The following is a 55,558-nucleotide window of genomic DNA, read 5'->3' as shown; positions in this document are numbered from 1 at the left end:
TACCATGAGTTTGCTGTTAAATGTGTTTATGGGTATTTCATGGTCTAACGTTAGAAAGATCCCCGGATTTGTTTGGCTTAGCTTAAGTCTTATAAGTAAAGAATGGAGGTCATCTTGCCCAGGTTCCAAGTAGGGTTCTATACTTTGCACAAATTCAGGTATATCCTCCATTTTTTCATAATCAATAATTTTAAGGAAAGAAATAGAATTTTCCGCCTTTAAAAAAAAATTAATAGTGGCTTCTTTTCCGTAAGTATATATAACTATGCGGTCACTTTCTATGACTGAATTTTCAAAAGCTTTCTGGTAAACGCTTAAGAGGCTAAAAAACTTCTCTGGGATCTCTCCAGTTATAACAAAGTTAAGTATAATTGGAACTTCCCTTACATTACTGTCTAATGTAATTTGAGGCAGGAAGCGATAGAAATCCTCATGAGTTATAAAGGTATTTTTTGGCTTGAGATAGAAGGCTGTTTCTTGTAGTTCAACCCATCTTTTGTCAGTAGTAAATGCTAGTCTGTTCATACCACCCTCAAGATACCAGCAACCGTTGTGCTCATTGTATAACACAGTTTTTTCTTCACCGTTAATTAAAACGGTGTACTGGCCATCTTTAAATATCAGCCCGTTTATCTGTTTTGTAGGACCTTCTGGATCGGTTTCATACACAAAACTAATTTTTTCCCTCCAGTCTGTAGGGAGAAGTGGAAAGCTCTCTTCAAAACTTTTGTGAGGAATTACTACTGTTAATTCCGGAGACAATTCCTCCCACTCCTCATTAATTGTGAGTGCTAGACTTCCGCTAGTACCCTGTTTAAATTTATATCTCCAGCAATTTCCATTTGGATCGTAATATACAGTTTTTATCTCTTTTTTAGAATTTTCTATAAAATACTTATCGGATGGTTTTAACTCATGCGACAACAGAGATTCCTTGCTACTATCTACAATACTGTTAACCTCGTTTTTAACTTTGATCCCATTCAAGGGTACCAGGTTGTATTTTGTAACTTTCAAAGGCGGAATCTCATCCTCCGCGCCACCTAGAAGTTTCATATTTTCCAATTTACTTAATTTCCCATTATCCAATTCAGGTTCAGCCGTCTTTATCTCGTATTTAGTTTCACTGGTTTCGGACTCTTCTTTAAAGTCACCCGCGAAATCGACCTTACTATGTGGTTGCTGTTTACCTGAAGTTGGAAGTTCTAAACTTGATTCCAACCTCGAATCCATATCTGTAGTCGGATTACCTTCTTTTTCTGGCAAATCCCACGCATTTTCTCCTTCCTTTCGAAAAATAACCTCTTTATTAACCTTTTTATCGCTTTGTAAAATAAATTTCTCTTCTTCCGAAAGATAACCCTCAATTTTTATATGTAGATCCTTTAGGGCATATCGAGTTTTTAAAAGCACGTTATACAGAGGTAGTGCGTTTAAGCTTCCAAATAGCAGACGACTTCTGCCCACTGCTTTACCATGTCGTAAATCATCTATAGCAATACCAATTTCTGCCAACGACATTCCTGTATAGAGGGCGTCAAAAATCAGCACTTCTGGGAATATTAATGAGAATGGGAGAATGAGAAGGGATGCAAAGTCAATCCAGTTCATATATTTCTGTTTAATTTTATCTCGGTTAGAGACAATCATCTTTGGAAAGTTTTCTTTACTTTCTACCATTACGTTAAATGTAACAACATCAAATAAAGAGCTTTTTTTAGGAACCTCTTTATCAAATAAAAAGTCTTTATCAATTTCCTTCTCTGATAAGTGCTCCAAGAGTTTCGTGACATCCTCACTCTCAGTAAATGAAAAGTGTGCAAGTAAATTATTCCTTTTAGTTTCATTTCTACATTGTTTTATGAACCATAAGAACATTAGTTGAGTGTTTGTAAATTCATGGATAGGTGATGAATTACCGTTAAGGTACAGTAGAGTATGCCCATCGGTTTTATTTACTATGTAAAAAATGTCAAAGGAATAGACACCGGTTTTAATATTCGATACCCAGTTTAAAACGAATAAGTTGATAAAAGAAAAGGGCCCCAAGCTATGAACCCATACATTGGACGGTAATGGTCGATAAAGGCCGATAAATTTAATTTCTACGCTCTCCTCTCTTTCAGTAACAGCATTTATTGCAAGGGTTGCTCCTTTTTCGCTTAATGAATGTTCTTCATACTGCAGTAAAACACTTTTAATAAATACTAAACGTAGATGTTTAGAGAAGTTATAATAATTATTATCCCAATAATTGTTTAAATAGTTTTTATACTCCGTCTCAAGATCAATACTCCCTGCTATATTTTTAATAATCTCTGGGCTGATGGACCAATGTGTTTTGGGAGTAAAGTCATACTTGAGGTTGCTCTTATAAATGGCAGAATATACATAATATTTTTCATTTGGGATGGTTGTTTTTACTGTGTAAAATTGTCCTTTAGCGGAAAAAGATAACGTTTTGCAAGGAACTCCTGTACTCATAGCACTCTCATTATAAACTAATTTCGGTCCCCCTTTTTTGTCGAACTCTTCATATATATAACAAGGTTTTGGACCTCCACAAAAATTTATGGACTCTGAAGCCTCACTTCTGTCCCATTCATCTTCTAATAAACAATTTGCCAAATTTTTTATAATAGCTCCGTAAGTTATATATGTATCTTTTGCATATATAACTGTAACGTATTTTGCTTCAACAGCATCGATAGTTTCATTTAACTTGACCTTTACAGCGTTCTCCATTAAATATTTCGCTTGTTCTAAAGGGGACTTTAATACCTTAAAGGAAAGTCCTATAAAAGCAAGCATAATTAATTGATAATATAATTTTTATAATGAAAACAATTAAGTATTATCAACTTACCAAAGCGAAAAAAAATCACCAAAGATGCTACTAGATAGGATAAAATGAATAACCCTAGGTGAGTATAAGAATTTAAGCAAACTTTAAGGTTACATTTTAAAGAGTTTATAAGCTCGTACCCATTATATAAAATTGTTAACCACTTGCTATATAATATATTATTTATTGAGATAGCAGTATTATAGAAATAAATTTAATAATTTCTTCTGTGGAATATAAGTTGATTATTTTGAATATTTATTATCTTCAAAATAAAGTTTATTTTCATGATAAAAGTGCACAACTTCAAATTTTGGGTAATTAAAACATTACCCTTTCTTTTTTAAAAAAACGAATACGATATTAAAATTTAAAAATTATTAGTTTAGCTGGCAATTGCTAAGACTTCTCTTCTTAACTATATTACTTTTTACTAAACTATTAAATTATGAAATATGAACAATTTTAAGTTAAGTAAAACTACATTAAAAAAAAAATTCTGATTAATTACTAAAATTTTACTAGAATTTCAGTGGTCTATAATAGACTAGTTTTTTTTAAGGCTATTTACTTTTCAACTACTTAGTTGGTATATTAAATTTTTTTAATGAACTAGTTTTTTTCTTTCCTAATCTAATATGTTAAAAATGCCTTATAGAAGCTATAATAACTTTGAAAGTTAATTAATATTTGCAAATACATTTTTAAAAAACAAAATTAAAATTTTTTTATATAATAGCATTTTAAAAATTTTTTATACTCTATCCTTTAAGGATTCCTTCGTAACCAATTTTGAAGACTTAATATGCTAGTAACTTGCTATGTTGCATTTTTTAGATTAAAAGATTAAAGCATTTAATCCAAAAAGTGTATGAGTATTGCACAGGTGGATCATTTGTATATACATATACATTCTATAAAAGATTTACAGGTGTAGTCATTCTTTAAAAGGGATATAAAATACTTCTTTTAAGAAAATCTTAAGCTACAACTGGTATTTGTACTAAAGTTAATTATCCTGGTGCTGTAAATATTTCGTCTACTTATCAGCCTCCGGTTAGGAATCCAATTGTAAAAAATTTAAATTTGTTCGCCGATGCCCATTCAGTTATTGTTTGTGAAGACTCAATCTGTAACACCCTTCATGGAACAGCAGAGCCGATAATCTTAATGGTAAAATACTAGAATCGTGGGCAGAAGGGATGATGTGTTAGTATGAGCTACCAACTCGAGGCTAGGTAGATTTAAGCTATCCCCCCCCTCCATGTCCTTATGTTGTTATAAAATTTGTAGGGGCTACTTTTGTATTTGAAGACTCTGTATTAAATCTTTAAAGTATGCACCTAAAAATCCTCTGAAAACTTTAAGCTTAACATTCCTGTCCACATTTTTTAAAAGACACCGTTTGAAGAGACAATACGTGGAAATGCAGTCCCCTAAATTGATCCTTTAAAAAGATTAATAAGCTTGTTTGTTGAGGAAAACCCCAGCATTAGTTTTAACGCAAATTATCATTTTTTAGGCAATTATTATTATTTAGATTGTTTCATTGCTTAGCTGTTAGTATATAATGAAGATTCACAAAAAATAGACTGACAGTTGTGTTAACTTTTTTTCAGTGCTTTTTTTTTGTTTTAGTTACATCTGTAAGTTTCTCTATATACATATACACTTGTTTACAATTAATTTTAAAAAAAAGGACTTAAAGTTTAGATAACGGTAAGTAAAGGTTTAAATACCCTAGCATTGTTAAACGAGAATTGCGAGATTTTCAAAACATAATATGGAAAGATGAACTGCAATCTCAACTCTCTAACCGGTAACACTTTGTAAAAAGGGGAGTTATCTACGCAAACACCATAAAAGTCTATTTCATTGCTGAAATTTTGTACGGACAGAGGACGCGAAGCGCACATACAAGAGCAATTAACTTTCTTCTGCTGTAGGGGGCTATTACTCATTTTTGAAGACTTTAGAAAAAGATGAGATACAATCTATTATCACCAAAGTTTACACTAAGAGCGTGGATCCTGATAATGTTCCAATTGTGATGCTTAAAAATCTTCCTATAACCGTAATTATATTTTACCTTGCAGAGCTCATTAACTCGATTACTACCCATGGTTATTATTCTTTTAGATGGAAGCAGGCTTGAAGTTGTTTTCGTACCGAAAACATCTCGTTTAAGCAACTTCGCTAAAGATTGTCAGGGCATTAACTTCTTTCCTGTCTTCTTTTAAGGTTTGCAAATATTTTTCGATGATGAAAGCTTATTCAGCTTAACAGTTTACCTTTCGAAGAAGTCACTCCCTAAAGTTGGCACCATTAGGGTTTTTTTAAGGCATTTAAAAAGCTTATTACGATATGACATAAGGGGTCTTATACATGATCAAATGTGCATTATCCGCATACTTGATACAATTATAGAGTCATTTCTTAGCAGTAGATCCTTTATGGTCCGCGTAGGAATAGAACTATCGGATTCCAAGCTTAATGCTGGGGCCCCCCTGGGTCCTAATTGTTACCTAGTTTATTCTCATTACATAAGTCTGACATACCTTCCCCTGCTGCTCAAACTTACTTGGCGTTCTATGCCGATAACAACCTTATATTTACTTTAAGATTGGCTAACGACGTGGAAGTAGAACTTTAAAGAGAGCTATGCCTTGCTTACCTCAATAAAAAAATTGAAAAGGGTACTACCAAACTTATCACTTTTTTATATTTCCCTCATTTGAAATAACCAAATTGAATATCTCAGTGTTATTATCGATAACATATTTAACTCGAAGGTCATTACATATTTAATAATAAATTAATTTTTAACAAAGATTTTTAAGACCAGTAATGAGTTATGTATCTGTAGCTTGGGCCTATTCTTCGATCTTTAACACGGATAACCTGCAATAACTTTTTAAGAACGCTTACAGAAGCCGCTTTTTATAAAATTCTCCAGATAACATAGCTAATGCGAACTGGAACCATTTTTCAGGTTTACTAAGAGCTTAGCTGAAGACTGCATCAAAGCATCTGAAAATTATAGTGAATAGGTTGCTAATACCCTAAATTTAAAATTCCTCTCACTTTCCCTAGTATTGACGACCGTATCACCTCCTTACTATTTTCAATAACTTTAAATGCAAATTTTTATGTTAATTACAAATTCTGATACAATAAGTAACAAAGAGTAATAAATTAACTGGTACTAGTATTAATTAGAAATAATAATTATAAGTTAGGAGTAATATTATATTAATGAAATAGTATTAGTTAAATAATAAAAAGCAATATAATAATGTAGCAACTATGATAGTAATTTAACATATTAATAAAAATTGTTATAAATTGTTATAACATAATGGTTTCATTACGAAATTCCTTATAAAAATTGTCTCTATAAAGTCTGTGAAGGCTTCACATGATCAAAAAATTTAAAAATTTCTTTATTAAAGGTAATAATTTTCTATTATGGCCGTTCAACATTTTTGACATGGTTTTTAAAAACTGCATTTTTTGCAGGTTAGGAACCCTCCCGAAATCCTTAGTTGGGGGGAGACTAAACATTTTAAGTTATAAATAAAAGATTTATGGGCCGTTCTCCTTGTTAACATTTCTTGGTTTTCTATCTGCTCATTTATGTGAGATGAGCTTCGCAATCGATTGAAGCTCGAACCAAAACGAAGGAAAAAAAGCAAAATAAAGTAGTAATCTATAAAGATGCTAATTACACTTGGAGTATTATTTATTACCATTAGATCGAAACTCAGCTCTACCTGTTAAGTTTAAGTCAAAATGAGTTAGTAAGAAAATCGAATTCACTGTAGATAGAAAATTAATAAATTTTGAAAAAACCTACCCCATTAGAAGATACAAATGGAAGCTCACTTAAATTGAAATGTTCGGCAGTCATGACTTTGTACAACTCTAGCCCAAAGGACAAGAGAAAGAAAGCAATAACATGGATGTATTAATAGCTAACCATTGTCAGAACGGACTGTAATAAAAATTTACGAATGAGGCCTAAATAAAATGTAGAGGTGTGAAGTAAAGTTATTATGGGAAGCTAGAGAGCCAAATTTAAACCCAAAATGAAATAATATCCTTACGAGGCCGTCTAAATACAGTAAATGTTGTAGTCCTAAAGGATCCTTGTACCTAATTTGGCAGGCACGAGGAATTTGAGTTATTCAGATGAATTTATAGCAAGCCTCCCTTCTGGTGGGAGGATTTAGGTTGTTACGTTCTTTATAAAAAAGTGTTTTGTTACTTTTGTGTTTGACTGTTCTGCTTAACCCTCAGTAGTTCACTATTTGTTCTTATAGTTTTAGTTTAATATAATTTTGCTATTCATATTTCTGATAATTGTTTAAAGTTTTACTTTTATTATTTTTATCAAGTTTCTAAATTTTATTACTTTAATTGCTTTAATTTCGCGCATTTTATCTCCATAGGTCGTTATAATCTTTGATTATGACAGTGAAAAAATTAAAAATGTATGCTACTAGCGTCAGACGCCTTCTCATAACCCTAATGCAGAAGTATTAAGCGGTCATCTAAAATACATGACGAAGGCAATACAAGGGTTTAAATTATCATGTGGACTGAAGGCATGAATAACGCAAGATGTTAATAATAAATTAAAATTGAGAGGTATGGAAAAGGTTTTATAATGCTAACCAGGTTTAAGAAAACTTAGGAGATTTGGGGCTAGTGTTTATTTTGATGATCTTAAAGAAGATCTCCATAGAATTTTTCAGGTCCTGTTAGATGCATGAAGAAACTGTTTTACAATTATTAATGTTGAAAGCAGAAAGAAGGGATGAAGTTCGGGGGGCATTGGTCACATTAAAGCGGTGGAACGTTACACCTTCAACATTAACTCCGACTACGCTTACAAAAATGACAACGAAATAGGGAAAGAGAGGAGGAGGGATTGTTCTTCTCCCATAGAGAAGAATAACAAGATGTACAAAAAGTGGGACAGGTGGAGAAACACGAGCTATGACATGTGTTGGGAAGCACATGATATATACCCCGTGGTATGAGTATGTAATTTGTCAGAATTAACTCCAACAAAATAACGCCCTAAAATTTCTGGAAACCTTTGCTGAGAAGAGGAATACCAGTGGAAAAAACGGTAAAGAGAGTGCCTATGGCAGGACAAAAGTTCATAAGAATCAACCTTACGAACAAGAAACTAACGAGATTTTTTTTGTCTGTGTCCGAGCTCGAGTCAAATGCCTTTGGAGGGAAAGTTATTGTAGTAGTAACTGTTTAAAAAAAAAATTTTAACTTTTAGGCTCTTAAATTATGCACACGCCCTCTAGGCGTTTGGCTCCTAATAAACTATTTTATAGACAGTTGCTGACAACGCTCTGTTCTGTCCTGAGGCTAAAATAATATTATAAAAACGTGTCCTCTAGACGATAAACCTAAAACTTCTTTACAACCCTATAAACTGTAAAGATGCAACAATCAAAGAACAGAAATCTTGTTGTTTATTAAGATTTAAATGAATATACATGCACACAAAATTAAAAATAATCTTGATAGAATGAATATACCAGTTAATTTTAATTTAAAGCGCAAAGCGCATACCCCCGGCGGTGGGGAATCGATCTTAGTTAACTGCGCATTGTAAGTGAATCATACCATTAACAGTAATAGTGGTACTAACTTTCTCAAAAATCAATGAGTGCAAGTCCAATTTAATCGCAACCAACGGTATAGTGGTTCAATTACACAAATCAAGGGAAAAGGTACATAATTACCTTAGATGGGGAAGACGTCTCGAGGGAAACCACGAGATTGTTAATTGTTATGGCGCATCAATTGATGCTGCATCAAATGCAGTTTGGCCTCAACAATACACACCTCATCGCATCGATGTGAAAATTCATTAAAAATTCATTAAAATACACATGACTTCCGACTATCCCATAACGGGGCCAAGCAAGAAGGGCACCTGTGGTATGAACTTATAATAGAACACTCAAAAGCAAGGCTCCAGCAACCAACATTAGAGCCATGTGTTCTATACGTTAACAGCTACTACCTCAGTTGCTATGAGCTCTTTAACGTCGATGACCTTCGCATGAATATCATCACAGAACCATTCTTAACTAATGCGATCTCAGGCAGTTAAGAAATATTCATAAAGGCAGCCCAAAATTTAGTGAGTTAGGTGTTTTTAACTCATTAGTTTATTCTTTTTAGCAAAAATATTTTAAAAAGATGACCCCTACTTATAAAAAGCGAGATATTATTGGGGTTTCAATGAATAATTATGGATTTGTGTTAAGATCTATGACCTGAAAACGAAGCAAATAGTCTAAAAACTGGAAACAATAAAGTAACTACCAACGTTGTAAAAGAAACTTAGGGAGTCAAAGAACATTTCAAAATTCCAAGAAATACTTATCAATAAAGGGCCCCGCAGAAAGAGATGATGGAAGACTGAATACAACAATTAAAGATTATTTAACTTCGACATCAGTTTTTCCCACACTCCTTTCTTCAAAGAAACTCCCACGCAAAGGTTGACTTCACGATTAAAAGTGGGATAAAAGAGGAGCCTTGGCCAATTAGTTTAGCTTCCTTTAAGGCAGCAAGTGATTGGATTCACTTATGGTAATAGGCCTTCAAGGAGTAACCGCAATAAACACCAAATCTCTATAAACTTTTCTTTATAAAGTTCAGTTAACTACTTTTTAAGTTCTAAATCCTGTTAGTTTTATAAAATATGTTTCTTTTTTTTTCTTGTGTTCAGTTAAGAACTGTTATACTCCTAGTCTTTTTGCAACTTTTAACGAAGATTTTGTCTCCGTTCTGCTTTTAGCTTGTTTGAAAGTTTACGTCCCTTTTGCTTTTGAGTTCTTGAGATTTTCCTTTTTGAACTTGAGCTAAATTTGCTTTACCCAGTTGATTTTTTGTGTTTAAGTTTAATTTTCATTTTGCTCTCAATTAAGTTCAAAGTACGTTACAGTCTTTAAAGCGCTATCGTTTAAACTTAATAAGGAATTTTTAAAATGATCGGTTCCCTCTTTTAAGGTATTATTTTAAATGATTTTACAGAATTTAATTTGAACCCATAGATTTAATACAAAAGTTTAAAGATATAAGTTCTACTCAGGTTACTGCTAAATTTTTTTTTTATGCGACTAGCAATAAGCCCTAGCTTAAAAAAATTGTACTTTCTAAAGAAAATTTTTTATAGAGTAATGTCGCCAAGATTTTATGAAAAAAACAATTAAAAGATTACCATTAATTATTTACAATTAAGCTTAAGTATTATGTATTTGTAAATTAGCTATTCATTAGAAAAAGCGGAATAATAAGATTTTATTTGCCCAAAACTTGAAATTGGTAGAGCGGCGTACTGGTTTTGGTTAATGAAGACTAAGTTTTTTTCCAAGTTACAAAAATTTCTCAACGCTGACTGTTAAGTGGATTTAGCTTGATCATCTTTATTGAAGAGTGGGTGCTATGAACATTAACATTTTTTAAATTTTTTTTCTTCTGTCACAGTTTTATATAGGCGTTCAGGTGAGCTCCCCGAGTAACTGGTCAGTAATTTTAGTTAAATAAATTTGAATATTAACAGAATTTTTAGCAAATTTTTTTTTTTCTTTTTGACAATGTTCGCAACTTATTGAATGGTTAAAATATGAAGGTGTATAACATATTATCTTACTACTACCCTTTCTACATACAACAAACAAGGCTGTGTGGTATTATGACTGAGCTACCTAGGATTATAGAATATAACGATACATCAGCTTAGTAGTCCAGGAACCCTTATGCATACTAACTATATAAAGCGAAGGTATCAACTACCAAATACAAATTTTAAACGATTGAACTTTATTTTTAGATACGGACAGTTTTAATTTAAAATTTGTGAATAACTAAATTCTTATGGTCATTCACTTTTTGTTAAAATTTTCAGTAAACTGCCGGATTTTGCTTACGTGGTTAATTTATGCTATACTGTAGAAGTGTTTACTTTACTAGACATAACGATTTTAACAAAGATATGCAGCGCGTTGCGTTGGCTAATTGGTATCTTAATGAAATTTCTTTAGACATGAAATAAAGCAAGTTCCTTTTTATTGTTAAAAACCCACTAAGTCAAAGAGTGGACGCCCACTTTAAAGGGGAGAAATCATTCATTAATCTTCCAGTAGTCGCAAGGGGTTTCACAAATCTGGAAATTCTAAATTCGGAGGGACCTCATGAATTATTAGATATTACGCTCGACCATTTTCGGTACCTTCCGACAAAGTACTCTCTAAGGCTGATAACAAATCGCATCAGTTTACGTAAGTTACTTCGGGATACCAGAAATGAAAGTCAGAGAAACCCCCTCCGATTACTAACGGTGTTACTGTGTAACTATTGTTTTATTTTTGATATTAGTTTATGGGGTAAGATTGTAAAACGTTAGTATAGGTTTTTTGCAACATTCAATTTTTTTTTTGTAGAAAATTATAATGTGGAGTTATGAAGCAAAATAAGCTCATCTTTTACGTTTGCCTGATGAAGTTCAGACCGACGAAGAGATACTTGATGATGATGGCGAGCATATTAACAAAGATAGCGGCAGTTATGAAACCCGGATTCAAGAATCTGACACGAGGGAAGAGTTATCAGATAACGAAAATGAAGTAGACGCTGGACCATGATATTCCGGGAAAGACGGGGATATTTAGTGGCGAAAAATGGTTCCTCCAAAAAACTTTATTGCAAGCACAACCTATAGTAACTTATTTACCCGGAGTAACTGCTCGATCTAATGGGGAAAAAGAACTCCTATAGATTGTTGGAACTGTTTTTTTTGATGAAGAAATTTTTGACGTAATTTTTAAAAACACCTATAAATTTATTTCATCCACTATGTTAGACTTCGCTCGGGAAAGAGATGCTAAATTAACTGGTCGAAGTGAAATATTAGCTCTTCTTGGCTTATTGCATCTCGCTGGTATTACCAAGAGCGTTAGGCTAAACATTGAGCAACTATGGGCCAAAAGAAATCTTCAGACTTACTATGTCTGTTGTGGGACCCGCTTTCTAATGAGGTACATACGATTCGACGGTAAAGGTACCCGGACCGAAAAGAATACTACAGATAAACCATACGGGAAAATTTTGTCGAAAATTATAAAAACTTTTATGTTCCATCAGAGTATCCGACATAAAAAATGATATTAGGGGGAATTGCAGTTTTAAACAGTTTATGCCAAGTAAATTAAATAAATGCGGTGTCAAAATTTTTGCTCTGGCAGAGGGGATGTACTATACTAAAAATATGGAGGTATACGACGGAAATCAACCGGAGGGACCGCTCAACGTAAATAATGTTGCTGCTAGTACTGCCAAAACCACTTAGTGAACCAGTGTGGAATACTGGTAGAAGCATTACCATATATAATTGGTTAATTAGTGGATGCTATATTACTGAACCACCGACTAATCTTAAAATTAGAAAGAATAAACGAGTAATACCTCCGCTATTTCTCATTGGCAAAACCGTCCACCGTTTTTTCATGTTTAAAAATAAACCTCACACTAGTTTCGTACAATCCCAAAAAAGGAAATGCCGTGCTAGCGTTATTAAGTTGGCATGAAACTGACAGCACTGATAAGAATACTGGAGAAAAACAGAAAGCTGAGATAGTAACAAGCTACAACCAAACCAAGGGAGGTGCAGATATGGTCGCAACTTAGGTGCTTTGTATAAATCATTCCGCAACACAAGGCGGTGGCCAATGGTAGTATTCTTCAGGGTGCTGAAAGTGGTTGCTATAAATTCTCTTTGTATATGAGGGAAACGTTGACCAAAATATATTTATGAAAAGAAGAAAAATTTTATCACTTATTGACGAACATTTGAGAGGGTGTGAGATGAACAAAAATATTCCATGAAACATACTTGCTAGAATAAATAAAATTAGGTATTCAAGAACCGGAAGAGATTCAAGAAGGAGACAACCATAGAAAAACTACTCTAAGCGTAAAGGTTAAAAACGAATATTATTGCGCAAAATGTAAATGTACTTGTTTTTAGAATATTCCTTTTTTATTTTTAACGATAGTTGCGAAAAAATAGCTAATATTTAGTCAAGTGAGATGCCCCTCTAAAAAACTGTTTTCTATAATTTCATATTTTTACCTTAAATCAACTTTCTTTTTATTTTTTCAGCAATAACATATGGTGTGTGACATGCAATTTTTAAAAAAAAAATTAAAAATGTAAGACTAAGTCATGAATGCATCCATTCCATTTTGATTTTGGTTTATAAATTTCAAATTAGATAGAGTTAAAATTTAGTGTAACCTGTATCTAATATCTCAATAAGCAAAAAATGTTCAAAAATTGATGGTATTTTATTCAATGTAAGTAAAAAATTTAAAATTCAAGAAGTCTTGAGAGACCTGCTGCGACTACGGTCTAAATAAGTGGTGCGACTATGGTAGGGTTAAGGTATCAAGTACTAACGCTCTTTCCACTTTTATGACTTCATTTTTACTTTCGCTTTATATTTATAGGGCGAAGAATAGAAACATGAGGCGAGAACAGGTATTTTTGATATCCATAATTTATTAACTCATCCAATTCAATAATAATCAATTTTCTTGGGGTTAGCGGTTCTGAACTGAAGCAACTGAACCCTCAATCTGTTAGATTTCTGACCAGGTAAAAAAGTGATCTCCTCCCTTAGGGGAGCAGGAAATCATTGTGTAAGTCCTGACACTTATACGAAGAAGTGCGCTTTACTGGTAAGATGATTTTTAACGATACCACAAAGTCTCGTTGTCTAACAATAGTCAGTCGTATGTAATGACGGCCGGCTTATTATTCGTGCTTGAGCGGAGTAATTCTTTCTAATGAAATTTTTTGCTAAAAACTTGAGATAACGTTTTTCAACGCTTACCGCATCCCTCTATATACAACTATGTAACCACCCATCTCCTTTACGAGGACTAGAACGGCGCACGGTAGTGCCCCCCGCGTACTTTGTCTTACTATGACTCTTGGACTCAAAAAAAAGGATTAGGATTGAAATAATAATAAAAAGGTTGTGCATTTATCAATAAAGACTTTACTTTCATTTAGACTAATCAGTATATGCACACTACAAACCTATATAAGAACTCGAGTAATAGAACTTATCGACCCGATCGAGCATCAGGAAAATTAATTATAACTTTAATATTACTTCTCTACTAGTGCCCCGTAAATAAAGTTTAATGCAGTCATTACTTTTTTTTACCTCTCTCCTGTGACCTGAGAATCGTTATATAAGTATTAATAGGGAACTTAAATAAATTTATAAACTCTCTATGCCTTAACAAAAACTTTAAAATAAATTGTTTTATTTGGTACCAAGACCGAAACAAAATCTACTGTTTAAAAAGTAGCAAACCCAAGTCCAGTTAACCTTGGTGGTAGCAGTCTTTAGTTTTGCCAGTGGTTCAGCTTTCGCCATTGTTTCCTATTTACTTAACTTTGAGGTATGTAGCTCGCGACCATTTAACTATTTATAATGACTTTATCAGCGTTAGAATTGGAAAACTGCTTTTCAACGAGGACAGTTTATGACTCTTTAAAAAAAAATTTAAATTTTCAGTCTTTTGACGACAAGGAGAATATTAATAACTCATTAAAATCTTCAGTAACAAATAAGGTTTGTACAAATCTATTTCATGAGAAAACAATCTGTTACGAGGAAAAACTCGATTCTAAGTCTTTTTCTTCCGACGTCTTGACTTTAAGATTACCTCTTTCCGAGCGCCCTTTTAAAGATGAGTTCCTTTTAAAAAGAAAAAGAAATAATTCCCTTCATAGCCCCTCAAAACTTACGTTGCGTACCGATAACGAAGATGTTTTATCTAAAGTAGCTCTGACAAAAATTGATTTCCCAGCAGCAACTGACGATCTGAGTATCACTTCTTTGAAAAGTCAAGAATCTACTTCACAAATACAAAATTTACACCTTAATAAAGAAGCAGAAGATCTAACCACTTTACCCGTCTTTTGCCGGATTCGAGTTAATTTTGAGTCGGAATCACTCATAGCAGTAATTATATTTGAAGAAAGCCTACTTTATTATCTTAATATATTAACAAGTTAGTTAGGTATGTAATGATAATTTAATATATAATTTTTTTGGTTATCTGTAGAATACTACTGAAACTTGTGTTTTTTTAAAAAAAACTTGGCTTAAGAATACTGACGTACACACTGAATTTTCGTTTTCAAAAGTGTTAGATGCAAACTATGACCAAAAAGGAATTTTTTCCGAGGTGGCTCTCCCTTTAGTAAAGGTTTACAAGTTTATCATCCAACTTAAAGAATTTAGTAAATTTCGTGTTTTCAAAATAGTTAGCAATCTCGAGCTTTAAACACAACTTATATTTTTATTTTTAATAAGTAAAATAGACCGCATAAGTTTATATTTAATTCTTTGGTACTGAATTCTTGTGTATTTTATTACAATACTGCAAAAGGATTTTGTTTGCGGTGAAAATGCTTTATTATTTGCTTACGGGGTTACTAATGCTGGTAAAACCTATACCATATACGGCACCCCTCAGGTTTAAAGTTTTTTTCTTTTTTAATAATTTCCTTAATAAAGTGAAATTATTAAAAAGGAGCCTGGGATCTTACCACGTGTACTCAGCATACTTTTTCATCTCTACGACAAAAATTTAATTTCTAATTATTCAATAGTTCCATTTCAGTTTTTGAGAATAAAAACTTTAAAGTTTGTTTTTTTCTATTGTTTATAATTATTACTTCAATTTACTTAACAAATAAGAAAAGAAGAGGTGGCGGCATTTTTGAAAACTAAAGAATCTGTTCTGAAGTGTTCTTATATTAAATCCATTAAACAACGGAAAAGTATTTTAAGGGAACTAGATAATTTTCTGGAGTTTCATGCGAATTATAAGACCGAAGCAAACGAATTATTTCAAGATTTTAACAAAGGAATTGAATTTATTGAGATCTGGATTTCTTTTGCTCAGCTTTATCAGGTTTTATTAAAGTTCATAGCTTTTTTTATAATTTATTTCTTTTTATAGGATAAAGCTTACGATCTTCTGAGTAATTGCGAAACTCCTTTAGAAATTAAATCTCAACTATGTGAATCTCGTTTTGGCTGCGCATCTTCAAGATTAAAAAAAGCGTCATCGACCCCAGACTTGAATTTTTTTTACATTAAAGGACTTTCCTGTGAGTGCTGTTTACAATATCTTTATAAATTTATACTTTTTTTAAAATAAATTTAGTGTTATACTTTTAAAGTTTATTACTAAGTAGAAAAAATAATTAATTGATAATTAAATTATAAGTAAATATAATATTATTTATATTTTCGTAACACTTTTTGTTATAACATTTTTAAACTTTGAGATTTATTTTATTTTTTTCAATTGAGGCTTCAAAGTAAACACTGTTGAAGAAGCTTTCAAGTTATTTTTAGCGGGCCGACTGACACGCACAAAATCCAAGACAGGCATTAATGAACAATCTAGCAGAAGTCATAGGTGTACAGCATTTGGATTTACTTTAATTATAGAGAGTTATTAATATAAAAATGAAACGTGAAATTCATGTATTCAAATTTTAATTCTAATTAATTAGTTTTTGAAAACTATAAAATTCATATTTTATTTAGTAATAATAATAACCTCACTTTAGATTAAAATTACAAGCTAACTTTTAGATTCACAAAGTAAATGTTAAACATATTTTTCGTGATTTAATTGTTTCCAGTATCTTTACTATCAAAATTATACGATTTCGGAAAATGGAGGAGAGAAAAAGCGCTAAAGTAAATAGGATGGACTTTGTTGATTTAGCGGGATCTGAAAGAACCAGTACTTTTCTTTTCTAGATTTTAAATAATAATTCAATTTTTAACATTCAGCTTTTTATTAAATAGTATAATTTTATATCCTAAAAAAATAGAGAAAGTTTCTCACCGCTGTTCCCCATCAAACATCCGTTTGCGCAACGAAACCAAAAAAATAAATGAATCTCTATTGGTCCTGAGAAAAATTATTCGCCAGCGGGTAATTATATGTGTTACTATTGGTCAGCTATATTATAAGTGATTGGTTATTTTTTTTTACAGAAACTGCACGAGCATGCTTCCTATCGTGAGAATCCTCTCACGATGGTGCAGTTTTTTACTTGATTACTTGCTTTTTATACTGATTTGTATTTTTATAGCTTTTAAGCGGCTACTTTGAGGGGCACGGGAAAGCCAGAATGATTATTAATATCAGCCCCTCCATATCTGATAAAGACGAAGTTACTATACTTTTTAACCAAAAAATAAATTTATTATTTATACTTAATAAGCCGGCCCCGGAGTTTACAATCTTAGACTTTTTAACTTGTTTCATACTTTCTTATAGTTTTTGTAACAGACAATCAATGCATTGAGTTTCTGTGCTGCCGACGCTATGAAGCTCGAGCGGCCTAAGTTAGGTTTATAAATATTTTCTAATAAAATATAATATTATATAATAATTTAAATTTACTCATTACGTAAAAGAGGGTAAACCGGAAACTCCAGACAGGAGAGGCAAACAGACAAATCTTGAAAGAGAAAATGTTCTTTTGAAAAAAAGGCTTGAAGATGCTGAACAAAAGATAAGCAAGTACGAAGAAGCTACTCAAAAAAAATCAGTTGATAACTATGGCCCTTTTGCAAAGTTGGTGTTTGCCTCGCCGTGCCAAAATTGCGTATGCCTCCGAGCAACTTTGGAAGATTTGCAGAAAAGCAACGAAAAGGCGAAGGACGAGTGCATCAAACTACACGAAAATAATACTACACTGCAGCGTGATTGCGCACTCCTCAAAGAAGAAAATGCGAAGTTGAGAAAGCATATGGAAACGTTTGAAGACGAAATACGCGAGCAAGTGGCGCTGGAGTTCACTCACATGCAAGGTTGGATCTTTTAGATTACATTAAACTATAGCTTTAATATAGAAAAGAACTAGAAACTGAACTAAGTAGTAATGGACACGCAATAAAGTTCGCTCTTCCGGAAGAAACCTTAATTGAAACTAAGGAAGGAAACATGCATGGAACAGATGTCAATGTTAATAAAAAAATTACTTTTACTCCTCCAGAACGTTGTAGCAATAATAACAGCAAATTAGACCCCTCTACAACTAAAGTTTGCGAAACCTTTAAAACAGATAATATTTGTAAAGAAAATAAAGATATTTTGTCTCCATCTCACGAGGAGGGTGTTGGTGTTAGTAAAGTCTGCTCGGAAGGACCATTTAACATGGAAAAAAATCGATCTTCAGTGGAAGAAGCGGTTTATATATCGCCAATAAATATGAGTAGCGACCTTGCCTTTTGCCGCTTTAAAAAAAAAAGAGGAAAAATGAAAAAGTCAGTGACTCGCACAGCCTCAGGTATAAAGAAATCAGTGAGAGAATTACAAATTAAGCAGCAGAAAGCAAATGAGTTCCTGAACGGTGGTATTACTATAAACGATAAATCTACTTTAACTCTCAGGACTACTAGAATGCAGCTACGTAAAAGAAAATTGAAAACTGTTGAAACTTTTCTCAAGAAATAAAATCTCCTAGAAGGGTTTTACATATTTATCCAGCGTTAAAAATAAATCATTGCCCTTAACTGTAATTTTTTAATTCTCTTCTCTAAAGTTTGCAATACTTCAATCGTGTGTACTATCATATAGAGTGTTTTAATATAAAAATTTAGTAACTTCCTAAGGGAAAGAGTTTCTTTAGACAAACAGCGTTCAAGTTGTCAAAAGTAGCAGTAAATTAAATTAAAAGAACGAAAGCCATGCATAAATATTTTAAAAGAACAACGTAGAGGGAAAGGAAAGAGAAATAACAATTGCATGCATGCCCGAGGGTATAAGTAAACCTGGAACGTGTTGTAGTAAAAAGGAACGGCCTCAATACTGTATTATATAAATATTAACTAATAAATATTCATATATATTTAGTCCTATTTTGGTTATTTACGTATGTACGCTTTTTAAAACCACTACCTATGGTAGCGTCCTTCTAGGAATAACAGAAGAGCGAAAAGATCAGAGGCCCACCTCGATGATGGGTAAGCGTGTGTTATTTCTTAATAAAGGGTATATACTGTTTGACATTACAAAGGGTACTAGTAAAAATTTATAGTAAACACTTTGAACCGCATACTTCCTTCTTCGGTTTTAATTAATTGAAAGGTATCGATATATCAGAAAATTCAAAAGACTTTATAGAGGTGCGGAGCAGAACAATGAAATGACTAGGATGACGAAAATAACAAAAAAATAATATTAGGTAATTAGCTAATTAATCTCTGATGATAATGGTGTTACTTTAAGCTTAACATATTACATTAAAGTTAATAAAATAGGAAAAGTCATTTACTGCTGAACTGGTAGATATTTTACAAGAATTGCTCTAATTGCAATCATTAACTATTCTTACATTATTATTATTACCACTCCAAAACAACGTTATTACTATTTTTAATATTAGTGTTTATTCTTCTTGTAACATTTATTTATAGTCAATACAACCTTTAAAATAGTTATTTATTAGTGTCTAGTATTTAATGAAATGCTCTGGCTTAACCTAGATACTTCTAAGCTAATAAGTCAAATGCTTAGGGAGCACTGTTTCCTAATAAAGCGGAAACTTAAAGATACTTAACTCTGTCGTAAAGAGGCAGCCGACAACTTTTGTCCGTATTGGAAATTTTAAAACAAAATTAACAAACTAGTGGGTGAAAACGCACCCTTAAAAGGGCTAGAAACTTACTAAATTCAAAGTAATGGGGAATCACTATTTTATTTTCAGTCTACAATCGCCCCCAGATATTAACTTGGCATGATATCCAAACTTAAAGGGCATTGGGCTGTGAGAATTGATCTCTGTTAATATCACAAAGCAGTGGATTAATATATAACTTGGTTCCTGCGTAACAACTGCGTTTACACATAGTGCACAAGCTGCTACGCGTCAAGATGGGCAACGTCTATGAGACGCAATGCTGTCACCACCCATGAACGGCATGTCAAATACACCAATCAGTTACTGCCAAGAAAGCTCAGTACGGATTATAGGACGGCGCACGCTATCTCCGTACAGGCAACAGGCTTTAATTGGGATTGAGTTTAAACGATTAGAAAAATGAGAATACTTTAATTTAAGCTTACATTTGATTTCCGTGCTAACACCCTGTTGAGGGCTTGAAAATTTCGTTGTTTTTTAACACTATTAGGCATCAGTATAACCCATGTACAAAAAATAAAAAAACAGAATTTATGCAGGATGGGAGCTCGTAGTGGAGAGAGGCTTTACCGGCATTTTGATAGATGGTCTTCGAGTGGCCTCAGGTCTTGTACCTGTTGCTGCCTTAGCCGGCGGTGGTTTTCAGCGTTTCATCACACTAAGCCAAATGGTGGGAGCCGAGCTAAATATTATTCGCTTTAATTTATTCCCTTGGGACAAAGTCATTATTATTTCTTAAGGAGCGTAAACTGGTGGGGGCCTCAACACCTCTCAAGGAAGGGGATCCAAATAAAGCTGCGCCCGGTCGTAAGTAGCCAGTGCTTAAATAAAATACTTTTCCATTCTTACCACATGACCTATGCTATATATTAACATATTCTCCCTGAACATGAACTAGACAAACTCCCACTTTTCTATTATATATATCTTAAATTGACCCCCTCGGCCTTTCTAAGTTAAAATTTAAGGAATAATTGTTGATAGTCTAATCTAAACTTTTAAGTAGTAAAGTATTTTATCCTAAACTTTTCTAATATAATATTGTTTATAAGCAACTCACCTTGAATATAATAGCCTATTTATAAGCAAAAATAATTGTATGACAAACACTTAAAACTTTTTATTTTAAAGAAATAAATTTTTTTTAGTTTACAACTTTACTAGTAGAGATAATTTATAAATTTGATTATAACAAAAAATTAAATAGAAAATTGAAGGTTACAATCATGAAAAGGTGCAAGGTACTGTCATTAGCTGAGAGCGTTAAGAACCCTCGCTCACAATTTAACAGTACAAAGTTGTGATTATCTACTTCGGTAGAAGTGTTTTTAACTGAAGGCTCCTCTAAATCGTTCACGTTTTAGTACACTATAGGTTTATCACTTAGACTTTCTGGTATAACTAAATCATGAATGGATATTTATCACAAGGTAATATTTTTGTATTTCTAACTTAACTTTTCTCGTTATTTAATCTGCTTATAGATATTATTATCTGGTTCCGAATTTAAGTTAACAATATTCAGTTTTATTAAATATATTACAACTTAATTTCAGTTACTTCAACACTTAATTACGTTAACTTAAAAAGTTACGTGGTGATTATAAACTTTTTAAAGTTTGCTCCAGTATAATCTTTTTATGAATAATTTAGGTCTATCAAATAAAAGTGTATCACTTGAGCAAGTTGAACACTGCAACAAGCATTATTAAAAAAAAATTTAGTTTTTCTAATTTGTTTTAATAACGTAATGTCATTAATCACTGATTTAAGATCTTTTGAAAAAAATACTTATAATCATCCAACTGTTATAAGTCATTGTGAACTATTATATAAATTTTATAAGATGGATGTCTCAAAAGGAAACGTTAAAAATAATAATACGAACTTTAAAGTTAAAAGAAACAATAGCTATAAAGACAACGCTGACAATTATATCAATAATAATAATAATACTAATACTAACTCTAATATTACTACTAATAATAACAATAATAGTAAGAGTAGTAGTAGTATTGGTAAAGGTAATGGTAGTGAAGCCACTTATAACCTTGAACCTGCTCTCGAGGAATTATCCTTGAAACATTTTGAAAAGATAGTTTCGCCCATTTTATCTTCTCGTCGAAAATTATTGCACCGAGCAAGAATTTCTTTACAAACTTCAAATTCTTATTCCCCAAGTGGCAACAACGTACAACAACACAACGACACTTGGCATTTTCCACTGATAGGGCAATTTATGCTTCTATATACCGGCCAGGTATGGTATATTTCCATCTTTTTTCTACAAAAGCTTATTATATTACATAACTAGTTGAAAAACTGCTTGGAATCTAAAAACAATGGCGCTTGGGGAGACTTTATAGAACTCGATTCTAGTTACCTTCGTAAAGCCTTTGTTAGAATCCAACTGCTTAGGAAAGTGTATAATATTTTAAAAAAAACTTACTACTTATATCTTGTAAATGCAGTGATTTTATTTTTATAATAAAAATCGAAGAAGGAGAGGGAAAAGTTAAATATTCTCTGGATAGTTTTACCCTTATATATCAAGTTTGCGGATATCCCCATCCAATTTACGATGAGTGTAATATTTACTTGCCGATACAATTTAATCATATTTCTCTTTCTTACAGTTTTATTATGTTTATATTTATAGTTGAATACTTTTTTTCCAACAAAGCAATAACTTTTAATGTTATTAACTTTATTAATTATCATAGTTTTACTTTTTATACAAGATTACTAGTTGCTTAAAAAAACTTTTATCTATGCAAAGTATAAGGCGTGGTAAAACGCTTGTGAAGTAGGTAAAAGGTTTTTTATTCAAACTGTTTTAACGCTTTTTTAATTAAAAATCAGTGTATTATTTTTTTCATGGCAATTCTACACATTTCTCAGATATGGCAAGAGTATTTTTAAACTTTACTTTTATACTTTATGCTACTTGCCAGACTCGATGTATATGTTTATAACCTTAAATACTACTTATTATAATTGTTAGTTGCTGATTCCGCTTATGTGTACTATTGTTATTAACTTATAAAGGTCTTGTTGTTAAAGGCGTTTCAGCGGTTTCAAGGCTCTTTCAGGAAGCCGATAGAGGAGGTGATCTTCGAACCTTGTTATTCGCTTTTAAAGAATTCTCTGCGGTCACACGGTTTTTTTTTCATATGTGGTTAACTGAAATATAAATATCATATTATATTATCAAATGAAGTATTTTAATGAATATACATTACTTTGTTAGAGATGAAAACTTCTCAAAGTGGTTAAGCTCTTTCAATTCTCTGCTGGTCGTTTACCAGCATCGACTTGCTTACGAGCTATTACTTAGTTTAGATTCGGTCTTTTATATTACACTAAAATTTAATTTGATGTAATAAATTCTGGAAAGCTATTATTTATACTTTTTTTAAAGACGACTAGTGAATATCAAAAAGATGCTTTACTAAAAGTTTCTGAAGAATTGATTTATAGCGTTACTTATTGGTACTCAGCTAGCAACGCTTCCCCGGAGGATTTTAAAACTTTGGAAAATGTATATTTTTGTTTAAATTTTTTTTTTGTGTCCAAAAGTTTGTTAGATAACTTTTACTTCGCTACATTATTTTAAGTTTTTTTTATTGTGCGGTGTTTACAGGGTTATTAACTTGATTTTAAATCTAGCTTAAAAATAAGATTGCAATCTCTTATGATATATACTACCAAGAAAATGGAGAAAAGTCGATTGAACTCGGTTTATTACTTATATAACATCTAAACTTTGTTTCATGATTATGGATTTTTCTTAATAGGATGCGAACTGTTTTCTTTATATTATGAGTTCGTTGAATATTATAAAAAAGGTTGCTTATATTTATTGTCTTTCCTTATTTTTTCTTTTTTAAAGCTATTGCATTTAAGGCTCTTCCTCAAGTAACTCTTCGCTCTCTTCACAAAGTGTTATGTTTACTGCGTCTGAAGAACTGTACGTTTTTATACTGTTTCATTTTGGTGCTAAAGTTTTATTTTTTATACCCCTACTTTTTTTTTTTTACCAATTATTTAATGAATCTAAGCAAGGTTTTAAATTGTTCCCTTTTTTTGTGTTAATCAATTCAAAGGGGGGATAAAAGTTATTTTCTAGCAGCTTTAATTTTTGTTTATTTGTTTTTGCTAAGTTATATTGAACTTTAAGAATACTACTCCATTGCAACTATAAAAAAAAAAACGGAGAAATCTTCACTTTTAATAACTATTTCTAAGACTAGTTTTATTTATTCATTTTACAAGCGATAAAACTGAAGCGTCTCGTAAAATTGGTTTTGATTCTCCTTATAAAAAGTTCTCTTTTCAAAAGAAGTTAAACGGCTATTTAGCTAATTTAAAAGGTTACTGTTTAGGACTTTTTTAGAAATCTTTTCTTTATGTATCGGCTCTCTTCAGCTGACGATTGCAGGGGTTTAGGTTCGGAATCCGCTCTTTCTTCCCAAAAACTGTATATATACTCCTTTACCTTTAGGCTCACCTCCCACTTTATTTTCTTTTTGTATCAGGAAAAAGAAACATCGGAGAACGCAAAGCTCTCAAAGCTTCTTATTTTCTGAAAAATACTCGGATTCTGTGGAAGATAAATCTGGTGCACGTGACCTTTTTTTATTATATTACGGGGAAACGCGTCCGGTTATGTATAGTAATATCTTTGTTTACCAAAATAGAGGCGACCACCAAGCTTCCTAAAACTGCACTACTTTTATTTGAGGTACTTTTTATCTGAGTCTTACCTTTTCTTTTATAAATTACTACCCACCCAGCCAATTGATGTAGCAGTCTTCTGTTGTATAAAAGATTCAGAGTTACTTAGAAAAATAAAGCCAGCTGAGGTACCACTAAAAATAATATTCTTTGCTTCGAACTTTTATTTTTCGTTGATGGACAGTTCACGAATTGTGCGTGGTCCAAGCCAACCAAAGACCTCCATGCCAAAAATATTGTGAACATGATTAGTTCCTTGAATGAGCAAGCCAATATTGTCGCAACGGAGGTCCTTTCCAACGGGACAGCCGGGGGAAGAGCTAAAGTCATCGAGTATTATATAAAGGTCTTTGGTTTTATTTTTCAAAACATTTGAAATTATCAATAAAAGATATGCACTATTCCATTTTTCTTCTGATAAACTAACTTTAAAATTTCCTACTTTCACATTCATCCATGAAAAGTGCTATAAAATATATATTGCTAATAAATTTAGGCTACAAATAATCACTTAACCAGGTTGGATCTACTTTATAAATTTATTTTTCTTTTACAGGTGGCTAAAGAACTCCTTACTTTGCAAAACTTTAACTCTCTCAAAGGGATTCTCTCTGGCCTGCAAGGTACATCTTAAGCGTCCCTATTTACTCTTTCCCTTTTCTAATGTCGATTTAGGCCAACCCGTTTACAGACTTAGAAAGTCATGGAGCGCAGTGTCTCCCAAGAAAAAAGTATTATATACTGTATACTGTGAACACTTTTTATTGACCACTATTTTTCAATAGAAACTATTTAAAGAGCTTTCGCGGTTAATGGACACCGAGCTTAACTACAAGGAATATCGGGATGTTTTAAAATCTTCTGAGCCGCCGTGCATTCCTTATTTGGGAGTCTACTTAACGGACTTTACTTTTATCTATCATGCTTTTGACCATCCATCAGAGTTGTGAACATCTAATAAGTAAAAAAGTATTATTTTTTATAAACTTTGATTTTTTTTTAATTAGGAGGCTGGAAGAGTTAATAAATGATTTTCAGCACTTTCAAGAGTATTAATAATAACTTTTGCAAATTGTATAAAGCACTTATAAAAGAACAACAGGACGGCGGTCTACCCTTTGATCTTCAAGAAAAGTGTAGAGTTTTACTACAAGAACTTTTCTCCCCACGACGATAATGAAAACTACCGCCTATCGCTTCTCCTTGAACAAAAATATAGTAAAAATACTGCATACATAATATTAAAGACAAAAAAAATTATGGGGGGCAAGTCTTTTCATTTTACGAATTTATTTTTTTCAAAATATCGCAGACAGCAACACTATTGGGAGAGTACCAGCTTCTACTAAAGACACCACAAAAAATAGCGAGTCAAGCGTAGATGTAACAAAATGCTTAAAGCCTATTACATCTCGTATAAAATCACGAACAATCCTTACAGCTCTATAAAGAGAAAGAAAAGTTGTGTGCGCAGCTGGTCCGCTTGGCAAGGCGCCAAAAAGCCAACGCTGCAGATTGGATGGAAATGCCCCCGGAGGTGGTCTCGGATGCTTGGACCTTGGCGGGAAAACTTTATTACTTGCAACAGCAAGTAGTTTTCTCTATAATCTTAAAGATAATTTGAATATTGCTTCAAAACTCTAGATTGTTAAATCACGCACGTTAAAGCTTTCAGTAAACGCCGAATAATAGACCCGTAGAAATTGACCAAAAAAATACCACCTTCTCATATTTAATAAGGATATAAATTCTGTTTAGTTATCCAAATTTTCATTGAGCTAATAAATAATTCAAATAGCAAAGGAAGTTTTACTTTTACATAGGAAAAAATATTTATATAGTAAACCAAAGAAATATGTACTGTTGAAAATAGTACCAGATTATGCGGATTTCCTCGGATACACACAGGCTATTGAATGCAATCTACTTGTTTAACAAACATAAAAAAATCGCGATAGCAGAATAAGGAGCTTCTTGACTTTTTACAGGTATAGTTGGAAGCTCGTTTTCTTGCGGAAAGGATAATGTTTTTTAAAGATTGTATATCCTGCAATCTATCTTGTATGCTTACCTATTAAAGCGCAAAACTCTGTGCACCTTTTGATGGACACTACACAACCTCCAACTTTGTTTTTTCAGGGAAGTTTGCATAAAGTTGACAAGTCTTAGTTATGAAAAAAAATTCCGACGCGTTAATAATTATTAACGACAGTTTACTTAGTAAACTACTAGTCGCTTAGGCGTACGTCTTAGCGAACAATAGATGGGGAATTGAACAGGAAAATGTGAGGTCAGTATGACCATAAAATCTACAAACAGGTCAGCCCTGAGAGAAGCAAGCCCGGAATTTAAAGGAGAGTAACCTCACTCGAAAAGATTTGAGAATGAAGTCGGAGTGACTCAGCCACTAGCTTAAATAATCAAACTTAATACAGTATTACAAACTGGGTCGTTTAACTAATTTAACTTTTGGACTGAGCGTATAAATCTATAAAATTTAAGTACAAAAAAATATTTACTACTAAACTGCAATAAGATTTTACAGGCCAACATTTGACGGCAAGTGACAAGCGAGAAGGCAACGTGATAGGTAAAAGTTAAGCACTCAGTAACCAAAGAATTTTTCCTGATTTAAAGTTAACATAAATAAATACTCTAAGTTAAAAAAGAATATTCGCAGGGTACAGCGTAAAAACAACGAGACCTGTTTGTCTAACGATTATTATGGTCAAAGTCAACCAGTTCCTCACTATTATTTAATAACTAATATATAAAAATGGGTCGCTTTTACTACAAAATTTGTTTCCTTCATAGCTGTAGGTTTTCCTCTTCACCACAGCGCTAAATAAGGCATACCAGGATAGCTCTGCATCAACGCTTTCCCCATGAAATTTGAAATAGTACAGACATTGGTTTATTTTTTCATCCAGCTCATCCGCTTGTGATAGAAACTTTACAGACTTCTTTAACCCTTGATTAAAAATTTTTATTCAGCCTATTAGAAGAGTTAAACTGTTACTTCCACCAAACATTAGCTAGAGTCCGCCCTATTGTGTCGTAGCCGGAGGATGTACTTTAATTAAGTGGGTTCTCTATTTAGTAATGAAATGAACTGCACCCGTCGCCGTATCTTTTGAATATCAACTATAACTACACTATGGGTTTAGGACGCAGAGTAGGGGCGTCTGATTACAACCACCATAACCTAAAGGGGACACTTAAGCCAGGCATTATCATATAAAAAATTTAAAAATAATATTATAAAAACCACTGAATGGTAAGTTTAAAATAGAAAATTGATAGAAGTATTACTGGGCTAAGCTGGTCCTTCCGTGTCAACCAAACAAAAGGCGATCCCACGCTTGTTAATGTCCAAGTCATAACGACTATTTATTAGTTTCACAATGCTACTATATAGAAAGGTTTTTACTAGTGTGAAAAGGAATGAAGGCGTCCGTCTTCTAAAAGGTCGCAACTAACTGTGTTTCCTACAGAATAGTATTTTACTAAAGCAGCTTGGAATGGAATGCCATAGTATACGGTATAATTTAACATTGATGCCCGAGCGTCTAATAACTTATAAAGAAAGTGCCGTGCCTTATTATAGCGAGCTCTCTGATCAGTCCAATTACAACTAATTTCCGTAATTCATTTTTTTTGTTAACACAGACTGTAAGTCTTCGAAAACTTGTATGTTATAGGTAGTAAAGTAATATAATATACTTAATATAAAGTATTTTAAAGACAATAAAGTGATATAATGTAAGAAAGTCGAAGTACTAAAAGCATTGTATATTTATTTGAGTACTATAGACCCCCAAAGCGCACCAAGCTCAACTGCACAACTAAAAATAAAAAAAACTGCGGTGGCGAGCCAAACTTATATAATCACATGTGCACGGCCCTTTTACCCTCTAAGCTATTTAAAAAAATTACTCTGACTACATATAAGGCGGTCTAACTCAAAAGCTGATGGATAAAGTAGATAGTGTATTTTTTTGTTACAAACAGCTATGTATTTATATATACTGGGTAGTTACTTAAGCGACATTGAGACCACATTAAAAGGTTTCCAAGATATTATTATGAGGCGATACAAGCAAACTTAGAAAAGTTAGTAAATTATATTTAGTAACCTTAATTAATAGCGCAGAGAAAGAAAGGATACTTCCAGTTTTTATGACCAACTTTGGTCGCATGGGCTAAAGAAGTATTTCTGCTTGTTTGGACTAAGGGTTACGGTGAAATAGGTCTAGTTAGTAATCCTTTCGAAACACCAAATAACGATGAATGATTGAATTACAAGATATTAATTAGTGACAAAATAAGAATTCAAAACTAAAAAAAAAAAATCAGTTGTAATGGTTGCTTGTAAAAATCTTAATGTCAAAGCTCTAGTTAAGCCCCTTAGTGATTTTTTTCTTTAATACCTTTGACATAGTTGGAAGAGGGGCTATGTGTATATACTGTGAAGGTTAGCCACTCGAAAGCATATTATTAATTTGTTATTAACCCAAGAATATTAATTGGGGTTACGCCTAGCCACAGGTATTTGTTAAATTCGCTACGACTTAATTCCGCGTGAACTGCCATCTAAATTGTGTTGTTTCAATAGAGCTTTTAAAAAATGTATTGAATTTTTTTTTAACAATATGCATATTATCACATGAGATTACTCGGAACCCCGGTTTTTATTAATGGATAGAGCCATCTGCATTAGTGATCAATAGTTAAAGGGAACGACACCGGCAATGCACCGTCTTTTCTGGTTTGTTTTTATAAAATTATAGATATTTTTATGATTAAATACATTACAAGATCAAGTACAATTTCTTTTGAATGGTTAAATGGTTTTTTTTATTGGACAGGTGCTACACCCGTACTCCTAATTAGGGGGAAAGGAGTTTCATCATTCTTCGTAAGTTGCTACGATAAAACTTTAGCGCTTGTCATTTCTTTAAATTTACTCTACATACAAAATATTTAAGGCTTAAAAAATCACATTTCTAACTCTTTGACCAATTTTTAAAAAAATTAATTAGTTTCCGCTTTCATGGTCCCCACATAAAAAAAAAACTGGTACCATCAAAAATGTAAGCTTGAATAGGTTTAAACCCCACGATAAACTCTCTTTTATTGAGGACCCCGATTGATTTTCTTTACTTAGACTAGTAGTTGACAGAGTCCCGGGTGTACTTGATGTAAGGCTCTTCGTTTTATCAAATTGTATAAAGAACTTTTATTTATTCGTTATAAGTGCAAGACACGTTAACATATCTCAAATCCGTGTTGTGAACACGCGAGCAACAAAGAAATTTTTCGTTTAGGAGTACATAACTAATAAAACTAGTAAAATCATTATAAAAATTAGGAAAACATTAAATACCTCAATTCCAATTTCAGTTGTTTGGTTATTACGAAGCTCTCCAAATATTCAAGTAAAAAAAAATATAAAGAATTTATTAACAAGCCAAAAAAGGGTTTTATAGGAGAAGAGAGAGAGCCTAGTCGTTTCTGTTATAATTAAGTTAACTTCATATATTTTTTATATATCTTTATTTTATTTTCCACTTACTTAATAAACCTTATAAACATATAAATATCTAGCCTACGCAGTTCTTAAAGAAATAAAAACAGCAATGACTTGGCTGAATTATAAACCCAAAAGTTTAAAAACCACTGAGCGGAAAATAAGAAAATGCAGAAGAAGTGAAAAGAGATATTTTTTAAAATCACTTGAAATGTACGCGTCAGTAACATAAAGAAGCTGAAAAAAGAGCCGCATAATATTATTGAACCCAGGAAACTTACAATAAAGTTAATTTTTTTAATCCAGGGAAGAAGAGGAAGGAATATTTTCAATAATTATTATAAAGGATCCTTAATAGATGTACATTATAAAGATTTGGTTAATTTCTTGCTCCCGAAAAAAACTACTTTACTATAGCTTAAATTCATGCGGTACTATAATAATATAGTTAAAAAGTAACAAATTAACTGTTATATATAACAAAATCCATGTACTACTAACTAATAGCAAAAACTGAACTTTAAAAAATTAAAAAATAAGTGCAATTTTGCATTTCAAAGTCATCATTACCCAAAAACTATTCACAATAAAAAACACAAGACACGGGTTTCTTATAAAATGTTCCCCCTGAGGTATAACAAACACACAGTTCCTCTAGGCTATAAAAGGAGGAAAGAGTCGGCATTGACTTTATATCCATTGTTTACAGGAGTTTAACACAATTATTACCACTATTAAAGGGCTTTAAAAATAGTGCACACAACTACCAAATTCTCTTAACAATAGAAATGAAGTTCTAATAAAGTAGTTAATCTATTATAACACTTTTGTTAAGGGAGAGTGTACAATTAATGATGGATTAAAATTAATATTACGCAGATAGAATTACTGCGAAGGATAATAATATAAGTAAAAAGTAGCCATAATTCTCTCACAACTATATATATACTTACAAAGAAGCCTAACCGGAGAGACCAAATAACAGTCCTTTGTTGATGGTAGTAAGTTGGGTTATTATCTATGAAACCTTTACATATAGGTCAGTCCTAATATAATATATACATATATATATGTGTATGGTATCTTACCAGATCTGAGAGCGATTAATAGCAAATATAAGAATTTACAGCCTATGAGGAGAAGTTAGATGGGTAAACGATTCGTCCTCAACAGCCTTAACGAAGTTAAAATCAAGATACCTGTAATATATATATAATTACCCTTGACAATGGCCACTCATATAAACGACAAAAATTTAGTTAATCGTTTTATTAACTTATGTCAATTCTCAAGTTAAAAGTGAAAAAAAGAAAAGGTCGTAGAAGTTCTGAATATAATTTAGCAGTATTGACCAACTTACAAGGTAGTCAACTTAGTAAAGTCTGAGAACATTTACTTGTTAATTGAGCTTTTGTTGTTTCCCGTCAAATATCTAAATTACATATAATTAAAGTTAAGGCCTTTGAACACAAACAAAACTCTATTTTATTAGTGTATCTGTTTTTATTCACAAAAACCTAATAAATATACATTTTCACTTTTAAAATAATTCGAAAATTAATTTAAAAAATATTTGGTAGTAAGATTAGACGAGTAACTCTGCCACTTTTGTAACAAACATAGAAGAATGAGAGGTTATAACTATTTAAATAATCACTATCTTTATATCTATATGTTAATATTTTAAACATTAAGTAAATGAGTATAATTGTGAAAAGAAAATAAGTAAGAACTATTAAAATTGAAAATTCTTTATTTGCTTTAAGAAAAAAGTTGAAAAATCACTTTTATCCCGATACACGAACAAAATAATTTATAAGTCACACTAAATGTATTTTCTCTATATATTTTCTCTATAGTTAAAAACTACACCTTTTTCTAAACCAAAATTTTATATTTCTGTTTAGAAGAAAAATACATAATATTGTCTTAAGACTTTGATAGAGAACTTTAAATGCAGATAGTAGCAGTCTCACTAATAAATAAAGATATGTATTTTTAGTTAATGCATATATATACTTAAGGTCACTTCGCTTTTTCCCGTCTTCGGGTAAAGTAGATAGGTTGCAGTAGCAATAAATACCGTTAAGAAATACATACGCTATTTAAAAACCGGTACAACATAAAATGTTATTATAATAAGGTTTTTAAGTAATTAAGTAACGAATGTCGAAGATATACTATTAAAAATTGTATTAATTCTGACTTCATAAGAACTTATTTTCATGGTTATGTTAATGGGTTTGAGGTAATTAAGAAATACTTACAAGCTTTGACTGTTAGGATCTGGTTTTTGACATTTTTAAATTCGAAAACACAAGCATTGTGAAAGCACCCACCTCTTCAAAGAATAGAAAAAAGAGCACAGTATAGAAGGAACCCATAATGGATAAATTGATAAGCTAAACTCACAATGACTCTCTCATATCTCTGAAAACTGAGTACTTTATAATTGACTACTAAATATCTGCTTTTGTTTTAAGTTTTATATCTTAAATCAACGCAGTTTATTGGAGCTTCTTTTCTCTTTTTATCAACTATTGGATTTAACGGCCGGAAGTCCTCGAGAATAAATATAAATATAATAATAAGATATACTCTGGACTTAAGCCTAATATAATTATTTTATCGGAGAACTGAACGCACTTAAGAAATTTATTTTATTATCTTGGGCTCTCTAGGAGCACCGTCAAACCAACTTTACTAAAAATAAGGGCAAGAGGATAAAAATAATTGTAGCAGCGCATGCATAGGCAATACTTTATACGCACATGCAGCCCTCGGTGAATCATACAATAAACAGCCCCCCTGTCAACTATAATAAAGATATAGTTGAAAATTATCTCGTGCTTAGTTGTAAAAGTACCTGCTCCCGGTACTCAGAGTCACTCAAAAGTTTGCAGGCAGAGAATATGTTAGACTTCTTAGGTTTAAAAGTTTTTGCATGTCCTTATGCAAATCAAAAAAATTTAACCCTAAAGACCTTTCCCATCTGCCACCCATCTACTGTAGCAGATATACTACCTAGCCATGATGTTCCATATTACCATTAAATGTTTAGAACATCTTTTATTTGTCACAGAAACTAGTATTTGACAGGTGAAATAATTCTCTAAATTAAATTTTGTCGCCTAATTTCTTTAAATTCACATTATCTTTGGTTAACTTGTTAGTTGTTGCTTTCTTTATTTACTCTCTGTGTCACAATTATTTTACCGTTAAATTTGAATTCAAACCCACCAATACACAAAACTCTCTCTACCACAGCCGGGCCCAGACCATTTTCACCCCAGACTTTAGAACTGTTATTGAAATAAATTACATCACCTACCTTTATAGACGATGAAACCTTCGCATTTTAAGTTCGTGTAAGTCTTGTCGCCTCTCAAGTTTTTCAAGTAATCAATACCATAATCCAGTACTTTTTCTGAGTTAGCACTTTCAATAATGTCCTTGTATCTGACTGTCATTTCTGGTAAATATAGAGTAACCAACTGGAGTTTTAAAAAGCATAAACCTGGGTGAGGCTACCATACCATTGGGTAACCTGTTATAACAATAAATATAATCACCAATATATTATCCCATTCAATGTGTGCTTTGTAACATCTTTTTGCTAATGCCATTTTTATGGTTTCTTTTAGCACGTTCTGCCAGTCCATTACTTTGATAGCGGTCGACAGTAACTACATGATGGCTAACATTATACTTTTTCATAAATTTCTGCAATTCAGCACTAATAAAATACGGAGCCTTTATCCATTATAACTTCCGCAGGGTTTTACATCTCACATATAGTTCCTAGTGCTCCTAGTATCTCGCCTGTGGATGTTCTGGACAGCTTTTTAAACCAAATGTAACGAGAGTATTTATCAGTTATAACTAACATACTTTTAAAATCAGACTTGGTTAAGGGAAGTTTATTAACATCCATATGAAGAACAGTAAAACGGTAGCTTGAGCCTACCAGTTTGTTGCTGGGTTCCTTTTTAAGTGTGAGACTTATTAGCAATTTTCTGACAGATATCATTATTGTTGACCACTCCATCTCTCACAGTGTTTATTCCTTTAGAAGCCTTAAAAATTTCCCTTAGTTTCTTTCTTCCGGTGTGAAAAGTATTCACATACACCTTGTAAATAAATTTATTGCATATATCTCCACTAGTATTAGACGCCCCCATACTTCCTGTAATTTTAGGTTCACTGGACTGACTATCTTCTAGCACCAGTCGAGGCAATTATCTGCCATTTCGTTTTCAGCGCCTGGAAGATATCGCAAAGTCCATGTAAACGAATTCATTATCTGTTTCCATCTATTAATACGTTCCCTTTTGACCGAATCATTTTCATTGTCATTATTAAAAAGAGCCAGTAAACCTCTATAGTCCCGTTCATCTACTAATCTACTTCCACTCATCTTAGTTAGGTCCATTAGTTCCAGGGCACCCCTAGCGCATCTTGGTCAGTGGTGCTGTAGTTCCTTTGTGAGTTATTGAACCTAGGACTTACCAAGGCTACATAATGCGTTTTCCCACCATAACGCTGCGGATGGTCTATTCCCATACCTATTTCACTTGTGTCAGTTTGTAAGATTAACTCAAAATTGACCTTAACCTGTTCTACACAAACCCTGCTTTTCTAATACCCTCAGCGCCTTAGCCCATGCAGATTGTTGCTCTTCACCCAAATTGAACCTTGCGTTTTTAAGTCAAATGAGTGGTTCTAAGGTGATGGCATGACTTAGAATATACATGCCCCGGTAGTTAAGCATTTGTAAAAGGCTACTTAATTCTTTCTTCTTTTCAGGAAGTTTCATATTTTTAAAAGCCTGATCCGCTCAATGCTCATTCTATAGCCTCCTCTACTGAGCTCTTTACCCAGCCACTTTACTGTAGACTTCACAAGTCTACATTTTTCAAATTTTAATTTAATAGTAAGCTTCTCATATCTTGCTACCAGACTACATTTGGGGTTGTCATGATTCTACTTTATTCTCACTGCATATCAGGCAATCATCTACATAGGTATATGTATCTTTCAGTTCATCGGTTACAATGCCCATCTCATTCTGGTAATCAAATAATGTATTGTTATATCCAAATGGAAGAACAGTCCACTGCGCCCTGCGACCGTCTGACATTGTAAATGCAAAGTAGTTTCCGCATTTTTTATCTAATTTTCTTTGGTAGAGCTTTTGGCATTATCCAAAGTGTTAATTACTTGCTGTTTCTAGCTTTCATATTTATTTATTTCTCGTTAGAGACACTATTTTCTTAAGAGTGCATTGTTCATTTAACCCCTTAGATCATCGCACATTCTTATATAGGTCTCGGGCTCTCTGTGTAACTCTTCTTCAGTAGTATACTCTAAACCAGGTTTAGCTACCACGACCTGTCCATGACGCCAGTGGTAATTGTTTGCTTAATTCCAAAAATCCCTCTTCTTATAACTTCTCGCACTCTCTTGAATAACTCTACGCTTAACTTTATCTTTAACATATGTGTTTCAAACCGGAGTGTTTCCCTTTTACTAATCTACTCTTAGGGCTTTCAGTTTCATAACAGATTCTTGAGTGGGGGAGAGCCCATTTAAGCGCATATATACAATTCGCCTATTCTCTAATCAACTTTTAATTTAGTTCTGCGCATCTCAAAATAGATAACTGGCGCTCACGTCAGTAAAACCTTTAAACCACCTAGCTTTCTTTCAATATCAAATTCCTTTATGACTAGCTCAACTCTTTTTTCCGTAATAGTATATTCTTTACCTTTATCTTTAAATGAATTTCTTCAGCTTTCATATTTAATAAAAGACTCACACACTACACTATTTACAGTATCCTTAGAAGTTATCACTTCAAAATCCTCTAGAGACACTAGTTTACGATTAAAAACCTCATTATCACTCTTCCAAGTGGTACGCCAATACCATCAAGTAGTTCATGAAGTAGAACTTTGAATTCATATTTTAATTCTTTACCTTTTATATATAGCCTAAGACTTACACTCCCTACAGTGTCTTAAAGATATCCTCCAGATACACGGTAAGCTTTCTTATCAGGTACAATCTTTAAAGAATATTCTTTCGCAGTTTTATAACTATTGTAACTCATGTTGAAAAGCGAGTGAAGCCCAAATATACAAATCCTATTATTTAACTTACCGAAAACGAAATAATCACTAGTTGTGTTAACCTTTGAAGTACAACTCACAAACGGCACTTCAGTGAGACTTTTAAAAGCGCATGGGTGACTTTGTATGCAATATCTTCTATTATTACAACTACTTTTTTTAATTCCGTTTCTTAATTTAGATTCCAAGTTATTAACAATATTTATAAGCCCACCTATAATCGGTCAACTACAATTCTTTATATTTCAAGCTTATAATCTTTGGTTTTTAACAAATTCTTTTCTTAATCATCTTAAACTTTATTTATTTCATCTAAATACTTTTAACGTACAGTAACTGACTTTCAATTGTTAAGTTATAAGTACTTCCTAGAAAGTTTCAAAACACTTTTGATTTTATCGGCTGGAGTCTTCGGGAATAAATATAAAACAATGCGTTCTATAATACAATAAAAAGATATACTATAGAGTTTAACGTAATTGTGTTCGAAGAGCTGAAAGCACTGTAGAAACAGCTCCCTCATATACTTGACAAATATGTTAGATACTTACATATTTAAAATAATTTATTTGCTAATTACATTAGAAGTTGACTATATAATTGACCGCTTGTAATGAGCACATACATTTTTAAAAAAAATTATTTACTTTTTTTATTAAATTTGTTAAACCATTAAAACATTTATTTTTACTTTTAAAGTTAAACTTTTTGTCTTTCGTAAGCCAGTTTAGGTGGAAAAGCGCTACCCCCTTTACCCACACTCAACCCGATATGTTGCAACAGTACGAGGGTGTTTACTTATACATGATTTAAAGTGGTGTTCAGTGTAAAAAACTATTATTTAATAAAAGTGTTAAATATTTTGATAAGAATTTATTCTTGAAATATTAAAGGACTACGTAAGCAAAGCCGGCACGTTTTTAAAATAATAAGGGGAAAGGTTTTATATTATTTAACTAATAGAGCTAACTCTATACTTTACTATGCAATTTATAATTATTTAAATATAGAAAGAAATAGTTTATAAATTAAATTAATAATATTCTATAATATGTATAAATTAAATCGGAAAATTATAAAAAGTTTTGGAAGGAATAAATGGTCGCCTAAACTCAGTAAAGAAGAATTTAAAATGGTAAACACCTCGTTACTTAATAGCGCTGACGTGGACAGAGACAGTAATCAAAAATAGTTTATGTTTGTAAGCCATATATAGTTTATCGTAAATAATTATTAAAATTAGTAAAGAAAACCTATAGAAGTGCTCAGATTTAGTTTATTATTTAGTCAATAAAAAGCTCTTTAAATTTACTAACTTTCCATAGTGAATGAGGTAATAAAGGTACTTGTACCGCTTAAAGAAATATGCTTTTCAAAGATCAACAAATATACCAAGATACGGTCCTTAAAGAAACTACTTCCTAAGTGGTTAAACTCCACGTTGACGTTTAAAGATCCTACAAAACGAGAGAACGAAAACATTTAAGATGCTGACTACTTTCATGTTTTTGATAAATTAAAAGAGTAGACTTTATTCTATAACTGAAATTATCCCAAACAATTTGTATGAGTGAGGCCCGCCATCACAGACTTTGTGATTTTTTATATATCTACTTCATTTTTTTAAAAATTTTGTTCATACCCTTTTAAAAACTCTAATTATGTGGAAATATAGAAAGTAGTGCTGAGTTGGAGGACTGTTAATAAGTTGCCATAACCAGATTTTTTATTAATTTTTATAGTTAGGGTTTCTATAAAGTTAAGGTTTTAATTATTTAGTTAGTGGGCTATAAAAGAACTATAAAAAAAAAGTTGTCTAAAATTTTCGTAAATGATTACCATACCAATTTTTTAGTTTACAGAACAAAGTTATGAATAAATTATTATTTAAATCCTTAAGTTAGATAAAATAAAAAGTACTTGCAAATATATTAGAGTAATTATAAGTATTTAAAGGGAGGTAAAGTAGGAAAGTTTAAATTTGAGATTCCTTAGACTTATGCTAATTAATAATAAGCATGCAGAAAGTATTGAGTACAGCAAAAAAACAATATTATAAATATTCAGATATATTCATATATTTAACTGATCCAAAATTATAGTCTAAATATATTAATATCGAAAATGGCAACCCTAACAGTGCTTACCATTCACATCAATGGAATAACACATCCCAATAATTCTTCTTTATGGTCTTTCTGTCTAATATATGGTTCTTAAGTTTGGTATTAAACTGACATGACTTTAAATCTCTCTTTGGGGCTTTTATAAATTATATAAGTTAAATATTGTGTTTCTTTAATATAACTAATTAATTGTGGAATTCTGTAGTAGCTATGCTTCCTAAAATAATTCTATTGTAAAAAAAATATTACATAAGAATCATATGTGCCCCTTTCCCCCCTTTCCCAAAAAATTATGAACCTTATTATAAAATTTAAAATGGAGAAAAAGGCTACAAACTATCTATTTTCAGCAAATTATAAGTAATGAGTGATTACAATAAGGCATTAGAATCAAACTTCTAAAAATAGAACCCTCTAGGCCAAGTAAGACGAAAACAAGATTTGCACAGCAAACTAGTAGGAAGAATAATATATTATTGTATATACTGTTTTACAGATAACGTATCCTATTGTGTTCAACACTGAATGCAATAATAAATTGGTTCTTCACACTTTCACAATAAGCCCCAAACTTATTAAAAAAATAAATTAAAATCTTTAAAAGTCAAGAAAAGCTTTCTTACACTTAAATATTATCAATGCCTCTTTTCATTTAAGTTATAAATAGTAGAATTCGTACTAAAAAGAGAGTAAACTTTCTCAATCAAGTGACCAACAAAAATTCTATATATGTTACTCACAAGACCCAATTTGATTAGTTGGCACTGTTTTGTTAAAATTACATAATTGTTAAAAGGAAGATGATCTGTATACAAAAACATTCTCAAATAATGACTTAATTAACTTTTATTTAATAATTTATATAAACCAGTTTGTTCAAAAATATAAATTTTATTAAAACTTTACAACTTTTAATTTTTGCTCAAAATTCATAGTTTAATAAATTTACTATAGCTTCTACGCCTACGCTATAAACTCGAAAGGAATAAGAACAAACTACTTAAACTGTTTTACGTCTACATGCGTTAAAAAAAACTAAATTAATAGAAGACATACTAACCTAATATTACTCTTAATAGCGCTTAGTCTGGTTTTTTATGGGCTTTTATTGGCCTTAATTATCACTAATTTCCCTTGAAGCTTAAATAATTATAATACCGAGTATGCGTTTCTTAGCTATAAAGACTTTGAAGATGTATTCATTTATAGAGTCGTGACAGTATTTTAAAGTTTTATCCTTCCCTCTTTTGTCTGTATTTTATAAACTAACCAGTATCTTAGTTCTTTTTATAATGAAATTAATTTTTTTAAATTTTTTTACGAACAGCCTTCTTTATGAAAATCCGGTATGAAGCCACAGATTCCTTGCTTAGCGAAAAAAGAATTGTGGCGCATAAAATTATAGGAAGAAGAAACCGCTCATCTAATGGAAACTTATGTCTAAATTGGGCCGTTACTTAATAATATAAGCTTATCCTTATGAGGGAATGACAATAGGATCTATCGTACATTAAAACATTTAGTATAAACCTCTGGAATGCTGTATATGTATATAACTAAATTTTGATAAGATAAAACCTAACCAATGAAGTCTATGTTTAACGAACGTACTATAATTTTTGGTTCAACTATTAAGTCCTGTTCCTTGTTTACTGTTATGATAAGCGCCAAAATTAGAAAAATTTTATTTTTATAGTTTTTTCTGTTTATTATAGTAAAGAGGGAAGTTAAGTTTTGGTCAAGATACTTATTGAAGCCAGCATGCCTACAACTTAGATAATTTTGAAGTTTGATCTACTTAAAAGTATTGTTAAATTTATTATTAACAACTTTTTATGCTTAAAGTTATATTTATTCCTGAACTCAATGATTTAATTTAAAAAATATTGTGCCTTATAGAGGAAAGATTTTGAAAAAGAAAAAGCAACTTATATATGTAATATTTAAAAATTAACATTTTAAAAGGTCAGCTATAGAGTTTAAAGTTTAACTTAAGCTGATTCATTCCTTATACCTTAAGTAATTTAAGAAAAAGTTTATATATAAGATTCTGATTATATCCGTTAGATGGTTATTCTTTATGCTACAAGTAGTTTTTTGAAGGTAAGCTCTAATATCTAACAGACTACATAATTCGTAAATAAATAAGGGTGCATTGTTTATATGTCGCAAAGCACATGTATGACCAATAAAAGTTTTATACGGAGGCGTTTACTATTTAAATTTTAATTATTGTTAAAAAACTTACGCTAACAACTATTTTGATAATTTCATTTTTTTTCTACTATAACACAATGGTTGCAAGATTAAAAAAAAAAAATTAATCGCAGAGAAAATACCCAAAGGTATTATAACAAAATCCTATATTATGTATGCTAACTAAATATAAATCTGGAGTTGAAGCGTTTTTTTAGCATTTTATAAAGGAAAACCGTATGTTGACAGCATTTACTTAATATTGAAAATAAAAGTGCTAGACTTGAAGAAAATAGTTTAATTTGTTACCTAGACAAAAAGGAATAAAAATATATGACGTAATTAATTCTTATCCTTTATTTAGATTAAATCCCAAATGTAGTGCTTTGGTAGGCACTTCTTCCCTCTAACTATTTTATAACAGTTTTATATTTATTATCTTTTTGAAATATATTTGGGTATTAGAATAGTCAAGGAAAGGGGTACATATTTGAGCAGGAAATATAAACATTAACTGTTAAATAGTTAGAAAAATAGGAAAATACTTTGGTTTAATTTATAAAATTAGTTTTTTAGTCAACAAAAATAGAATTGTTACTGTGCATTTATCGCATTATTAATATTGTAGACCACCATAAACTAAAAGTAATAAATTTGGAGTTTTTTTTAACTTATGTTTACCAATAAAAAAAAACAGTTTTAGTTATGCAACTAGTAAACATTTTGCCACCGATAAATCTTACAAAGATTTTTTAAACTTTTACTTTAATAACTTTTATTCTAAGACATAATTCTAAAGAAGTCTATGTAAAATTACATTTGGGCCAAACTTTGTTTGTAAAGTTTATTTTTTAGACTTACTTTTAACACCAAATAAAAAAGTATTTTCGTTTCAAATTTTTTTAAATGCTATATAACCTTGTAGCTGTTGCTGTCATTTTTATATAAATAGAACTGAGATAAATCTTACTTTAAAAAAAGTAAAAAGTAATATTTAACTATACAACTTGTCAATTTTTTGTTTTTAATGACACCAATCTGACCATTAACCAATAAACTTTTTACAATCTTCCACTTCTTTTTTTTTGGAGATATAGTAATTATTAAACTCGTGGCGACCTATCACCGAGGCGTTTATTACCTTTTTGTTTTTATTTTTTTGGGGAAGTATGTTATTAAATTTTACCAAACTAGTGTTCATATAATAAGTTTTTTTTTTTATTTTTAATTTACCTATTGAATTCTCTATCAAAAGAATTACAAAAAAGTTAAGTATTAATTATTTTATCAATTTTTTCAAAAATTGTCATCTAAATTAATTTTCAATATTAACGTCTAGATGAATAATGAGGTTAACTCTTTACAACTGGGGAAGTTGAGCAGTCAACCTACGCAGATACCAGAACAGAATGATCTTAATTTAACTCACTTGAAAGGTCGTTGTCCTGAGGACTTCGACTTATTAAGTATAATAGGCGAAGGCTCTTATGCCACCGTTAGACTTTTTTTTTTAAAACCATGTTAATTTGAAAAATATATTTTTTATCTATTAACAGGTTTATTTAGGTAAATATAAAACAAGTGGTAAATTATATGCAGTAAAGGTGCTTGATAAGCGGCATATGGTTAGAGAGGGAAAAGCAAAGTATGCTGCAGTGGAAAAGGAGGCGTTACGCAAACTTTCACCCCACCCCTACATCGTTCGCTTATACTATACCTTTCAAGATACTTATAAACTTTGTAAAGTTTTTAGATTAAATAATTTAACCCCTGTTTATTTTGTAACTTGCTTTAGATTTTGTTCTGGGTTATGCTAAAAATGGAGAACTTCTTTATTACATTCGCAAAGTCTTTTCAATTTAAATTTAATTTTTGTGATTATTTTGGTCTTTTAACACGACCTAATCTGTCAGTTGGGATCTTTTGGGCTCGACTGCGTAAAATTTTATTCTGCAGAACTTATTTTAGGTACATAATAGAAAATTAATAGCAAAAAAATTTCATAATTAGGAATTTTATTATAGCAATGGAATATATGCATAGCAAGGGAATTGTTCATCGTGATATAAAACCTGAAAATTTATTGTTATGCGAGAATATGCACTTAATTTTAGCAGATTTCGGTACTGCTAAAATTATAAGTTTAGTCCAAGATGACAGCCCTTTAGGTTTTTGGTTCTTTAACTATTTTAAAAAATTTATTTTTTTAATTATTTTTTTTCTTAGTTTCAAATTTTAATTAAATATTTTTTTGCAATTTTAGGACGAGTCTCGTCTTTTGTAGGCACTGCAGACTATGTTTCACCAGAATTATTAAATTATAAGCGCACTTCAATTAGTTCGGACTTGTGGGCCTTGGGCTGCATTATATATCAAGTTTTTAGTTTTTTTATCAAATTTAATTTCACTTTAAAGGAATCTGCAGCAACAAGTTTATTAGTATTAATTGGGCTTTTGTTATTATAACGAAAACGGCGTTTTAAAATTATTTATTAAAATTTCGAAGAATATTTATAAATTTTTCAATTTATTTTTATAATAATTTTTCAAGTTTTTTTTATTTTTCATTTATGTTTCCTTGATAATAGTAATATTATAAAATTAGCTAATTGCTGGGTGGCCCCCTTTTCGTGGAGGAACAGATTATTTAACTTTCCAAAAAGTTTCGAATCTGGATTATACGATTCCTGATGGCTTTCCAGAAGAAGCGGCGGATCTCATTAAACAAATTTTAGTAATTAACTTCAAGCGAGGCTTTAATAAAGTCTTGATGTTTGATTGTAGTTATAAAGAATTTAGTCATCTTGAGGCATTACTAAAAATTTACCGGTGAAATTTTTTAATGTACTTTGTTGTGGCGCAGAAGCTGCTTGATTTTTAATTTATGTACAACCTCTACCTTTTTTAAAAAGATTATTGATATTAATTAATACTTACCGGCATTTGTTTTTAACTTTGCGAATTTATTTTTAAATAGGCATTAAATACAGCATTTAATTATTATGGGAAGTAAATTTAGTGTGCAGGATTAATTAGTTTATTTATAAATAAATTTCGATTTTGATTATAATCTGTAAATTTTAATTCTCGTCAAATCGATTTACTTTGAATTTAAATTATAATTAATAATTGATTTTACAGTTTTCTTTTGTGGTTTGTGTTTAGATTTACAAGCGATTTTATTTAATCTCGTATTGTATTATGTATAGATTCCTATTTGAGCATTTCTATTGAATTAAACTTTTCAGGTGCTTGATCCTCAACAGCGACTGGGAAGTAATTCGAGAGGCGGTTACGAAAATCTGAAGGGACACATTTTTTTTGAGGAAGTTTTATGGGAGCAGTTGCACGAGACGGTCATCGTTGGATTAAACTTTAAATATTTATATAGAAATTTAAAGTAGTACTTTAAGTTTTTAATTCATTACTACTTATGAGTTCTTTTCTGTGTACTATTGAAGTTGATTCCATTATCTAACGTGAACTTTGTTTTTACCTGTAGACGCCACCTGAGCTGAAACCATACTTGCCATTGGCGGACGGGCCACGTGGGCTGACTTCTGAGATGAATGTAGGCGGCGACGGGATCCTCGCGCACACCGCTAAGAATTCTTTAACTGCTTCTCTTACGAACGACACTAATGACTATCGCCACTACACAGAAGCAGAAGGTCCATCGTAAATATATTTTTAATGATATTAATAGTAATCGGCGCATATAATTTTCTATTATTAAACTTAAAAAATATGCGCCATAAAAAAAATTTTTAACTAAAAATTAATTTTATTTATATTTATAAAAAAAATAAAAATTACTAATTAAATTTCATTTATTTAAAATTTAAAGGAATTTTATTATTTATTATAATAGTAATATTTTAACAAAATAATATAAAAGAAATTTGCATTATCATAATCCAAATTACTTTATGTTATAAAAAATATTATTTTTTTTTAATTTATATATTAAATAATAATGAATTTTTTTAAGTATAAAATTTTATTTTAGTTATTAACTACTTTACATCTTAATATATACTATAAGAAATTTTCTTTTTTTTCATATTATTATTTTATTTATAAATAAAATAATAATAAAAGAAGTATAAGAAATTTGTATTTATGAATTATATTTTTACTTATTTACTATTTAAATTATTTTATGGCAAAAAAAATTTCTTTATAGTTTTATAAATTATAATAAATTGAAAATTCCATTTATAATTTATATTTTAACATTAATTAAATTTCAAATTATTTTATGTTTTAAGAAATTTTACTAACAAAATATTTATAGTAAAATTTTTATTTATAAAATTATATTTATATTATTTAAAATTCAATTACTTTTATGATCTATAAAATTTTAATTTTGCATTTATATTTTATTTTTTATGTATATCTTTTGAAAGTTGATATTATCTGAGGGGCATCCGCACTTTATTATTAGTTACAGGCGGTATGCACACCGCCGTTTGTTCAATATGCGGATCTTTAGATTTTTTTTCGCCTAAGAGGGTTGTGCTCTCAGCGGATTTATACCATCTTTTTTTTATTTTATTAAGCTTTTGATTAACGTTTAATTTATTATATAATAAAAAAAATTATTTAAATTTCTTATAAATTTTATATAAAACTAAATTTATTCTTCCTTTTCTAAAAATTTAAAAAAAATTAGTTATTAAAATTTTTTTAAAATTTAAATTTATTAATTTTTTGGGTGAATGGTTAAATGTTTAAAAGATTTTGAATTAATTATATTATCTTTTAACTTTTTTATATTTAAAAAAATATTAATAAAATATATTATACTACTTTTTTTCTCGAATATGTATTAATTAAATTGTATTTAAAATTTGTTTACTTTTAAAATATTTTAGTTTAATTTTTATTTCATTATGATTTTATATTCAAGAAGTTGTTTACTTTTTATAAAGAAAAAGAAAATTTATAATTTACATTTACTATTTTACAAAGCATAAAGATTTTAAGTTTAATTTTTTATAACTTAAAAAATATACTTTTTATAATAATTAGTACTATCTTAGATGCTACACTTTTTTAAGTGATATTAATCTGAATTAATCAACAACAAATTTGGTATTATAGTAAAATCGATTTTTACGTATTGTATTAAAATATTTTCTACTTTTAGCGTTTCTACTTGTTTTATAAATAAAAACAATGTAGTTACAATCCTTCAGGGATTGCCGTTTCGGTAAAATATTATTTAATTATATTTAATGCATTTTTTAAAATTTTTCAAAATTCCAGTAAATTATTACTATAAATATAAATATTTTATTACAAACTTACAAAAAAGTGATTTTTAGTTAATATTAGAAGTTTTGGTTGATAAAAAAAATTTAATTATACTTTTTTTAATGCTTTTAATTGAAAAACCCTCAAATTTATTATAGTTCTCTACAAAATTTCAAGGTGTAGTAAATTTAGTTGATAACGTTAATGACTTCTCTCCAACTTTACATTTTTATATATAAATTTATAGCTTTTTGGTTATAAGTAACTTTTAAAAAAATCTTCGTAAATATATTTTTTAAGTAAATAATTTATAGTATTATTTTACCTTTTAGGTCTAAAATAAAACTAATTTTGTTTTTTATATAATTTGAATCTACAACAATAATTTTTGTATCCATAATTAAGTTTAATAAAACTTTTATCTAAGTTATTTGTGATTTTTAAAATTGTATGAATAATTTTATTAATTTTTTTTTGTATTACCGCACTTTTGAAATTTTTTAGAGTCGAGCATCGTGCGACGGGCGCTCCTTCTGAAGCGGCAGTCGGAAATAAACACGTGGTCTCCGTATGTTCCTGAAGGCGAGCTGATTGTGTACACTTCCCCAGTCGTGAAGCGTCGCGGCTTTTTCTCGAAGTACCGCCAGTTGATCCTCACGGACGGTCGCTTTTGATTTATATAAATATAAAATCTTTACGTCAATTTTTAATGAGAAATTTAATTTACTGGTTTTACTGGAATAATTATTATTAGTAAATTTAATGATTTTACGAAAGTAATTATTTTCTTAAGCTTATTAAATTTATTAATAGATTATTTTCAAACGAATTTGGTAGTATTTTTTTAGTTAATCCAATTGTAACATTAAATTTATTTCAACGCTTTGGATTTAATTTTTTGAATTGAATTGGTTTTTATTATTTGTAATCTAATAAAGACTATAACAAAAAAATTTTATTCACTTTTTTGATTGAGTTTGTGTTTTTTTAATAACTATTTTTCTAAAATTTGAAATATTCATATATATTTATATTTTGTAAGAAGAATAATTTAATTTTTTTACTTCCTTCTAAAAACTTTTGTGTGAATTTTATTATTTACAAGCGTTTTTAAATTCGTTCCGTTTCAAAATCTTAATTTAGTTTTTTATATAAAAATTTATAAAATAGTTGTGTTCATTATGAAAAATTTAAAATATTATTGACAGCCATTGTAAATTTATTGTAATTTTTATTATAAGTTTTTAAAAGTTCATATAAATTTATTTTGTTGTAGAGATTTAAGGTTCATTTTTGTGAGATCCACTAATTATTAATTTATTAATGTATATTAATTCGCCAATGTTCATCAGCAGCTTCCTTATTAATTTTAGTAAATTTAGTCATTACAGAAACTTTTTTAAAGCTTACTTTAAATTTTTAACAGAACTTTTTTTCCTTATAAAAAACCTTTAAGCTTTTATTTATAAATTTAAAAATCTATTTAATAAGTTATTTAATAATGCTAAGTTTTGTTATAAGGATGTTTATAATAGCTTTTTTATGAAATTTATTTTAATTAATTGTCTTAAATTTTTTATTAAATTTTAGTAAATTATTGAATTAAACAAATTTATAGCCGAAGTTTTTACTTTAATTCATAAAGATTTATTTAATTTTATAATTTAGAAATATAAATTAATAACAAACTTCGGTAATTACTTTTACTGCACTGAATTTTCTTAATTATAGGATTCTTGTAGTATTTACTTATAATATTTAAAAATTCAAACTTTTTATAATATTTACTCTTAAAAAACTGTACATTTTACAGCTCCGCGACTCATCTTTGTGAATTTGGAGAAAAAATTAATTACTAATACACTTACGTGGTCGCAAGATCTCAAGCCCGAACTGAAAACTTTGAAGACTTTTTTTATTCACACTGTAAATTTATTTATATGAATCTAATTTTTTAAATTAGTTACTAAATTTTTTAATGTTATTAAAGATCTTTTTATGATTTAAAAAGTTTTTATACTTTCTCCTGTAGAGATTTTTATATATTTATATGTATTTTTTTGAAATTATAAATTTATCGCTAAAAATTATAAATTTGCTAATATTGTTGAGTTTAATTTGCTTAATTAAAAGTGAATTAAATATTATTTAGTTTTTTTTAAAAGTTTTAAAAAAATAAAATATTAAATTTTTCAATTTAATTTCAACTGTAGAATGTTTTGTAATTGAATTTTTATATTTTTAAATGCTTTATTCGATCTTTAGGTTTCTAATATTTACTTATTATTCATATATCTATGGACTTTTCTAATGTTTATTATTATTTTTCTATTTTTTAAAGTTCTTTTATTATTTATTTAACTTTATATTATTTTTAGTCATCAAACTTTTATGCTCCTTCTGTTTAGTAGATTTATTATTCCTTACTATTTGATTTAGATTAGATTAAAAAGCACATTTTCCTTTTTTCTATTTTGATTGTATTAAATTATTTTGCCGTTCATAATCATTTAGTATAATAGTTCTTTATAACTTATTACAAAATAAAAAAATTATAACGCACTTTATAACTTTTATTTTAAAGCAAATAATGGCGTGCAAACTTTTTTACTTAATTAATAAAATTGATTTCATTGTTGTAACTATTACTAGAATTTTTTGTAAAAATAGTAAATTTTTTTTTAAGTAATGAAAATTTAAAACTTTTGCTCATAAAATTTAGAAATTTTAGATTTCATTTGCGCGTTTATTATTTAAAGTTTTTTTTAACGTAGAAGTGAACATATTAAGTTTGCGTGTATAATCTTTTAACTTTTTAATGTTTATTTGTAATTTTAAGCGAAATCGGACATATTATTTGGAAGATCCTTCAGGAAACGCTAAAGTTTGGGTGGATTATTTAAATTCTTTTAGTAGACGAAAGACTATTGAAGTTGTTGGTTTGGAATTTTAAAAAAGTAATGAATGTTGGAATTCGAAAGCACTAATCTATATGATTCGACATGCCGATCATTTTTTTTTACTATTTATATTTTGGATTTATCAAGTAAAAGACAAAACTTGCTGGAAAAGTTATGTATAAATATTGTAGTCTTTGAAAATTTATATGCTAATGTTTAACATTGCTTGCATAAGAAGTAGTTTTCTGTAAGATTTTGGGAAAAGATAGTGTTATTGTATCAATATGCTTACTATTTGTATTAAAGCAGAATAAAAATAAAAAAGTTTATTATTTTATTTTTATTTAGACGGAAATTATAATGTTGCTAAAGTTATTATGCGATATTGAAGCGCTTTTGTTAAAATATAGGTTGAAAAAGATTTAACTTTGTGTGGGCTTAAACCTTTTCCCTTATTAGGGAGGTTTTGTTTTGTAAGTGGCTTTTGATGTAGCATGAGCCTGGTTTTCAAGGTTTAGGGTAAAATAGGAAGTAACTTGGGAACGCAGGCACTCGACTAGGCTGATCCCAGAAATGCTCTGTATTTATGACCTGCAGCTGCACTTCCATTATCTTGGACATAATGGCATATTCATTTAGAATTGTCGTCATGGCTTTAGCGGTAAAAAGCAAGCAACCCTCCTTTGTGCTCTTTGATGGTTTCGTATAAAACTTCGCCTCATTAATCTTAAAACGTAAGAAGGCTTTGGCCTGAAAGTTTATAGCCTGGTGGTATAACAGGTTAAATCGTTAAGCTATCATACTCGTTCCCATTAACAATAAAGGTTCTTGGGCTTGCTTTAACGATAAGGCAACACTACAGGATTCAGCCAAGAGGGCCTTAAGTCTAGCCTAGTTTTATAAACGAGTCTTGGCTTGATCTAGAGGATAGCATACGCTCTCGATATGGTGGCTTAACGTATCTAACCAGTTACGTGTAGCCTCAATGATGGGTTTCTCAGGACTTTGGTGTACAATTTCATATATCTCAACTTAGACCCGTTAGACTTTTACAACTGTTCAATTTCACTGTAAGATAAAAAGACATCTTTATGCCTCCTCTTCAATTTTTTCGGATAGTTGCCTTGGGTTACTTTTTCAGCTTCTATAAGCTTACTGAAGTAGGTTTTGTCATGGGATTGCCTTCTTAATTAGGCAGAAAGTATACTAAAAATTCTGTTTATAAGGGGAGGAGGCGCAACAATCTACCCGTTACCAAGTGCAAAAAGCGAGATGTGTTCTCGTAATAAGCCGCGCATGCACAAAAATGACCTACACTCCGCTACTTAGACATAAGACAAATAATGTATTTCAGCAGGCACCATAAGAAAACAGTTCTTGCGCCGACGACCGGAGACTAAAATTACTTAACTGCTTTTCTTAAATTGTGTCAATAGGCATTTGACCCACCAAGCGTACAAGAGTTTAAATAAGAATTTTGTTCCAGCGCACAAACTCTTTTATCTGCATATATATATATATATTTAAAAAGAAATTATTGGAAAGGCTTGTGGAAACTAAGTACTAATTGCGCAATGTATTTTGTACTATTAGCAAAACTAAGCAGTCCAAGCTGCGATCAAACCGGCGTTTGCATAAGTCTTAAAAATATAAAAAACCAACGATTTTGATGGAAACAATTAAAGAGAAGCAGCGTCAAGTTTATCACCTTTAAAAATTACAATTATTTTTTAATTTTCCATACGCATAGCTAACAATTAAACTCTAAACCAACGAAGATAAAATAAATGACTTCGTCCTATCATTTTATTTTTCATATTTCAGTATATAGCACTGCGCCCTACGGTAATTATAGCGTTTATCTGTATTTTCTTATTTAAATAAAGATGGGACACCTATGCTGACCAGCGGATTCCCTTGAAAGAGTTATAACATCTGTTGCGATGGACCGAAGACAATTAAACTGGCGTGAGCCCCTAAATTTGTTTCGCCTTCCGAAGTCGAAAGAAGCTATGCACAAAAGCTTACCAGCGCATATTCTTATGATGGAAAAACATTGCAAATTCCGAGAAACTATAAGCTTTCGGAGATTTATCGAGTATTTTTTGGGCCCCGCCCTTTGGCCTAAAGATAAACCAGCACCTGGATTGATGATCCCGATAGCTAAACCCGAGGCCTTTCAGAACACAACAACCATGCTAGCCTGACCTTCCCGACCTCTCCAACTATCTACCCACTACCCGAGGGAGAAAAACTTAGACAAAAAGAAGTGGGTAAAAAAAAATGGCTTATATTTATTATATAATAATAAACACTGTTTGACCAATAATTAATTAAGTTCAAAAACCCTTTAGAGAATGATAGCTTATTCGTTAAAAAAGTAACCTAATATCCACACTATCATTTTCACAATGATAGTAATTATGTTAAACCGGACGTAAAAAGCCATGCGCGAGTAATATTAATATTATGGAATTAAGTTATGCCAACAAAAACTTTATCTTATATAAAGTTAAGGGTTGAAAATTATCGATACATAAGTAATACACTTTTAAGTATAGCCGTTGTTTGATGTCTATTAGGTTCACCCTAATAATTCTTAAGTAGATCTTAATCATAAAAAATTTACTCTTACACGGCAAGGAACAAGAAAATTTATAGTTAATAAAGTCAATAGTTGATTTTTTTATAGAATGCAAAAGAAAGTATAAAAAAACAATTTCTTGGTAGAGGTTGGTTATGGAAAGAAAAAGATTATATAAATTGATCATATAATACTTATAAGGTAACAAACTTACATACTCTATAGAAAGTTCAAGCGCATTAGCCTAGAAATATTTAAGACCTAAAGCGTCATTTCGGTTTGTGCTTTCAGGCTATCGTTAATACCTATTATCAATGAACAACTTGCTGATGAGTGCTGTTAGAGTTAAGCATAGGACAATTCTACAATAATGCTCATAGACAAGGACATTTCGTTCATTTTGCATTGCTTTAATTCTTGGAATAAGGTTATATTATTTATGCGCTATGCATTGATGACTGAAGAGATAATATTTAAGGAAAAAATCAAAGTTGCCTTTGGAGTTTTCCTTGAGCGAGTGGACACTGATAAGTTGAACGAAATTTTGGAAGCACTTGAGTATATTTCTTCCGTTATAGTAGCAAATGCTAGATCTTTATGCTTTTGGGCTAATCTTTTTAGATCCAAAAAAAACATAAAATCTGTTAAACTTTTAGCTCAAAAACTTCCTTGCCACATTCTTATCAATATATTTTACAAATGTGACGTTTTCACTCTTTTATCGTTGTCTTGCGTGAATAAGAAGTGGAGGTTTTACAATACTTCCTTGGAGTGAGTTTGGTATATAAATTTTAATAATAAGTAGAAAACTATTAGAGGATCCGTTACTTTGGAGATTCATTTGGCTGAGAGATGTCAATAAACCTTTTGTACTGTTACAATCATACTTACATTCCTGATACCCTTATACATAAATAACTGGCTTTTAAATGCTAAAAAAAATTAAATTTAAATTTTCTTTAAGTTATTATTAATCTGCTGTTTATAAATACCAAGTTCCTTAAAAAAAGTTATTTTGAGGAGAAATGGAAATCGCTCTGCCTCCAACACTTAAAAATTGAGAAAAATTGGATCAGAGGGGAATATGGAATTAAAACATTATTTGGTCACACTAACTGGTCTCGTCTTCGAATTTAACTATTAACAGAACTTTGATTATTTATTTTTACTTAGTTTTATGTAAAAACACTTTAAAAACTATTTACCTAACATTTGGTTAAAATCTTTATGCAATAAAAACGAATTGAATTTCTATATATATAGAGTATACTTTTTTTAATAATTATAATATTATCTAATTTACTTCTTCTTTCCAACGTATTTTTTATCTTACTTATTAAGCACATTTCTCCTTAATAAAAAGGAATTGTTTTTATTGATTTCGAAGTTACATATACTCTAACACAACTTATATATACATACATCTGTTGCATTTTAGCTTTTGCTAACAGTTGAACGAATAATACTAATTAACCAAGGAATTAAATAGCCAACTCCTCAGTCTTCTTTATTATTAATAAGCTTTATATATGATTTCAGCTGAGCTGCCTACCGAATTTATTTAGGGAATAGTTCCTTTTTTTATATATAAAAGAAAATTTATATTATTTTAAATTTTGGTAAACCAATTCTCGTTACAGTTCATCTAAATTAAATTCTGCCAGATAAATTTTCTTTTTAAAAGGTTTGTTAAAACTTAAGCTTTCTAATTGTTTAATAAATACTTAATTTTGCAGTATATAAAAATAATTTACGTTTTTATTAAATCAACTTCAGTGTAACTTGTATTCAGTTTGACGACGAACTAATAGTAGCTGGAGGTGAAGATTCAGGAATTAATATTTGGGAGTAAATTTCTAAATTTTTTAATTTTTTATTATATGTATAACTACAGTAATATATTTTTTTAAATTAATAAATTTCTAAGTTTTGAAACCTATGAAAAAATCTCAAATTTGAGTGAACAGGAACGAATGATAACTTGTTTAAAAGTATTCCTGATTTAAAAAAGACAGTTTTTTATGATTTTCAATAAAATTTTTAGCAAAAAACAACTTTTTAATTTGATTCTATATTTTTTAGTTTTCCCTTAATTATACTAATATTTATAACGAACTTATTTAAAATTATGTAAACTTTTTTCCATTACCTTTTCTTTTAAAAAATTGCTATAAAGTTATTAACTGATTTTTCTTAAGTTTTAGTTAATACTCACCACTTTCAATTCTTTTAATTTATTAATAATTTTCATTAACTTTAATTTTTTTTACAAAACTTTTATTTTTAGTGGTATACGAGCAGTACTATGACAAACTTTTAAAATAGTTTTTAGTTTATTACAAAAACTTGTTATATTTTTTATTAAATTTTATTTAGAATTATTGTTTTTCTGCATAGTTTTAGTGCTTTTCATTATTTACTTTTAGAAAAATTATTTTTGTGCGGAACGCACATAATTATGTTAAAAGAAGTTTTTTTTCCAACAGAGAATCTGATATATAATACAAGCAACTTAACGACTATCCTAATTATTTACGTAGCTCACTAAAAATAAACTTTTCTCTGGAACTTGGGACGGTGCGCTCACGGTCTGGAAGCGTTTTATTAGGGGACGCTTTCAGCGCTTATTTTCAGTGACTGATCCTTACTCACTCACAAGTATATAATGAATAATATTAATAATTATAATACTAATAATATTAATATTAATAATAATAATACTTTCAGGTGTACTTTGTCTTGCTTACAATAACGGCAAATATTGTTTGACTGGTAAAATATCTTTTTTAAGTTTTATTGGCTCATTATTCTATCAACTATTAGTGCTATTTTATTAATTTTTATTGGAGTACTATTTTCCAAAGCCAGAGTAGAGAGTTCTTATTATTTTTGGAGAAAAAAAATTACTTTTCATTAGTACTTTCTCATTTTATTTAATTTCATTGGCACATTTGAAAATAATAAACAACTTTTTATTATATTTTGTGTAATTTATCAACTTTTCTATGAGGATCTCTTGACAACGTCATTCGCATATATGATATAACGAGCGGTCAGGTTTCTTTTCTTTCGACCTAATAATAATAATACATTGCTTATATGCGGAAGTTATAAAATTCTTTTTATTACAGTAATAATTATAAAAGATGTTATTTTAAATTTGTAATTATAAATAACAATGGAAGGAGCGGTACAAGTTGCGAGGGCACGAAAACAGCGTTCTTTCGTTGCAATTCGACAAAGAAAAAATAGTGAGCGCCAGCGAAGATCGCACTTTAAAAGTTTGGGACGCCCGTTCTCTCCGTTGGTTGCTAAATTCATTATAATTATTGCTCTTCAAAATCCAATCGTCGATTGAATATAATTATCTTTGATATATATTTTTTTTGATTCTTTATTAATCCTTTTTTATAATATTTATTTCTATTTATTATTGCTATTATTTAGTATTTATACGCTTGTTGGCCATAAAAGTGCTGTTACTTGTTTACAATTTAAAGATAATATTCTTGTTTCTGGCAGTTGCGACAGGTTTCTGTAGTTTTCTTTTTTATCTACTTTTTATTAATAAAAACTCGTTATTTTCTTATTTTTTTATTTTCAATTATCTTTTACTTATTATTACTAAATGAAAACTTTCCGTAAATTCCTTTTCTTTCTGCAAGCACTGCTATAATTTGGGACATGCGCTCCGGCAAAGTATTAAAGCTTTTAAAAGGAGGTGAAGGTATTGGCTTGTCATTATTAATAATACTAAAAATAAATTTTTTTCCTACAAGTATTTTTATTAGTACTAATGTGCATTTCCCTTTATACCCCTTATAACTATATATTATTTATTAGGCCTTTTTTAATATTTTATATAAATGCATAAAACTCTTTTTTACTATATTAAAAGTACTTTTAAAATAATAATAATAAACTTTTAAGTTTCAACGAAATCTTAAAAGTTTTATTCGTATTTATAAGGAGCTATTCACTGCCTTCAGTTTGAGAAGTCAAAGCTCATAACCGGCGCGGGAAACGATACACTAAAAGTCATTATTATTATTTACTATTATTATTATTATTACTTTTATTTCTTGTAAAGTTATGGGATCTTTACAGCGGAAAATGTTTGCATACTTTTATAGAGCATAAATCTTCTGTGAATTGTCTTCAATTTAACGAGCGTTTCATAGTCAGGTAAGTTACTTATTATTTTATTATTATTATTATTATTAAATTATAATAGTGGATCTGGTGATGGCACTATCAGTGTTATGGACTTTGGAGAATATTCCTCCGGTTTTTAAAATTTGTTATACAAATGTCCCTTTTCATTGATATTATATTGAAAGGAGTTATAAGAAAGAGAGCAAAGACTTTACAAGGAGCTTTTTCTTTAGCTGTAATCCCCAATCCCGATAATAAAATTCCTTAAAAAAATAATTTTTTTAGAATTTATTATTT

General features: G+C 30.2%; 4 protein-coding genes and 2 long non-coding RNA genes across 6 annotated transcripts; 4 read left to right on the top strand and 2 right to left on the bottom strand.

The window, feature by feature from the left end:
* The first annotated feature begins 15,829 nt into the window (after positions 1 to 15,829).
* Positions 15,830 to 18,484, top strand: LOC135145694 (kinesin-like protein KIF20B). The gene is made up of 11 exons (XM_064077827.1): positions 15,830 to 15,883; positions 15,932 to 16,082; positions 16,288 to 16,396; positions 16,626 to 16,729; positions 16,821 to 16,924; positions 16,987 to 17,031; positions 17,085 to 17,165; positions 17,285 to 17,345; positions 17,413 to 17,808; positions 17,856 to 18,353; positions 18,407 to 18,484. Exons 4-11 carry the CDS (start codon positions 16,660 to 16,662, stop codon positions 18,412 to 18,414), a joined length of 1,263 nt encoding a protein of 420 aa, XP_063933897.1. The 5' UTR covers positions 15,830 to 15,883; positions 15,932 to 16,082; positions 16,288 to 16,396; positions 16,626 to 16,659; the 3' UTR covers positions 18,415 to 18,484.
* A 3,570-nt stretch (positions 18,485 to 22,054) lies between these two features.
* LOC135145681 (ras-specific guanine nucleotide-releasing factor RalGPS1-like) lies at positions 22,055 to 26,119 on the top strand. The gene is made up of 21 exons (XM_064077812.1): positions 22,055 to 22,227; positions 22,689 to 22,800; positions 22,891 to 22,987; positions 23,062 to 23,181; positions 23,310 to 23,379; positions 23,438 to 23,488; positions 23,547 to 23,610; positions 23,916 to 24,013; positions 24,069 to 24,120; positions 24,179 to 24,261; positions 24,341 to 24,384; positions 24,437 to 24,505; positions 24,562 to 24,723; positions 24,934 to 25,000; positions 25,053 to 25,108; positions 25,163 to 25,323; positions 25,385 to 25,426; positions 25,480 to 25,595; positions 25,690 to 25,760; positions 25,819 to 25,968; positions 26,022 to 26,119. Exons 7-21 carry the CDS (start codon positions 23,588 to 23,590, stop codon positions 26,064 to 26,066), a joined length of 1,239 nt encoding a protein of 412 aa, XP_063933882.1. The 5' UTR covers positions 22,055 to 22,227; positions 22,689 to 22,800; positions 22,891 to 22,987; positions 23,062 to 23,181; positions 23,310 to 23,379; positions 23,438 to 23,488; positions 23,547 to 23,587; the 3' UTR covers positions 26,067 to 26,119.
* A 340-nt stretch (positions 26,120 to 26,459) lies between these two features.
* Positions 26,460 to 26,997, bottom strand: LOC135145682 (uncharacterized). The gene is made up of 3 exons (XR_010283535.1): positions 26,905 to 26,997; positions 26,607 to 26,788; positions 26,460 to 26,541 (listed from the first exon to the last, which is right to left on the bottom strand). It is a non-coding gene; the product is annotated as an uncharacterized LOC135145682 (long non-coding RNA).
* Positions 26,998 to 30,188: 3,191 nt separating this feature from the next.
* LOC135145674 (uncharacterized) lies at positions 30,189 to 31,343 on the bottom strand. The gene is made up of 3 exons (XR_010283529.1): positions 31,268 to 31,343; positions 30,861 to 31,106; positions 30,189 to 30,257 (listed from the first exon to the last, which is right to left on the bottom strand). It is a non-coding gene; the product is annotated as an uncharacterized LOC135145674 (long non-coding RNA).
* Positions 31,344 to 41,699: 10,356 nt separating this feature from the next.
* On the top strand, positions 41,700 to 48,597 carry LOC135145686 (3-phosphoinositide-dependent protein kinase 1-like). The gene is made up of 12 exons (XM_064077817.1): positions 41,700 to 41,855; positions 41,917 to 42,100; positions 42,156 to 42,208; positions 42,274 to 42,328; positions 42,385 to 42,528; positions 42,624 to 42,736; positions 42,966 to 43,094; positions 43,609 to 43,716; positions 43,863 to 44,031; positions 46,127 to 46,285; positions 47,436 to 47,548; positions 48,462 to 48,597. Exons 1-12 carry the CDS (start codon positions 41,700 to 41,702, stop codon positions 48,573 to 48,575), a joined length of 1,497 nt encoding a protein of 498 aa, XP_063933887.1. The 3' UTR covers positions 48,576 to 48,597.
* Positions 48,598 to 51,412: 2,815 nt separating this feature from the next.
* On the top strand, positions 51,413 to 55,529 carry LOC135145675 (F-box/WD repeat-containing protein 7-like). The gene is made up of 17 exons (XM_064077792.1): positions 51,413 to 51,533; positions 51,585 to 51,664; positions 51,728 to 51,856; positions 51,912 to 51,975; positions 52,103 to 52,224; positions 52,883 to 52,954; positions 53,034 to 53,097; positions 53,647 to 53,764; positions 53,834 to 53,878; positions 54,117 to 54,163; positions 54,292 to 54,413; positions 54,554 to 54,637; positions 54,772 to 54,833; positions 55,076 to 55,143; positions 55,197 to 55,291; positions 55,341 to 55,393; positions 55,447 to 55,529. Exons 1-17 carry the CDS (start codon positions 51,477 to 51,479, stop codon positions 55,527 to 55,529), a joined length of 1,365 nt encoding a protein of 454 aa, XP_063933862.1. The 5' UTR covers positions 51,413 to 51,476.
* Positions 55,530 to 55,558: the final 29 nt, after the last annotated feature.

The sequence above is a fragment of the Zophobas morio genome, unplaced genomic scaffold, assembly GCF_036711695.1.
Source record: "Zophobas morio isolate AGI-343-1 ecotype UQ-CSIRO unplaced genomic scaffold, CSIRO_AGI_Zmor_V1 ptg000175l, whole genome shotgun sequence".
NCBI lineage: Eukaryota > Metazoa > Arthropoda > Insecta > Coleoptera > Tenebrionidae > Zophobas > Zophobas morio.
The sequence above is the reverse complement of the archived record's forward strand: the minus strand, read 5'-3'. Positions and strand labels throughout refer to the sequence as shown.

Coding starts and splice junctions, on each gene's coding strand:
- LOC135145694 (XM_064077827.1), top strand. CDS start 16,660: ATGGAGGAGAGAAAAAGCGCTAAAGTAAATAGGATGGACTTTGTTGAT. Junction 17,166..17,284: donor CCATATCTGATAAAGACGAA/GTTACTATACTT, acceptor TTTTTGTAACAG/ACAATCAATGCATTGAGTTT. Junction 17,346..17,412: donor GCTCGAGCGGCCTAAGTTAG/GTTTATAAATAT, acceptor ATTACGTAAAAG/AGGGTAAACCGGAAACTCCA.
- LOC135145681 (XM_064077812.1), top strand. CDS start 23,588: ATGTTTACTGCGTCTGAAGAACT. Junction 25,001..25,052: donor GATTCTCTCTGGCCTGCAAG/GTACATCTTAAG, acceptor ATGTCGATTTAG/GCCAACCCGTTTACAGACTT. Junction 25,324..25,384: donor TTTGACCATCCATCAGAGTT/GTGAACATCTAA, acceptor TTTTTTAATTAG/GAGGCTGGAAGAGTTAATAA.
- LOC135145686 (XM_064077817.1), top strand. CDS start 41,700: ATGAATAATGAGGTTAACTCTTTACAACTGGGGAAGTTGAGCAGTCAA. Junction 42,101..42,155: donor TCAAGATACTTATAAACTTT/GTAAAGTTTTTA, acceptor AACTTGCTTTAG/ATTTTGTTCTGGGTTATGCT. Junction 42,529..42,623: donor CCAAGATGACAGCCCTTTAG/GTTTTTGGTTCT, acceptor TTGCAATTTTAG/GACGAGTCTCGTCTTTTGTA.
- LOC135145675 (XM_064077792.1), top strand. CDS start 51,477: ATGCTCATAGACAAGGACATTTCGTTCATTTTGCATTGCTTTAATTCT. Junction 51,976..52,102: donor GAGATGTCAATAAACCTTTT/GTACTGTTACAA, acceptor ATAAATACCAAG/TTCCTTAAAAAAAGTTATTT. Junction 54,414..54,553: donor GACGCCCGTTCTCTCCGTTG/GTTGCTAAATTC, acceptor GCTATTATTTAG/TATTTATACGCTTGTTGGCC.